This window comes from Moschus berezovskii, chromosome 2, assembly GCF_049115385.1.
Source record: "Moschus berezovskii isolate FMDL1 chromosome 2, NW_MosBer_1.0, whole genome shotgun sequence".
NCBI classification, from domain to species: Eukaryota; Metazoa; Chordata; class Mammalia; order Artiodactyla; family Moschidae; genus Moschus; species Moschus berezovskii.
This window is the reverse complement of record NC_142461.1, coordinates 21,465,339-21,537,427: the sequence shown is the minus strand read 5'-3', so window position 1 is coordinate 21,537,427 and position 72,089 is coordinate 21,465,339.

The following is a 72,089-nucleotide window of genomic DNA, read 5'->3' as shown; positions in this document are numbered from 1 at the left end:
AGGGCAAAGGCTAATAGAGTTTTGCCAAGAGAATGCACTGGTCATAGCAAACACCCTCTTCCAACAACACAAGAGAAGACTCTACACATGGACATCACCAGATGGTCAACACCAAAATCAGATTGATTATATTCTTTGCAGCCAAAGATGGAGAAGCTCTATCACTTAGCAAAAACAAGACCAGGAGTTGACTGTGTTTCAGATCATGAACTCCTTATTGCCAAATTCAGACTTAAATTGAAGAAAGTAGGGAAAACCAGATGCCGGCTCCAGCGGCGCAGACACGAGACACCAGCTCAGCGCAACCAACCATGAACAGAAGCATGGCCAAGAGGAGCTACCCCACACCCAAGGTCAGGGGAAGCGGCAGAGAGGAGCTACCCCATGTCCAAGAGGTGGTGGCTGCTCTGGCACAAGAGGGCCTAGAGGAGCTACTCCACATTCAAGGTCAGGAGGGGCGGCCTTGAGGAGATACCCCTTGTCCAAGGTAAGGTGCAGCGGCTGCGCTTTGCTGGAGCAGCTGTGAAGTGATATCCCACGACCAAGGTAAGAGAAACCCAAATAAGATGGTAGGTATTGTGAGGGGGCATCAGAGGGCAGACACACTGAAATCATAATTACAGAAAACTAGTCGATCTGATCACACGGATCACAGCCCTGTCTAACTCAATGAAACTAAGCCATGCCATGTGCGGCCACCCAAGATGGGCGGGTCATGGTGGAGAGGTCTGACAGAATGTGGTCCACTGGAGAAGGGAATGGCAAACCATTTCAGTATACTTGCCTTGAGAACCCCATGAACAGTATCAAAAGGCAAAATGATAGGATACTGAATGAGGAATTCACCAGGTCGGTAGGTGCCCAGTATGCTCCTGGAGATCAGTGGAGAAGTAATCCAGAAAGAATGAAGGGATGGAGGCAAAGCAAAACCAATACCCACTTGTGGATGTGACTGGTGATAGAAGCAAGGCCCGATGCTGTAAAGAGCAATATTGCATAGGAACCTGGAATGTTAGGTCCATGAATCAAGGCAAATTGGAAGTGGTCAAACAGGAGATGGCAAGAGTAAAAGTAGACATTCTAGGAATCAGTGAACTAAAACGGATTGGAATGGGTAAATTTAACTCAGATGACCCTTATATCGACTACTGTGGGCAGGAATCCCTTAGAATAAATGGAGTAGCCATCATGGTCAACAAAAGAGTCCGAAATGCAGTACTTGGATGCAATCTTAAAAATGACAGAATGATTTTTGTTCGTTTCCAAGAAAAACCATTCAATATTACAGTAATCCAAGCCTATGCCCCAACCAGTAATGCTGAAGAAGCCGAAGTTCAACAGTTCTATGAACAACTACAAGACCTTTTAGAACTAACGGCCAAAAAAGATGTCCTTTTCATTATAGGGGACTGGAATGCAAAAGTAGGAAGTCAAGAAACACCTGGAACAAAAGGCAAATTTGGCTTTGGAGCATGGAATGAAGCAGGGCAAAGGCTAATAGAGTTTTGCCAAGAGAACGCATTGGTCATAGCAAACACCCTCTTCCAACAACACAAGAGAAGACTCTACACATGACATCACCAGATGGTCAACACCGAAATCAGATTGATTATGTTCTTCGCAGCCAAAGATGGAGAAGCTCTATACAGTTAGCAAAAACAAGACCAGGAGTTGACTGTGGCTCAGATCATGAACTCCTTATTGCCAAATTCAGACTTAAATTGAAGAAAGTAGGGAAAACCACTAGACCATTCAGATATGACCTAAATCAAATCCCTTCTGATTATACAGTGGAAGTGAGAAATAAAATTAAGGGACTAAATATGATAGAGTGCATGATGAACTATGGACGGAGGTTTGTGACATTGTACAGGAGACAGGGACCAAGACCATCCCCATGGAAAAAAAATGCAAAAAAGCAAAATGGCTGTCTGAGGAGGCCTTACAAACAGCTGTGAAAAGAAGGGAAGCAAAAAGCAAAGGAGAAAAGGAAAGATATAACATCTGAATGCAGAGTTCCAGAGAATAGCAAGGAGAAATAAGAAAGCCTTCCTCAGTGATCAATGCAAAGAAATAGAGGAAAACAACAGAATGGGAAAGACTAGAGATCTCTTCAAGAAAATTAGAGACACCAAGGGAACATTTCATGCAAAGATGGGCTCGATAAAGGACAGAAATGGTATGGACCTAACAGAAGCAGAAGATATTAAGAAGAGGTGGCAAGTATACACAGAAGAATTATACAAAAAAGAACTTCATGATCCAGATAACCACGATGGTGTGATCACTCACCTAGAGCTAGACATCCTGGAATGCCAAGTCAAGTGGACCTTAGGAAGCATCATTATGAATAAAGCTAGTGGAGGTAATGGAATTCCTATTGAGCTATTTCAAATCCTGAAAGATGATGCTGTGGGATTGCTGTACTCAATATGCCAGCAAATTTGGAAAACTCAGCAGTGACCATAGGACTGGAAAGGTCAGTTTTCATTCCAAACCCAAAGAAAGGCAATGCCAAAGAATGTTCACACTCCCTCACAATTGCACTCATCTCACAAAATAGCAAAGTAATGCTCAAAATTCTTGAAGCCAGGTTTCAACAGTACGTGAGCCGTGAACTTCCAGATGTTCAAGCTGGATTTAGAAAAGACAGAGGAACTAGAGATGAAATTGCCAACATCTGCTGGATCACCAAAGAAGCAAGAGAGTTCCAAAAAAACATCTACTTCTGCTTTATTGACTATGCCAAAGCCTTTGACTGTGTGGATCACAACAAACTGGAAAATTCTGAAAGACATGGGAATACCAGACCACCTGACCTGCCTCTTGAGAAACCTGTATGCAGGTCAGGAAGCAACAGTGAGAACTGGACATGAAACAACAGACTGGTTCCAAATAGGAAAAGGAGTATGTCAAGGTTGTATATTGTCTCCCTGCTTATTTAACTTATATGCAGAGTACATCATTAGGAATGCTGGGCTGGAAGAAGCACAAGCTGGAATCAAGATTGCTGGGAGAAATATCAATAACCTCGGATATGCAGATGACACCACCCTTATGGCAGAAAGTGAAGAGGAAGTAAAAAGGCTCTTGATGAAAGTGAAAGAGATTGAAAAATTTGGCTTGAAGCTCAACATTCAGAAAACTAAGATCATGGCATCCAGTCCCATCACTTCATGGGAAATAGATGGGGAAACAGTGTCAGACTTTATGATTTTGGGCTCCAAAATCACTGCAGATACTGATTGCTGCCATGAAATTAAAAGACACTTACTTCTTGGAAGGAAAGTTATGACCAACATAGATAGCACAAAAAAAAGCAGAGACATTACTTTGCCAACAAAGGTCCATCTAGTCAAGGCTATGGTTTTTCCCGTGGTCATGTATGGATGTGAGAGTTGGACTGTGAAGAAAGCTGATCACCGAAGAATTGATGCTTTTGAACTATGGTGTTGGAGAATACTCTTGAGAGTCCCTTGGACTGCAAGGAGATCCAACCAGTCCATTCTAAAGGAGATCAGTCCTGGGTGTTCATTGGAAGGACTGATGTTAAAGCTGAAACTCCAATACTTTGACCACCTCATGCGATGAGTTGACTCACTGGAAAAGACTCTGATGCTGGGAAGGATTGGGGGCGGGAGGAGAGGGGGACGACGGAGAATGAGATGGCTGGATGGCATCAGCAACTCAATGGACATGAGCTTCAGTGAACTCCGGGAGTTGGTGATGGACAGGGAGGCCTGGCATGCTGTGATTCATGGGGTCGCGGAGAGTTGGACACAACTGAGCGACTGAACTGATCTGAACTAACTGGATGCCAAAGTAGGAAGTCAAGAGACACCTGGAGTAACAGGCAAATTTGCCCTTGGAGCACGGAATGAAGCAGGTCAAAGACTAACAGAGTTTTGTCAAGAGAACGCACTGGTTATAGCAAACACCCTCTTCCAACAGCACAAGAGAAAACTCTACACGTGGACATCATCAGATGGCCAAAACCAAAATCAAATTGATTATATTCTTTGCAGCCAAAGTGGTGAAGATCTATACCATCAGCAAAAACAAGACCAGGAACTGGCTGTGGTTACAATCATGAACACCTTACTGCCAAATTCAAACTTAAATTGAAAAAAGTAGGGAAAACCACTAGACAGTTCAGATATGACCTAAATTATATCCCTTACGACTATACAGTCAAAGTGACAAATAGATATAAGGGATTAGATCTGATAGAGTGCCTGAAGAACTATGGGCGGAGGTTCATGACATTGTACAGGAGGCAGCGATCAAGACCGTCTCCAAGAATAAGAAATGCAAATATGCAAAATGGTTATCTGAGGAGGCCTTACAAAGAGCTGAGGAAAGAAGAGAAGCAAAAGGCAAAGGAGAAAAGGAAAGATACACCCATTTGAATGCAGAGTTCCAGAGAATAGCAAGGAGAAATAAGAAAGCCTTCCTCAGTGATCAGTGCAAAGAAATAGAGGAAAACAACAGGATGGGAAAGACTAGAGATCTCTTCAAGAAAATTAGAGACACCAAGGGAACATTTCATGCAAAGATGGGCTCGATAAAGGACAGAAATGGTATGGACCTAACAGAAGCAGAAGATATTAAGAAGAGGTGGCAAGTATACACAGAAGAATTATACAAAAAAGAACTTCATGATCCAGATAACCACGATGGTGTGATCACTCACCTAGAGCTAGACATCCTGGAATGCCAAGTCAAGTGGACCTTAGGAAGCATCATTATGAATAAAGCTAGTGGAGGTAATGGAATTCCTATTGAGCTATTTCAAATCCTGAAAGATGATGCTGTGGGATTGCTGTACTCAATATGCCAGCAAATTTGGAAAACTCAGCAGTGACCATAGGACTGGAAAGGTCAGTTTTCATTCCAAACCCAAAGAAAGGCAATGCCAAAGAATGTTCACACTCCCTCACAATTGCACTCATCTCACAAAATAGCAAAGTAATGCTCAAAATTCTTGAAGCCAGGTTTCAACAGTACGTGAGCCGTGAACTTCCAGATGTTCAAGCTGGATTTAGAAAAGACAGAGGAACTAGAGATGAAATTGCCAACATCTGCTGGATCACCAAAGAAGCAAGAGAGTTCCAAAAAAACATCTACTTCTGCTTTATTGACTATGCCAAAGCCTTTGACTGTGTGGATCACAACAAACTGTGGAAAATTCTTAAAGAGATGGGAATACCCGACCACCTGACATGCCTCCTGAGAAACCTGTATGCAGGTCAAGAAGCAACAGATCTGGACGTGGAACAACAGACTAATTCCAAATTGGGAATGAAGTGGGTCAAGGTTATATATTGTCAGTCTGATTATTTAACTTAAATGCAGCATGCATCATGTTAAATGCCTGGCTGGATGAAGCAGAAATGGAATCAAGATTACTGGGAAAGATATCAATAACCACAGATATGTAGATGCAATCACACTTATGGCAGAAATCAAAGAAGAACTAAAGAGCCTCTTGATGAAAGTGAAAGAGGAGAGTGAAAATGTTGGCTTAAGACTCAACATTCAGAAAACTAAAATCATGGCATCTGGTCCCATCACTTCATGGCAAATAGATGGGGAAAATAATGGAAACAGTAACAGACTTTATATTCTTGGACTCCAAAAACACTGCAGATGGTGACTGCAGCCACGAAATTAAAAGATGCTTGCTCCTTGGAAGAAAAGCTATGATCAACCTAGACAGAAGATTAAAAAGCAGAGACATTACTTTGCCAGCAAAGGTCCATCTAGTCACAGCTATGGTTTTTCCAGTAGTCACATATGGATGTGAGAGTTGGATTATAAAGCAAGCTGAGCACCAAAGAATTGATGCTTTTGAACCGTGGTGTTGGAGAAGACTCTTGAGAGTCCCTTGGACTACCTAGAGATCTTACCAGTCCATCTTAAAAGAAATCAGTCCTGAATATTCATTGAAAGTACTGATGTTGAAGCTGAAACTTTTATACTTTGGCCACCTGATGCAAAGAATTGACTCATTTGAAAAGACCTTGGTGCTGGGAAAGACTGAAGGTGGACGAGAGAGGAAAACTGGACGAGAGATAATGAGATGGCTGGATGGCATCACTGACTCTATGGACATGAGTTTGTGTAAGCTCTGGCAGTTGGTGATGGACAGGGAAGCCTGGCGTTCTGCAGTCAATGGGGTCATAAAGAGTCGGAAATGACCTGAACTGAACTGAACTCTGCGTATAAGGTAAACAAGCAGAGTTGACCATAATGATCTTGACATACTCCCTTCCCAAGTTGGAACCAGTCTATTGTTCCATGTCCAGTTCTAAATGTTCCTTCTTGACCTGCATACAGATTTTGCAGGAGGGAGGTAAGGTGGTCTGGTAATCCCATATCTTGAAGAATTTTCCACATTTTGTTGTGATCCACACAGCTAAAGGCTTTAGAATAGCTGAATGAAGCAGAAGTAGATGTTTTTCTGGAATTTTCTTGCTTTTTCAATGATCCAGTGGATGTTGACAATTTGATCTCTGATTCCTCTGCCTTTGCTAAATCCAGTTTGAACATCTGGAAGTTCTCAGTTCGTGTACTATTGAAGCCTCATTTGGAGAATTTTGACATTACTTTGCTAATGTGTGAGATGAGTGCAATTATGAGGTAGTTTGAACATTCTTTGACATTGCTTTTCTTTGGGATTAAAATGAAAAACTGACCTTTTCCAGCCCTTTAGCCACTGCTGAGTTTTCCAAATTTGCTGGCATATTGAGTGCAGCACTTTAATAGCATCATCTTTTAGGATTTGAAATAGGTCAACTTGAATTCCATCACCTCTACTAGCTTTGTTTGTAGTGATGCTTCTTAAGACTTCTTAAGCAATGCTTCTTAAGTGATGCTTCTTGGCTTCACACTCCAAGATGTCTGGCTATAGCTAGGCATATATATAGATACCATCGTGGTTATCTGGGTCACTAGAGGCTGAGACAGAATTCCCTGTGAGTGTCCAGGAATCTCCTGCGGAGGCATGGGTCAGCAGTTAAGAGCACTCAGTACAACAGTCCTGGGAGCCCTGGTGTGCTGGCATAATTCCTTTCAAAGAAGGTCACTTATAGCCATTAGCCCTACCACAGTTTAACCTCAGGCCAAACTATAGAGAGGGAACACAGCTCCACCCATCAACAGTAAATTGGATTAAAGATTACTGAACCTGGCTCAGCCCACCCAAGCAAGACCCAGTTTACCCCACTGACAGTCCTTCCCTTCAGGAAGCTTCCACGGGCCTCTTATCATACATCAGAGGGCAGACAGAATTAAAACCACGATCACTGAAAACTAACCAAACTGATCATTTGGACCACAGCTTTATCTAAATCAGTGAAACCATGAGCCATGCTGTGTAGGGCCACCCAAGATGGATGGGTCATGGTGGAGAACTTTGACAAAACATCTTCCACTCAAGAAGAGAATGCAAACCACTTCAGTATTCTTGCCTTGAGAACCCCATGAACAGTATAAAAAGACAAAAAGATAAGACGCTGACAGATGAACTCCCCAGGTCAGTAGGTGACAACTATACTACTGGAGATAAATGGGGAAATAGTTCCAGAAGGAATGAAGAGGCTGAGCCAAAGTGGAAACAATGCCCAAGTGTGGATATGCCTGGTGGTGAAATTAAATGCTAGAAAGAATATTGCATAGGAATCTGGAACGTTAGGTCCATGAATCAAAGTAAATCGGAAGTTGTCAAACAGGAGATGGCAAGAGTGAACCTCGGCATTTTAGGAATAAGTGAACTAAAATATACCAAAATGGATGAATTTAATTCAGATGACCATTATAACTACTGCTGTGGGCAAGAATCCCTTTGAAGAAATGGAGTACCCTTTATAGTCAACAAAAGAGTCCAAAATTCAGTACTTAGACCCAGAAAAAGTTCTATCAGCTATTGCCACATGGAATTTACTTCACAATTTCACATATGAATCATTTGTTCATCACTTAGATTCACCCCTGATTTCTAACTCTACCACTGATAATATCAAGAAAGACTTAGAAATCCAAGAAGCCCTGAACATAAGCGATTTTGATTGACTTCTATTCTCCAGGGAAATTTGTCTTTAATCTGGACTCACATCTTTGTGAGTTAAAGATTTAACTTATACATTAAACACATAAAATTATGGATGATAAAGTTTTTTATAATTTTATTTATTTATTCATTTATTTTAGCTGTACTGGGTCTTCGCTACTTCGTGGTCTTTTCTCTAGTTGCAGCAAACCGGGGCTACTCTCTAGTTGTTGTACTTGGGCTTCTCATTGAGGTGGCTTCTCTTGTTGTGGACCACAGGCTTCAGTAGTTGCAGCTCCCAGGCTCTAGGGCACAGGCTTAATATTTATGGTGCATGGGCTTAGTTGCTCCTCAGCATGGAGGATCTTCCCAGGTCAGGAGTCAAACCTGTATCTCCTGCATTGGCAGGTGAATTCTTTACCACCGAGCCAGGCAAAGCCCAGTGATAGGTATTTGCAACAATTTATTAAAACAGAAAATTCCTCTCCATGATGTGAGGTGAGCACCGCCTCATTTTCTACCCTTCCTTACACGTGTAAACCCAAGCAGCACTTAGTATGAGTTGAAGTCTTCTTTCCATTCCCCTTGTTTTCTTTTTCTCAGTTCTCCATTACCTCTTAATAAGAAATAATTATTACATTCTTGTGGATCCTTCCAGAAGTTCTGAGATAAATTAGCTATATATAGCCGTGCAGAAGGACTGATGCTAAAGCTGAAACAGCAATACTTTGGCCACCTCGTGCGACGAGTTGACTCACTGGAAAAGACTCTGATGCTGGGAAAGGTTGGGGGCGGGAGAAGGGGACGACAGAGAATGAGATGGCTGGATGGCATCACCGACTCTGTGGACAAGAGTTTGAGTGAACTCCGGGAGTTGGTGATGGACAGGGAGGCCTGGCGTGCTGTGATTCATGGGGTTGCGGCGAGTCGGACACGACTGAGCGACTGAACTGAACTGAACCTTTTATTTTACTCAATTGTGAGCATACTATACCAAGCACTCTGTATTTCTTTTGTTTTATTCTGTGGGATCATTCTATACAGGTAAATGAAGAGCTTACTCATTCTTTTATAAGGACTCAAGACAACCCATCTTGAGAACTGACTCTTGTACTAGTAAGAACCCAAATGAAAACTCATTTATTAAAGCCTTTCTTCCTACGTCTACACTGGGTTCTTACAATTTTCCCCAGCCACCAACCAAATTTCAGCCCTACTATCACCCTTGCCTCTGTGGCTCAGATTGCCATCTTGGACACTGATCATTCTTGCCTTTGATGAATGCATAAGTATCCAGCTCTTGGGCCTTCCAATCTGTGTCTAGATTTGGTCCTCATTAACTATGTGCTTTTTGTGCTCCATCACTCGGTTGTGTCCAACTCTTTATGATCCCATTGACGATAGTCTGCCAGGCTCCTCTGTCCATGAGATTCTCCAGGCAAGAATACTGGGGTCGGTTGCCATTTTCTTCTCCACTCATTAATTATAGTATTCTCTTAAATTACATGACTTTTTAGCAAGTCACGGAATCTGAGTCCCCTTTTCTGCCATAAGTTTTCCTCTCGTCTCACCAAATATTAGCCTGGAGTATCAATTACCTTTCAGCCCATCTTGTCTCATTTGTCTATCCTTACCCATCATCAGTTCCCTTTAGTGAGTCTAAGGCAAGTGCTCAGATACATATACATATCTTTCTTTGTGAGCCCAGAATCATCATCTTGCTCCTGCCCTTCTTTTTAAAATACCGTTGTTGGCTTTAAAAAGGAGTTTCTTCTTTTCTTTCATATACCTAAACAATTCCAAGAGCAAAGACTCTCTGTTCAACTATGAAAACATTGTCTAGAGAATAACTTTTTTGACTGCCTTCTTTCACAATTTTTTTTACATAATCCTTCCAAAAGCTTTCAGCACCTCTTAGATGTTTTCTGAGGTCCTCTGAGACACAAAATGCATGTCTAACAAGCAGCCATTTTTTCCAGGACCCTGAGCTTGCTTGCCCCTCGAAGAAACCTACCTTCCTATTTCTTATTCTCTAGAAAAAGAGGAAATGGTAGTTTCATCCTTCCCTTTCTCTTAATATTGTAATATTAACTGTTAATTAACTTGTAGCCTTTCTTAGCCTTCAGGGTACAGCATTTATGTTTCAAGACTACAGTAAAATTGCAAAATAAGAGAAATATCATGACATCTTCATTGCTTATTTAATGCAGTAACACCATCCTCTCAGCCACAAGAGTTGAGAAAATGATAATCATCTTCAATGTATCTCTCATTCCAACATCTGATCAGATTCTTCAATCTCTTTGAAATCAAACTCTCTTTTCTCATAGCACTGACCTCACTCAAACTTTCTGTCTCTAACAGCTCTCTGTAAGCCATCTTTCAGGTAGGACTCTGAAAATATAAACATTTGCTTTCCCCTGAACCTTTTATTTTTTTCCTCTAGGAGGAATAACACTCATTTAATGAGTCAGATTCTAAGTATGTGCCTAGGCGGCATTTGCTAATGAGTAGCTCACTGTGGATTAATGATCACAACCATTGCCATGGCACGTTCTTACACTTTCTCCTTTTATGGACCAGGAGAGGCAAAGTAGCCCAGGACTTCTCCCACATAGAGGAGACTGAATCATCCAGTTGCCTTGATCATCATTTCTCTTTCATATACATTTCAGTCCACTAATCCCAAAAGTTTCTGTCCTTCCCTGAGACCGGCAAGAACACAGTTCCCAGGTTAGAGTCTAGGCTTAGGGAAAGCAAAGATGCTTCTTAGGATTCTGTTCTATATGCCATTTCCAAGCCCAGTTTACTGGAGTTCTTGAGAGTTGAGGACAAAAAGTCCAACTAATAATTTTTGACCGATAACATGGGCAAACTTATGATAGGAGTGGCTGTGGTCTTGTTAATATTGGATATACAGTCACTATCCTAACATTCCTCTAAATCAGAAAACTCATGGTCTTATAGTTTATATACAATTACCAGATCCTTCTTGGAACTAACTACCTGAGGTTCAGCTTGTCTCCATTGGTATCACATAAAATTTTTAACTGTAGAATGTCATTCAATATCATCCAATATCTCAGGCTAATCTGCCTTGATAATTGCTTTATCACTGACTACCAAAACATGAATCCACTAGCATAGACGTCCTCAGTTCAGTTCAGTCACTCAGTCATGTCTGACTTTTTGTAACCCCATGGACTGTGGCATGCCAGGCTTCTCTGTCCATCACCAACTCCCAGAGCTTATTCAAACTCATGTCCATATAGTCGGTGATGCCATCCAAACATCTCATCCTCTGTTGTCCCCGTCTCCTCCTGCCTTCAATCTTTCCCAGCATCAAGGTCTTTTCCATTGAGTCAGTTCTTCGCATCATGTGGCCAAAGCATTGGAGTTTCAACTTCAGCATCATTCCATCTAATGGATATTCAGGACTGATTTCCTTTAAGATGGACTGGTTGGATCTCCTTGCAGTCCAAAGGAGTCTTCTCCAAAACCACAGTTCAAAAGCATCAATTCTTCGATGCTCAGCTTGCTTTATAGCCCAACTCTCACATCCATATATGACTATTGGAAAAACCATAGCTTTGACTAGATGGACCTTGGTTGGCAAAGTAATGTCTCTGTTTTTTAATATGCTTTCTAGGTTGGTCGTAGCTTTTATTCCAAGGAGAAAATTTTAATCACTTAATTTCATGGCTGAAGTCACCATCTGTAATAATTTTGGAGCCCATAAAAATAAAGTCTGTTACTATTTCCATTCTTTCCCCATCTATTTGCCATGGAGTGATGGGACTGGATGGTGCCATGTTGTTTTATGAATGTTGAGTTTTAAGCCAGTTTTGCACTCTCCTCTTTCACCAAGAGGCTCTTTAGTTCTTCTTTGCTTTCTGCCATAAGGGTGATGTCATCCGCATATCTGAGGTTACTGAAATTTCTCCCAGCAATCTTGATTCCAGCTTTTGCTTCATCCAGTCCAGCATTTCACATGATGTACTCTGCATATAAGTTAAATAAGCAGGGTGACAATATACAGCCTTGATGAGCTCCTTTCCCAATTTGCCACCAATCTGTTGTTCCATGTCCAGTTCTAACAGTTGCTTCTTGACCTGCATACACATTTCTCAGGAGGCAGGTCAGGTGGTCTCGTATTCCCATCTCTTTAAGAATTTTCCACAGTTTGCTGAGATTCACAGAGTCAAAGCCTGTGGCGTGGTCAGTAAAGCAGAAGTAGATGTTTTTCTGGAACTCTCATGCTTTTTTGACAACCCACCGGATGTTGGCATTTGATCTCTGGTTCCGCTGCCTTTTCTAAATCCAGCTTGAACATCTGGAAGTTCTCACTTCATGTAATGTTGAAGCCTGGCTTGGAGAATTTTGAGCATTACATTGCTAGCATGTGAGATGAGTGCAATTGTGAGGTAGTTTGAGCATTCTTTGACATTGTCTTTCTTTGGGATTGGAATGAAAACTGACATTTTCCATTCCTGTGGCAATTATTGAGTCTTCCAAATTTACTGGCATATTGAGTACAGCAGTTTCATAGCATCATCTTTTAGGATTTTAAATAGCTCAACTGGAATTCCATCCCCTCCACTAGCTTTGTTCATAGTGTTGCTTCCTAAGGTCCACTTGACTTGGCATTCCAGGATGTCTGGCTCTAGGTGAGTGATCACACCATCATGGTTATCTGGGTCATTAAGATATTTTTTGTATAGTTCTTCTGTGTACTCTTGCACCTCTTCTTAATATCTTCTGCTTTTGTTAGGTCCATACCATTTCTGTCCTTTATGGAGTCCATCTTTGCATGAAATATCCCCTTGGTATCTCTAATTTTCTTGAAGAGATCTCTAGTCTTTCCCATTCTATTGTTTTCCTCTATTTCTTTGCATTGATTGCTGAGGAAGGCTTTTTTAATCTCTCCTTGCTATTCTTTGGAACTCTGCATTCAAATGTGCGTATATTTTCCTTTCTCCTTTGCCTTTAGCTTCTCTTCTTTTCTTAGCTCTTTGTAAGGCCTCCTCAGACAACCACTTTGCATGTTTGCTTTTCTCTTTCTTGGGGATGGTCTTTATCACTGCCTCCAGCACAATGTCATGAACCTCCATCCATAGTTCTTCAGGCACTCTTATCAGATCTAAACCCTTGAATCTATTTGTCACTTTCCCTGTATAATCATACGGGATTTGATTTAGGTCATACCTGAATGGGCTAGTGGTTTTCTCTACTTCTTAAATTTAAGTCTGAATTTGGCAATAAAGAGTTCATGGTCTGAGCCACAGTCATCTCCCAGTCTTGTTTTTGCTGACTGTATAGAGCTTCTCTATCCCTGGCTGCAAAGAATATAATCAATCTGATTTTTGTATGGACCACCTGGTGATGTCCATGTGTGGAGTCTTCTCTTGTGTTGTTGGAAGACGGTGTTTTTGTTCTCTTGTCAAAACTCTGTTGGCCTTTGCCCTGCTTCATTTTGTACTCCAAGGCCAAATTTGCCTGTTACTCCAGGTATTTCTTGACTTGTTAATTTTGCCTTCCTGTCCCCTATAATGAAAAGGACATCTTTTTTGCTGTTATTCTAGAACTTCCTAAATGGATCCTTTTTATGCTTCTGTGCTTGGTTTATACTCTTTCCCCTCTAAAGTAGCTCTCCCCAAATCCTTGTCCTCCACCTGCCATACTTAGTCACGCCAGATATAGCCACTGATCACCTTCGATGTTGCAGCCACTGAGCCAGATCCTGTGGAGATTCAAGGTAAATGTAATATTCAAACCTTGCCACACTTAGAAATATTATCAGATCCTTCCAGTTGTTACAAGTGTCTACTCCCTTTGTGCTCTAGTCTTACATTGCTTATTGTGCCTTGGACTATAGAAATGTGTATATATTCCATATCTCCACCACTGAATGACAAACCTCTTGCAGGCAAATACTACTTTTTATTCATTCTTTCATTTTCCAGTACCTTAAAAAGAGGCATATTTATAGACAATTTTTATAAAATTATTTAATTATCTTGCCACATGTTTGGAAGCCAAGTTTGGCATCTCAAGTTGATAGCAAACTTGTGGTATTAGCCAACATTTTCACTCCACATATTCCAAACACAGTTTTATCCAAACACCTTGCAGGTTCCAACTTAGTTTCCTTCAAAACAGACCTTTGAGGTAGATGCTATTATTGTTATTTCCATTTATATAGGTGAGAAAACTGAGACATACGTATATTAAATAACTTGCCACACAAGCAATGAGTGGAAAAACCAGGATGTCAATGCTTATAATGAAAGGACAAATAGGAATATTCTGCATCAAGGATGCTTTCTGAAAAGCTCCAATCTGAGAACTTTCCTTCCAGTTTCTTATAAGGGTGGATATGCTGTGTCATTCCAAACAAATCAGCCACATTGTCACAAGGTGGAGCACCCTTTGAAGAAAATGATGAGTGCATCAAAATTACTGAAATATAATACCAGAGCCCTTAACTAGGATTGAAACCTAATTTTACCCTTGGCTTTGCTACTTACAAATAGATAATTTTGCATTAGTCACCCCATGATTCTCACTTTTCTTATTAGGGAATGGAGAAGATTATGCCTGCTTTGTAGGGTTGTTGGGAAGATTAAATGAGACACTAAACAAGAAAGCATTCAATATCAGAAGGCTACTGTATGAATTGAAGGAACCACTGTTACTTCAGTCTTACTGCAGTCTTATACACTCTGGTGTCAAGGTAACAGACAGTGAGTTTATTGAGAAGTTCAGTGAGAAAGTTGTGATGGTAGAGGCTTGGTACAAAGCCTGAAGTCACTTCTGTGATCTGAGAGGATTCACTTTTTGCTACATTGAGACAGAGACAGAGAGGGTGAACAGGTTCTATTTTAACTCCAGAAATTTTAAGTGGAAATTTTCCTCCTTACTTTCAGTATTGCTTGAGAACTTGTTTCAGTAAATACAATAATTTTCATCTAAGTTTAAAATCCAGGCTGATATTTTTGTTCTTTAACTTTCACAACTTGGAAATCAAGGCCAGCATTGACAACATTCCACATTCTGAGTAAGAATCTTCATAGGGCATTCAAAAATCTCCCCAGAAACTTCTTTCACTTTCTTATATTGAACTTGAATCCCTCTAGCTACAACTCCTGTTCCTCCAGCTTGTTTTAACAGGGAACATCTGGCCTGCAATCTCTATATAATATCCATTCATGGATTTATTAAATTGTAATGCATATTAGCTGGGTTACATATTCTGAAAGTAGCAGGCTCTTAGCTTTACCAGCAGTCATATTTCAGTTTTGTGCAAAATATACCCCTGGGAGCTCTTAGCAGATGTTTGCTAAAATTATTGAAAGAAATAAGAACTAAGAATTTCCCTAATTTTGAATCCACAGTGAGTAAACCATTTTAAAACAGCCACAAGGCATTTCCAAGGCTGAAAATTAGGGATGGTACTCTTTTTATGAATATCCTTGTCCAAGTAAAGATTATGCCATCTTACATAATAAAACACGTTCTTATCACAGCAGTTATGGCTTATGCATGTTAAAATAATGTGTTTTTTTTAAAGATTTCATATAGCCTTACTTCAAAAGTGACAAGTGGGATCAGATTTGACGTAACAACCTAAATCAGGAAGCATAAAAAGAAGGAGCAAGAGGATAAGAGAGAGAACAGGAGTGAGAATGAGAGCAAGAGAGAAGGGAGGGATGGATGTCCAAAGAGAAACTGAAAAGAAAAAGTATTCTTTCCTCCATTCCTAGCAAACATATGGTGAAATTATAGCATTGTATTTGTTTCCTTTATTTTCTATATAATACTTTGTAAAATCAGTGCTGGGAGAAATTTTGGCAGGAGTAAATCCAAATTAAAGGGTGATATGAGTCCCTTGGACTGCAAGGAGATCCAACCAGTCCATTCTAATGGAGATCAATCCTGGGTGTTCATTGGAAGGACTGATGCTAAAGCTGAAACTCCAATACTTTGGCCACCTCATGCGACGAGTTGACTCACTGGAAAAGACTCTGATGCTGGGAAAGTTTGGGGGTGGGAGGAGAAGGGGATGACAGAGAATGAGATGGCTGAATGGCATCACTGACTCTGTGGACATGAGTTTGAGTGAATTCCGGGAGTTGGTGATGGACAGGGAGGCCTGGCGTGCTGTGGTTCATGGGGTCACGGAGAGTTGGACACGACTGAGCGACTGAACTGAACTGAACTGATACCTAAATATATGAAGCAAATATTAACAGACATAAAGGGAGAAACTGACAATAATACGATGATAGCAGGGAATTTTAACACCCCCCCTTCCATTAAAGGACAGGTCCTCCAGACAGAAAATCAACAAGGCAACAGTGGTCTAAAATGACACCATACACCAGTTTGACTCAGTAGCTATCTCCACAACATTCCATCCAAAAACAGAACACACATTCTTTTCAAGTGTGTATGGAGTTTTCTCAAGGATAGATCACATGCTAAGAAACAAAACAAACCTCAACAAATTTAAGAGGATAGAAACTATATCAACCTTTTTTTCTGACCTCAAGAACATGAGTTATAACTCAATCAGAAACAAAAATGGAAAAAACACAAACACATGAGGGTTAAACATGCTGCTAGAAAACCAAAAGATCAAATAAGAAATCAAAGAGAAACTCAGAAAATACCTCAAGACAAATGAAAATGGAAACATAACAAAACCTATAGAATGCAGTAAAAGCAAAGGGAAGCTTATAGTAATATAGGTTTTCCTCAAGAGTTAAGAAAAATCTCAAATTTTTCTACCTAGCCTACCATCTAAAGGAATTAGAGAAAGAACAAATAAGTCCCCAAGTCAGCAGAAGAAAGGAAATAATATAGTTTAGAGATGAAATAAATAAAATAAGCCAAAAAGAAAAAAAAAAGAAGGAAAAAAAAATCAGTAAAAACAAGATCAGGGTTTTTTAAAAAGTAAACCTTCGACCAGGCATATCAAGAAGAAAAGAGAGAGGAACAAATAAACAAAATAAAAATTTAAAGAGGAGAAAATTTTTAAAATACCACGGAGACACAAAATATAAGAGAATACTACAAATAAATACATGACAACAACTAGGTCAACCTAGAAGAAATGGAGAATTTCTAGAAACATAAAACCTGGCAAGTCCAAATTAGACAGAAGCAGGTAATCTGATCAGATTGATCACCAGTACTGAAATTGAAATAGTTATTAAAAAAACTTCCAACAAACAAAAATCCAGGACCAGACAGCATCACAGGGGACTTCTACTAAATATGTAAAGAATACCATTATGTAACCTTCTAAGTTCAGTTCAGTTCAGTCACTCAGTCGTGTCCAACTCTTCGTGACCCCACGGACTGCGGCCTCCCTGTCCGTCACCAACTCCTGGAGGTTACTCAAACTCATGTCCATTGAGTCGGTGATGCCATCCAACCATCTCATTTTCTGTCATCCCCTTCTCCTGTCTTCAATCTTTCCCAGCATCAGGGTCTTTGCAAATGAGTCAGCTGTTTACATCTGGTGGCCAAAGTACTGGAGTTTCAGCTTCAACATCAGTCCTTCCAATGAACACTCAGGACTGATCTTCCTTAGGATGGACTGGTTGGATCTCCTTGCAGTCCAGGGGACTCTCAAGAGTCTTCTCCAGCACCACAGTTCAAAAGCATCAATTCTTCGGCACTCAGCTTTCTTCACAGTCCAACTCTCACATCCATACATGACCACTGGAAAAACCATAGCCTTAACTAGACGGGCCTTTGTTGGCAAAGTAATGTCTCTGCTTTTTAATTTGCTGTCTAGGTTGGTCATAATTTCCTTCCAAGGAGTAAGCATTCTTTTAATTTCATGGCTACAGTCACCATCTAGTGATTTTGGAGCCCAAAGTGTAAAGTCAGCCACTGTTTCCACTGTTTCCCCATCTATTTGCCATGAAATGATGGGACCAGATGCCATGATCTTAGTTTTCTGAATGTTGAGCTTTAAGCCAACTTTTTCACTCTCCTCTTTCACATTCTGAAAGTGAAGCTCTTTAGTTCTTCTTGACTTTCTGCCGTAAAGGTGGTGTCATCTGCATATCTGAGGTTATTGATATTTCTCCTGGCAATCCTGATTCCAGCTTGTACTTCTTCCTGCCCAGCGTTTCTCATGATGTACTCTGCATATAAGTTAAATAAGCAGGGTGACAATATACCACCTTGATATACACTTTTTCCTATTTGGAACCAGTCTGTTGTTCCATGTTCAGTTCTAACTGTTGCTTCCTGACCTGCATACGGATTTCTCACGAGGCAGGTCAGGTGGTCTGGTATTCCCATCTCTTTCAGAATTTTCCCCAGTTTATTGTGATCCACACAGTCAAAGGCTTTGGCATTTTCAATAAAGCAGAAATGGATATTTTTCTGGAACTATCTTGCTTTTTCGATGATCCAGCAGATACTGGCAATTTGATCTCTGGTTCCTCTGCCTTTCCTAAAACCAGCTTGAGCATCTGGAAGTTCATGGTGTGCTGTTGAAGCCTGGCTTGGAGAATTTTGAGCATGACTTTACTAGCGTGTGAGATGAGTGCAATTGTGCGGTAGTTTGAGCATTCTTTGAGTAACCTTCTAAAACTATCCCCAAAAGTTAAAAGGAAAGAACACTCCTAAATTCTTTCTTCAAATCCAACATTACCCTGAAACTAAAACAAGACAAAGACACTACAATGAAAATGAATTATAGGCCAATATCTTTGATGAATATAGGCAGAAAAATCCTCAACAAAATAGCAGCAAATCTAATCCAACAATACATGTAAGAAGTGATACACTATAATCAAGTGGAATATACTCCAGGGAAATAAGGATGGTTCAATATTCACAAACAATCAATATGATACACCACACTAACAAAAGGAAAATTAGAAATTACATGATCATTTCAATAGATGCAAAGAAAGCATTTGAAAAAATTCAACATCTATTCATAATAAAAACTCTCATCAAAGTTGGTATAGAAGGAAAATATCTCAACACAATAAAGGCCATTTATGACAATCCCACAGTTGATATTATACTAAACGGTGAAAAAGTTGTAATCTTTTCCTCTAAATTCAGGAAGCAAAGGAGGAATGCCCACTTTTACCACTTCTATTTGATTAAATATTGGGAGTCCTAATCACAGAATACAAAGAAAAGAAATAAAAGGCATCCAAATCCAAAGAGAAGAAAAACTGTAACTATTTGTAGATGACATATACTATACATGGAAAAAAAAATTATTCTCTACTAAAAAGCTTTAGAGCTAATGAATAAATTTAGTAAAGTTGCATGATATAAAATTAAATCTGTTGCTTGTCTGTGTACTAAAAATAAACCACCAGGGAGCAAAAACAATCCCATTTAAAACCATATAACAAAAAAAATAAAGTATCTAGGAATAAACTTAGCCAAGGGGATAAAATACTTTGGCCACCTGATGTAAAGGGTCAACTCTTTGGAAAATATCCTGATTCTAGGAAAGCCTGAGTGCAAGAGGAGAGGAGGGTGGCAAAGGATGAGATGGTTGGATGGCATCACAGACTCAATGGACATGAGTTTGAGCAAACTCTGGGAGATAGTGAAGGACAGGGAAGCCTGACATGCTGCAGTTCATGGGATTGCAAAGAGTAGGACGCAACTGAACAACAACAGCAAGGAGATAAAAGCTCTATATCTTCTGAAAAACCATAAAACACTGATGAAAGAAGTTAAAGATGATATTAAAACAAAGAAATTGAAAAATATCCCATGTTCTTTGATTGGAAGAATTAACATTGTTAAATTATCCATATTACCCAAAGTTATCCACAGATTTAATGCAATCCCTATCAAAAGACCCATGACATCTTTCACAGAACTAGAATAAATAATCCAAAAATTTTTATAGAACAACCAAAGACCCCTAATTGTTAAAGCAATCTTGAGAAGAAAAAATAATAAAACTGGAGGTATCATGCTCCCTGACTGCAGACTACAAAGCTACAGTAATCAAAACAGCATGGTACTGGCACAAAAGTAGACACATAGACCAATGGAACAGAAATAAATCCATGGTCAGTTAATCCACAACAACAGAGGTAAAAACACCCAATGGAAAAAAGACCATCTCTTCAATAAGTATTGCAAGGAAAGCTACTGGTAAAGCAATTAAGATTAAAACATTTCCTTACACCATATGCAAAATAAATTCCAAATGGATTAAAGACCTAAATGTAAGACCTGAAGCCATAAAACTTCTAGAAGAGAAATCAGACAAAACACCCTGACATACATTCTACCAATATTTTTCTGGATTAGTCTCCAAAGGCCAAAGAAGCAAGAATAAACAAATGAGACCTAATTGAACTTAAAAGCTTCTGCACAGCCAAGGAAACCATCAATGAAAGTGAAAAGACAACCTACCGAATGGGAGAAAATATTTGTAAATGATGTGACCTACAAGGGTTTAAAATCCAAAATATACAAACAACTCATATAATTCAATATTAAACAAACAACATGATTAAAACAAATGAAGGAATATAACAAAACAGAAACAGACTCACATATATGGAAAACAAACTATTGGTTACCAGTGGGGAGAGAGAAGGTGGAACAGGTGAGATGGGCATAAGGGTTTCAAAGGTACAAAATAATATGTATAAAAGAAATAAGCACCAAGCACATACTGTACAGCACAGGGAAATATTTTCTTGTAATAACTTTAAATGGCATATAATCCATAAAATTATTGAATCACTGTGCTGTACATCTGAAGCTAATATGATGTCATAAATCAACTATACTTCAAATAAAAAATTAAAAGGTATACAGAACCAGATAAAATAATTTCCTTGGAGAAATGTTAAACATTGCAACCTTGCATTTCATTCATATCTACATGAATTTCCATTGACAGTAAGTAATTCTTTTCCTAATTCAGCAGACACAGAAATCAAGAACTTTGTATTATTGTTTCTGTGGAAGTGGTCATTTTCTCTCTCTACTCCATGAGGTTCAAATTCCTTTTTCATAAATATCCCCAGGAGTATAAGTCAAAATTCATGCCACAGCAGTTGAGAAAGACCATGGTCCACAAAATTCTATGCTCTGCTTATAGATTAACATATTTGCTGTTTCTGAGAAGAGTAGGAATTTTCCAAATCATATGTAGTTATGAATGAAGCATTTTAGCAAGTAATCGTTAAGGAGTAACAAAAGATCAATTCCCATTGTCACCTAACAAAGAGAGATTGAGTTTTAAAGACTATATGCACAGTATGTACACACCAAAGAAACCCAGGGCTGAGACTTTGAGAGCAGAACAGAGACTGGTAGGGCATTTAGTGAAAATGAGCCTCAGATGTGTCCATCATCAAGAGTGCATTTGGACTGCTTTCTTTCTTACCACATTAAGGCACCAACGTCATCACTAAAGACAAATATCACTTATATAAAAATATTTCTATTGTTCCTTCATAATTATAAGCAATAATTAGCCAATCCATAAATTTTTGCAAGTATAGAAATTACAAAGAAAAAATTAAAACTCCCCTTAATTCTACTATCTTATTGTTCATAGTTTGGTTCATTTTCCTCCTGAAAATTTTTCTCCTTGAACCACAGAAATTTATTGTCTCCTAGTTCTAAAAGCTAGAAATTCAAGAATAAAGTGTTTGTAGAGTTCATTCCTTCTGGAATTTTTTTTTATACACAGAAAGGTTATTCCTTGCTTAAAAATTTGAATTATTCTATAAATTCAGTACTTTTCATTTAATATAATGTCATAAACATCTTCTATGTCATTAAATATTGCTCAAAAATTAAATTGGTGTATATTATACCATAGCATAATCATGACAGTATTTGTTTGACCTTCCTTCTATTGCTAGATATTGTGTTTGTTCTAATTTTTCAGTGTTGTAAATATTCAATGAGCATACTCGTATATAAATTTTTGCTTTCTTAGGATAAGTTCCTGATTGTGAAATTGCTAAATCAAGAGAAAACAAGTGTCTTGAGGCTCTTGTCCCAAATTATCCAAGTACTCTACCGAAGTAGAATGTTAGTCACTCAGTCGTATCCAACTCTTTGTGACCCCATGGACTGTAGCCTGCCAGGCTCCTCTGTCTATGGAATCCTCCAGGCAAGAATACTGGAGTGGGTTGCCATATCCTTCTCCAGGGGATCTTCTGGACCCAGGTATTGAGCCTGGGTCTCCTGCATTGCAGGCAGATTCTTTGCTGTCTAAGCCACCTGGGAAAGAGCAGACCAATTTACAGTCCCAGCAGCTGAGTAAAAAGAGTCGATTTCCTGAACGCATAGAAATGACCATTGTATTTATCTTTGACAATTTAAAAGTCATGAGGTTGTACATTGCTGTTAGTTTTATATGCATTTTCTTAACAATCACCACAGTTGAATGCATTGATGTCTATTGATTAAGTGTTTCCTTCTAGTGATAAAGCCAAAAGGTTTTTACCTCAAATCCCCTGGGCATTTTCCTTACTCACCTCCAGAACAGATGAAAGGAAAGAACAGAGTACTTGAATCCTGGAATTGGTTTGCTTCCTCTCCTTGGTAACCCTTTCATTCATAATACCAGTTTCATTCATGATATCTCCTTAACTAACCAGGAAGTGAGATACTTACAAGTGCTGACTAGAGTAAATCATTGAAGTGTGTGAACATTATAAATAGATTCTTGTGGGTACTAAGAAAGATGTTTATAAATTTCAAAATATAAGCGAAACCTAAGTCAGGCAGCTGTTAAAAGAGGCCTGCATATTCCTATCAGTGTGACTGGTATGTTCAACGATGAATTTCAGAATCTAATGTCAACTTTATAATTCAAATTATGCATTTTATTATTTTGTGTCTGGCTATTGGCAACAATTTAAATAAGGAAAAGAACAACAGCAAATACTTATTAATACCACATGCACAGAATGCTAATTTAGATTCCAGATTTTTCAAAAAGAAGAAATTGATAGTGCTTTAACAGAATTATGGAGGGCAAGTAGATTTCAACTACAACGAAGTGCTAGAAGTAGTAAGATTGTATTTTTGAAAAATAATATGAGTCATTGTGAGGCCTTGAGAAGTGAACCCTTCAACCAACTAAGAGCTGCAATCTTCTCCTTGGACAAGGGAGAGAAGGGAGCAGAAGAGACCTGCTCAGAAGAGAGTAGTGGGTTGATCTTCTTCATAGGAACTGACTGGCCTCCTGACTAAAGTCAGAAGCCTTTTTATTCTCTTTTGGTTATTGTCTTTCAACACAGAAGGAAGGTGGGTGTTCTTCACCACTTTTGCTTTTGATCTGACTGCAGTGAATGAAGATGTAGATGGCTGGAACAGAGAAAGGGTAAAAGATGGAGGACTGATGCTGAAGTTGAAGCTCCAATCCTTTGGCCACCTGATGCAAAGAACTGGCTCATTGGAAAAGACCCTGATGCTGGGAAAGTTTGAGGGGTGGGAGGAGAAGGAGACAACAGAGGATGAGATGGTTGCATGGCATCACCGATTCAATGGACGTGAGTTTGGGAAACTCCGGGAGTTGGTGATGGACAGGGAGGCCTGGTGCCATGCTGTGATTCATGGGGTCGCAAAGAGTCAGACATGACTGAGTGACTGAACTGAACTGAACTGAAAAGATGGGGGACAGAAGTAATACTCATAAATATCTATAGAATGTCTGTTAATATGACTGAAAGGGGGCCCCCAAGATAAAAGTCGAGTTCCACAGTGGAATCCAGCTGAGAGTTGTAAAGAGACAACACTCTCGGCAGCTGAGAGAATGGATGCTTCAGTCCTGAAAGGAGATCCTGAGCATTGACCCCAGTTCCATTTTAGCTGGATAGGGCCTTCAACTCAAGTATAACGGTAATGGATGAGAAAGGCACAGAAAAAACTAAATTGAGATTGTTTTTCTGCTACTATGGCAGGATGAAGACTCCAGAGAGAATAATACTGATAACCATTTTATTGATAATAAATATTGAGCAATATTGATAACCACCTTAACAGCCTTAAATGTGGCAAAATACAAATACAAAAGTACAAAATTCATTGACATTTAAAATTTTTCTGTTTTAAATTGGGATATCATTGTTTTACCATGTTGTTAGTTTCTGCTGTACAGCAAAATAAATCAGCTCTCTATATACATATATCCCCTCCCTCTTGGACCTCCCTCCCACTCCCCACCTCACCTTTCTAGGTCATCACAGAGCACTGAGCTGAGCTCCCTGCACTATAAATCAGGTTTCCACTATCTACTTCTTTTACATATAGCGGTGCATATATGTCAATCCCATTCTCCCAATCCACTCCAACTCTCTCCTCACCTCCCCTATGTCTACAAGACCACCATCACGAAAATGTGCAAACAATAAATGCTGGAGAGGGTGTGGAGAAAATGGAACCCTCTTGCACTGTTGGTGAAAAAGTAGATTGATACAGCCACTATGGAGAAGTACTGAGGTTCCTCAAAAAATTGATGATTGAACTACCATATGACTACATATGATATTCCCACTACTGGGCATAAACCCAGAGAAAACCGTAATTCAAAATGACATGCACCCCAATGTTCATTGCAGCTATTTACAATAGCCAGAACATGGAAGCGACCTAAATGTCCAAAGTTCACTTGCATTTATCAAGACCCAACTCATTTATTCAACAAAGCTACTGAATACCTGCCTCCTGGGTCCAAGTTAACTGTAGCCCAAAATACAGAGATGAGTAACATACAAAGCCTGACCTCATAGATGTTATTCTTACAAGGGTGAATTGGCAATGAGGAAAGATTGGGTTACCTGATTCTCTAGAATGGAATATCTAGTTGGAACCATCTCATTGTACTATCCAGTCTGAATGATAGCAAGCCTGAGTTCAACCTATATGACAACTATGTTGGATCACTTTTTTCACCATCACAGAGTTAAAACATAGCTTGTTTTATTAAAATTCAACATGCACAGTTTTCTACTGTATAAAGCATACGCAGTGAGGTGCATCTGGCATACCCTTAGACTGGGGTGCAATCATGCAGAAATATGAGACAGGGTTAGTTTTGATATCGCCAGGTCTGCCATTTGTGAAAAATTATTACTGTGATTTACAAATCAAATCCTGAATTAATAAGATAGAATATTTGCTCTGCTACCCACTGATCTAAGTTTCATGCCATTGTAGTAGTTGGACAATCCAGAAGTCAATAATCATGGCTATGGGATGACTCCTTAAATATTTGTTTTTGCCTTTAGAATAAGGACTAGCTGCTAACTCATTCCATTATACATGTATCTCCTTGGGCTAGCAAGATTCTCCAACTAGAATGATTACTCTCAGTATGTTTTTCTGACTGTGCCAGAAATTCGAGTTACATTGAAAATGAAATTTTAATGAAGAAAAGGGTACTTGACTTCATTCATCACATAAGAGAAAAACTCCCTGCTCTATTCTCCAGGATCTCTTGGCCAGAGAGCAATAACGTACTACCTAGGCTAGGTTTCCTGCTTCGTTTGATATCACTGTGATAAGATTATCAGGGGGAAAAAAAAAGCAAAGCAGAAGCAGAGCATCAGCATTTCACATTAATGTGATATTCTTGCTACCTGCAAGACCAAGTGGGGATGTGAGAGTTATAGTCACCCTTCCAGTTCCCTGGAGGATGACAGAATGCCGATAGGGTAACACACGCATCTCACAAAGGCACTAGCTCCCTGCGGCAGATGCTTAGCACCTGGCTGCACTGAGCTGGCGGGAGGACTCACCATAGTCTGTGCTGCAAAATCACAGGAAGAGCTGTTTATAAACCTGTGAAAGGAGGAAGCTTCATTCAAAGGAAAAAGCTTTAGAGGAAATCCAGCTGCCTAGCACATAATCTGTTTCCCCTGCCTTCATCCTCCTGGGTACGTTGCAGTAAGTAATGAAAAAATGACCATTTCATAGGGTGAAAACAGTTTAGAGGGAGAGAAAGAAAGAAAGCGAGAGAGAGGAGAAAGAGGGGAAAAGAGACGCGGGGAGGGAGAGGTCTAAGAAGGCAAGGTAAGACAGCCAGTTTACAGTGGCTTCATTTGGGGGCTGGAAGGCACACTTTTTTCTAACCTGCTAAATATCTAAACTTGATGTGAAAGTGATCGGATGAATATCTTTAACCCTATTTCCTTTGCAGTTCTTAGGCACTCTGCAGGTAATTTCAGTGCTTAATAAAACATGCCAATAAGACAACAGAAAGATCTGTGTTAGATTTTTTGAGAAGCTTTAAGTCAAACACGGATTGCAAATTCAGACACATAATACACTCAATCACTGTTCCGATCTACAGTCATGACATACCTTGTTCATTTCTTGCAATTTACCGAGATGACTAAGATCTGACATATTACAGTGTAACTCTTCAGCACACAGAAAATCTAGTGAAACCACTGGGGAAATGATTCTTAATAGTAGTGCTTAACTATGAATCTTTCCATGGCTGGTCACAAATTTAACCTTTGGCTAAACTCCGATCTCAGTCTTTCTGTTGCTTTGCCTTACAAGGCTTAGGATGCTTCTGAATTATAACCAAAACGATCATGGTTTTAAATTAAACTATATTCATATATGCATACCCACACATATACATAATTCAATTGACACAAACATCAGCAATTAGATTTTATTCCTAGAAACCCAATACCTGATAGAGTGAAATATGAGATTAAAAGAAAAAGAGAGTGATGAGAGAGAAAGCACAAAGAAGCACTCCTAGCATTTGGTGTTTAAATGTTTTCTCCCCATCCCTCTTTTCTAAATTGTTAAGGATATTTTTTGGAATGCTTTGGCAGGACTCCAAAGATTACCGACACCCTATTTCAGCATCACGCATAGAATTATAATCTCCATTCCAAGCTGAGTGCCAGTCTGAACTTTAAGAAATACCTTATCCTTTCTCCCTCCCCCTGTTCCAGAAACTCCTAATGTGGACGTAGTTGCAGGTTTGAAAGAATCAAACTCAGTGCTGCACTGCTTTTCTCCTTTTAAATTCCACCCTAAGAGTCACCTCTAAGCCCACTGGTTTTTGCCCACCTCAAGCTCCTTCAAATAGCTTAATCCCAACCTACAATATTGAACATTCCTGACTCCTACATTCCACTCACCCCCCTAATCCTTTAAATCTCTCCCCACAGTCCTTTGACACATTCCTAGGATTTATCGATCTCTTGTAATTCAGGATTAGTTTGTATATTTACCTTGGGTCACTCTGGGATACACAAAACTATCCTGTGTGCAAGTTTGCACACCCTGAAGAAGTCAGAGGTAAGTGACATATACATTCAGATACTAACACTGTTAAGTACTCTAAATGCTGAATATAAGGAACCAGACTTAGCAAATAAAAGTGGGGGATACCCAATTAAATTTTCATTTCAGATAGCCAATATATTTTGTATAAGTATGTCCTTTGCAACATCTGGGACATAGTTATATAATAATGTATTTATTATCTATTAACATTCAGATTTAACTGAACATCCTATCTTTTATCTGCAATCCTTTGCTGAATCTGGACACGGTGAGGAGGAAGTCAAAGTTTAATGAATAATATTCCAGAAGCAGACCTCAACAAAAAGACAGAGGACCCGTGTCCAGCCTCAGAGTTTAAGAGAGGAGAGCCTGTAGCGGGACGGACATGAGAAGGCATTCAGCTGCCTTTCCACTATTCAATGTCATGTCCAACATCCTTAACCAATCAAGACACCCCTTCTGGCTTCAACACAACCCCTCAGACATCCATTACAAATCAGTCAGACTTCTCTCATGAGATGAAACCTTTTAGCAATCCCTGGCCCAGACAAGGCTAAATGTACAATATGTGGAATTACTCAGGTTTAGTTCCCAAGCACAACTCAGTGGGTTTTCCTTACTCTATGAAAAACAGGCAATAAAATAAAAAGAACAACAACAAAAATGACCTTAAAAAAACAGAAAATTCCTTGCTAATGAATGATTACCAAGTGGTAGTTCAGAAAATATGGATTACAATCCACATTTTACCTCACTGATAATGCACACTCTTTCTTTGGTTCTTACAAGTTAAAAGAAACCTCATTCATATACTGTTACTACATACATTCAAAGATTACATACTGGCCACCTTCTAAATGAATTAAAGTCATAAAAATGATGTATTTGCAAAATTAAACTCTTGCTTTAGTAGGGTTTCTTCTACTAAACTCAAAAGTAGATGACTCTAAGAGGTCCTTGGAGAAGGCAATGGCAACCTACTCCAGTGTTCTTGCCTGGAGAATCCCAGGGACGGTGGAGCCTGTTGGCTGCCGTCTATGGGGTCACACAGAGTCGGACACGACTGAAGCTACTTAGCAGCAGCAGCAGCAAGAGGTCCTACACTGCCACGTAACACAGACAAGGTTGTGTAACTAATTGAGCACAACTTGCAGAGTGCCTGCAGTCTTCAGGAAGCATGCTTGGTTATCAATGTGGTCTTAACTCGGCAATGGTTTCCAAGTGCCTTGTACTTATGAATTACTCTTGGCTTAGCTTCTTCATTTACATTGGACTTTGTTGTGGCTTGTTTGGTTAACCCCAGAGTGTATAGTGATATATGCTTCCATCAACAGTTTTTGAGGACCATAATTTTGCAATCACCAGACTTTAAGTCATGTATACATTGTGATTCAAAGACGAGTCATCTCCACCACTCTGCTAAGGCAAACCACAAAAATTTGCTTATACAGTGACACGTTCCCTCTTATTACTGTATTCCCTTCCCTCTCTAGAGTGGGAATGGATAGAATAAGTGGGCCGTGGGGTCTTTTCCTCTGCCAATCTGCACTACTATCAAAAATAGTTTGAGAAATACTCTTCTAGAACAATGACTCTCAACTGTAATCAGGTGGTATTAAATATCAGAACATGGAATGATATCATGTGGTCAGACTTTTTTCATATCAAGAAAAATATCCTAGCAAGAAACAATAATTTTAGGATACATAAAATTTCAACCAAAAACATATCACTAATGCTTTAAGTTATTAAACTAAACATGATTCTAATTTTTTTCCTACAAATATTTGTCTCCTCTTCCTTCATTCAGAGCACAAAACAAATATGTCACAAACTATTAGTGAATTATGAAATCAATGGAGTAGATGTTGAGTAGGTTTAGTGGGAGAGGATTTTTTTTGTTTTTTGGTTTTCTTGTTTGTTTGTTTGTTTGATAGCATGGCAGAATATAGACCAGAATTTACCTCCTGAAAACTATTTCTTTGGCTGCATGTGCACACGTGTGCACATTTTCTAGGCCACAATGTAAAACGAATTTCTGGCCGTGTGAGAAGGTCTTGGTTTAAAAACTTGAAAAACATTGCTCTAAACTAGTGCTTCTCAAATTTCATGGCATGAAAATTACCTGGAAATCTTGTTAAAATGCAATTTCTGATTTGGTAGGTTCTGGTTAGGGCATTACATTTTGCATTTCCATAAATCCAAATTTTTCATACTGCAGATCTACAGGATCAGTTTGGGTCATGGCAGCCTAGAGTGACAGCTACGATACACATGCAGAGAAGACCAGTCCTCCACAGGAATGGTGAATGAAGTTTACATCCCTGTATATCCTACTCAGGTTGCCCAAGTAGCCTGAGGAGCCTGCAGCTGCAAAACCTGGCTAAATATAGTCTGCCTCCATGTCTGAGGTTTCTACAACCCATATTCAGTGGAACCATCTTATTTGGTTGAATTCCCAGATGTAGAAGACACAGATAAGAAGGGTCAGTTTACTGAGGCATTTTATATAAGGGACTTGAGCATTCCTAGATTTTTTTATTTATTGCATGAAAGAAGGGGGCTGGCCAGTCTTAGAACCAAACCCCTGCCAGTACCAGGGATGACTGTAGTTCTTTCTACCAGAAGTTGAGCCTTCTTTGCTGTCTGCTTTTCTTCCCTCTCCCTCCCCACATGTGTTATCAAAAAGTTGGGAAAGATTACTGGTCACAAGTCACTGACATGAAATAGGTCAAATTAGGTATAGGATTCAGAGATGCACTATTGATGAGAACTCGAATAAAATCACTCTAATAGCTATTTCCACCCTGTTATTCATAAAATTTATTTACAACATAAATCTGTGTCTTGTTCCTCCTTGAGAGTCTTCTGTTCCTTCTCCAGTTTTATAGACTTAGGACATGCTCTGCTTTCCTCCCGTGCTATTCTCCTCTGCTGCAGTTCCCAGAACCCAACTTGCCTTTTCAGTACATCTATTTGTTCGCCCACTTTCCAGTGTGAAGTCCTTCTCCATCTGGTTAACTAGTATTCATCTTCTAAGATGCCCATCTTAGAACTTCAATCTATTGATTTAATTCCAAGGGCGATATCACCACCTTCTGGGTGCCATCTTGGAAACTCTAAACCTAGGATTATATACCTTTCCTGGGCGCTCCTATAATATCTCTACCTCTTATTATGTCCTGTAAGTAATTATCTATCTCCCTTCTCCAGATTGGGTACAGATGACAGGAAGGAGCTTGCTTTAATTGTCCCACAAACTTAGCACAGGTCCTAGTGTGCAAAAACGGGATGGAATATTCAGTAGGGAACTTAACAAAAGAGTCAGCACTCTAAATCATTCAGGGAATCAGAAACCTATTGACCACCGTGGAGTTCCTGTAAAGCCTAATGCAAAAATTCAGAACCCTAGCTTTCATTTTTGCCTTGTTCTATTGGAGCTATTATTGCTAGAAATATCCTCTGGATAAGCTTCTTCCCTAAATAAATGACTCTAGATAATGGAAACATTCATTTTGTTGTTAGCCTTTCAAAAACACAGGGTGAGGTTTACAGGTTTCTTTCCTTTCTTGTGTATACCTTGATATTTTTAAGGTGGGGTGTTCTGATTCATGGAGAGGTGTGAATAGAAATGACCTCACCATGGGTGGGGTCAGTCTTAATTCTAAGACATCCCAAAGAGCCTGCCTTGAACCATTCCCTGATTCTTCTGCCAGACAAAATGTCCTTCTCTGTTCCTCTCGTCTCTAAAAGTAAAAGAAGAGAAAAATACCAAAAAGCTCCCTTTTATCAAAAACTGCAGTAACTGTGGGGCACTGGCCTGATTGAGATGATGTTTATGAGACTTCCTCAATCCACACCTTGCACAGATGTAGAAAATTATTTCACATTCATCTGAAAACAATGAAAGGCATCCACATAAGTTTCTTAGCACAACAGACAAGTCATTCCTAAAGTGAATTTTTGTGTCTTGTTTTTAGGCAGAGATGATTTTTCTGGAAATTAATAGGTTGAAAATTTGTATTGCTCTTTCCTCAAAGTGCTTCAGCTTAGAGATCACTAAATGCTAAGTAAATATTGTGAAGTGACCCTTAATTCAAGTAACTGATTTATTTTATGACATACCACCTGAAATCTACCTTCCAATAAAAGATGGGAGATGAGTACACTTTCTCTTTGCCTACTAGCAAGCCTCCATTTTTTCCCTTGAATTCTTCTGAGTTTACCAACTCTAAAATATTTTGCCTCAGGATAAGATTAGTTGCCAAATAGATGTTCATTGTTTTTAAGTCAGAGCTATATTTAGTTAAGTGATGAAAATCCTATCAATCAGTTACCCTTCTTATTCTATAAATACATATGAGAGAGAGTTTGACTTTGTCAAATTCTCAGTAATCATAGAATAGGATTTGTCCTAAATGCCAAAAATGGCTTCAGAAAGATTCGTCAAACACCCACTAAATCCCTGTTGAGTACTACTGAGTTCTTAATTTCACAACAAAAAGAGTTAGGAGAAATAAAAAATTGAATAGAAAGAAAAAAGCTAACAAAAAAAAATTAGAAACTTGTCAAGTTGTACAATTAAGACATAGCAGGAATAATAGCACACATTGGAAAGACATAGTTTTCTAGTAGTTGGTTTTGCAGAATAAAACTCTAAGAACAGGTTTATTTATTATCAGGTTTGTGGCTGTTGCCATCCTTTCTAAAGTGATGTTTCCATGTATATGGAAACAAATAGCTTCCTGTATTAAAACTGCATTTTTTCCCACAGCCCAGAAGTTTCATTGCTTATATATGAATGTGAATTAATATAGCCCAGAATTGTTATTAATGCTTGATTTACATATCTACTCTGCCAAACTATGTAGCCCTATTCTTTCTAAACTCAGTTGCATGTTTGTCCTTATGTCACTTGGGAGAAATTCAAAAGGAACTTGGGACTTTTGCCAAATTCTCTAAATTCTTAAATTCAAACATTTTAAGCAAGATGAAGCAGAAAATCCAGAGGGCATCCTCTGAACAGGAAAACACCTCATAATCAAAGGCAGGTAATAAGGCAAGCCCTCATTTCAGAGCACTTTGACTGGGCTGTGAGCAAGGTGGCATGCAGAATTGTTACAGAAAATTCCTTCACAAAGCAACTTGAGAGGACTTTGAATATCAGTTTCCATCACATGGCTCGGTAAGGATGTTAGCTGGTCCAGAGAGTAGAACTAAGGTGACCTTCTACCAAGGGACCTAGGTCAGTGCTATTCAAAGTTTGTTCAGGCACTAATGATGGCCTTTCAACTGCTATTACCTGTCCATAGTGACAGAAGTATACAAATTGAAAGAAAGTATTTTAAAACTCTCTAGCTGTGTTTCCTCCATTGTATAAATCCCAGCATTATCTTATTCGATCTGTCTCCCAGAGTAATGGAAATCAAAACAAAAATAAACAAATGGGACTTAATTAAACTCAAAAACTTTTCCACAGCAAAGGAAGCCATAAACAAAACAAAAAGACAACCCACAGAATGGGAGAAAATATCTACAGATGATGCAACCAACAAGGGATTAGTCTCTGAAGTTTGCAAACAGCTCATGCAGCTTAATATCCTCAAAACAAATAACCCAATCAAAAAAGGTGCAGAAGACCTAAGTAGAGACCTCTGCAAAGAAGACATACAGATAGCCTAGAGGCACATGAAAAGATATTCAACATCTAATTATTAGGGAAATATAAGTCAAAACTACAATGAGATATCACCTTACACCAATCAGAATAGGTCTCATCAAAAAAAGTCCACAAACAAGAAATGGTAGAGAGAGTGTAGAGAGAAGGCAACTCTTTTACATTGTTGGTAGGAATATAAATTGGGGAAGCCACTATGGAGAACAGTATGGAGGTTCCTTAAGAAACAAAAAATGGAGCTACCATATGATCCCACAATCCCACTCCTGGACATATAACCAGCAAGAAACATAATCCAAAAGGATACATGTTCCCCAATGTCCATTGCAGTGCTATTTATAATAGCCAAGACATGGAGACAGTCTAAATATTCATCACAGAAGAATGGATAAAGTAGATGTGGTGTGTGTGTGTGTGTGTATATATAATGGAATATTCAGTTCAGTTCAGTTCAGTTCAGTCACTCAGTTGTGTCCGACTATTTGCGACCCCATGAATCACAGCACGCCAGGCCTCCCTGTCCAACACCAACTCCCAGAGTTCACTAAAACTCATGTCCATCGAGTCGGTGATACCATCCAGCCATCTCATTCTCTGTCGTCCCCTTCTCCTCCCGCCCCCAATCTTTCCCAGCATCAGAGTCTTTTCCAGTGAGTCAACTCTTCACATGAGGTGGCCAAAGTATTGGAGTTTCAGCTTTAGCATCAGTCCTTCCAATGAACACCCAGGATTACTCAACCATTAAAAATAAAAAGATAATACTATTTGCAGCAACAAGGGTGGACCTAGAGATTGTCATCCTGAGTGAAGTAAGTCAGGCAGAGAAAGAGAAATATCATATGATATTGTTTATATGCTGCTGCTGCTAAGTCACTTCAGTCGTATCCGACTCTGTGCAACCCCATAGACAGCAGCCCACCAGGCTCCCCAGTCCCTGGGATTCTCCAGGCAAGAATACTGGAGTGGGTTGCCATTTCCTTCTCCAATGCATGAAAGTGAAAATTGAAAGTGAAGTCTCTCAGTCATGCCCAACTCTTAGCGACCCCATGGACTGCAGCCCACCAGGCTCCTCTGTCCATAGGGTTTTCCAGGCAAGAGCACTGGAGTGGGGTGCCATTGCCTTCTCCGTATTGCTTATATACAGAACCTAAAATAAAAAGGTGATACAAATGAACTCATTTACAAAACAGAGAATGAACTTATGGTCACTACGGGAATAGGTGGGGGGGAGAGGCGGGGAGGATAGTTAAAGAGGGAGAGGGCTTCCCTGGTGGCTCAGACAGTAAAGAATCTGCCTACAATGAAGGAGACCAGGGTTCGATCCCTGGGTGGGGAAGATCCCCTGGAGGAGAGAATGGCAATCCACTCTAGTATTCTTGCCTGGAGAATCCCATGGACAGAGGAGCCTGGCAGGCTATAGCTCATGGGGTCACAAAGAGTTGGACATGACTAAGTGACTAACATTTACTTAGTTTGGGATTGGCATGTTAACCAAAAGGGACCTACTATATAGCACACGGAATTCTGCTCAATATTCTGTAACAACCTAATTGAGAAAAGTGTTTGAGAAATAATAGATACATGTGTATGTACAGCTGAATCACTTTGCTGTATACCTGAAATTAACACAATATGGTTAATAAACTGTGCTATGCTGTGCTGTGCTGTGCTATGATCAGTTGCTTCAGTCATGCCCAACTCTTTGCGACTCTATGGACTGTAACCTGCCAGGATCCTCAGTCCATGGGATTCTCCAGTCAAGAATACTGGAGTGGCTTTATACTCCCCCCTCCAGGGGATCCTCCCAACCCAGGATGGAAACCGCATCTCATGCATTATGGGAAGATTCTCTACCGCTGATCTACTACGGAAGCCCTAATCAACTGTAGTCCAATATAAAATAAAAAGGTTAAAAAATAAAAAAATTTTTGAATGAATATGAATAAATACATAAAAACGTTTTAGTAAATTGCTTTTCCTGATCAGACTTGTGTTTGTGCATCTTTTCTTTCTTTGGAAATAAAGACTAAAACCTGGTCTTTCACATTAGATGCAGTTCAAGAAATGCTCCCTGAGGCACTTGTAGATTGCAGCCATCCAGGTGTCACTGGGGATGGACATGTCTCTGGAAAATAGGTACTCAGACACAGAATAGATGGTAGTTGCATAGGGAGTCCCCACTGTTTGAAGTCTTCCCAAAGCAAGTCACCTATCAGGAAGGATGGTGCCACCACTGCTGCCTGGTAAGCATCAGAAGAATGTCAGAGACTTCCTACATTTCATCTTCATTTAAAAGAGAGAGAGAGAAAAAAAATAATCATTCTTACTAGGAAGTGATATTAAACTGCCACTCCCTGCCCACCACTGCAAATTAGACAGGGGCTCAAGACAATTTGAAGAACAAAAATCTCTAAACTGGTATCTGGCCCTCAAAGTTTCTGCTGGAGAGAGTGGCTTGGTAAAAGATGCCTCACTTTGCAGAATTATAAATAAGATCAAGAACATAGTGGGTGGAAGTATGTCTTATTTCAGCAAAAAGTTAGGTAAACTTCAACTCGATAAAGGACAGAAATGGTATGGACCTAACAGAAGCAGAAGATATTAAGAAGAGGTGGCAAGAATACACAGAAGAACTGTACAAAAAAGATCTTCACAACCAAGATAGTCACGATGGTGTGATCACTCACCTAGAGCCAGACATCTTGGAATGTGAAGTCAAGTGGGCCTTAGAAAGCATCAAAAGAACAAAGCTAGTGGAGGTGATGGAATTCCAGTTGAGCTATTTCAAATCCTGAGAGATGATGCTGTGAAAGTGATGCACTCAATATGCCAGCAAATTTGGAAAACTCAGCAGTGGCCACAGGATTGGAAAAGGTCAGTCTTCATTCCAATCCCAAAGAAAGGCAATGCCAAAGAATGCTCAAACTACCGCACAATTGCACTCATCTCACATGCTAGTAAAGTCATGCTCAAAATTCTCCAAGCCAGGCTTCAGCAATAAGTGAACCGTGAACTTCCAGATATTCAAGCTGGTTTTAGAAAAGGCAGAAGCACCAGAGATCAAATTGCCAACATCCTCTAGATCATGGAGAAAGCAAGAGAGTTCCAGAAAAACATCTAGTTCTGCTTTATTGACTATGCCAAAGCTTTTAACTGTGTGGATCACAATAAACTGTGGAACATTCTGAAAGAGATGGGAATACCAGACCACCTGACCTGCCTCTTGAGGAACCTGTATGCAGGTCAGGAAGCAGCAGTGAGAACTGGACATGGAACAACACACTGGTTTCAAATAGGGAAAGGAGTACGTCAAGGCTGTATATTGTCACCTTGCTTCTTTAACTTATATGCAGAGTACATCATGAGGAACGCTGGGCTGGAAGAAGCACAAGCTGGAATCAAGATTGCTGGGAGAAATATCAATAACCTCAGATATGCAGATGACACCACCCTTATGGCAGAAAGTGAAGCAGAACCAAAAAGCCTCTTGATGAAAGTGAAAGAGGAGAGTGAAAAGGTTGGCTTGAAGCTCAACATTCAGAAAACGAAGATCGTGGCATCTGGTCCCATCACTTCATGGGAAATAGATGGGGAACCAGTGGAAACAGTGTCAGACTTTATATTTTGGGGCTCCAAAATCACTGCGGATGCTGATTGCAACCATGAAATTAAAAGATGCTTACTCCTTGGAAGGAAAGTTATGACCAACCTAGATAGCATATTAAAAAGCAGAGACATTACTTTGCCAACAAAGGTCCGTCTAGTCAAGGCTATGATTTTTCCCGTGGTCATGTATGGATGTGAGAGTTGGACTGTGAAGAAAGCTGATCGCTGAAGAATTGATGTTTTAGAACTGTGGTGTTGGAGAAGACTCTTGAGAGTCCCTTGGACTGCAAGGAGATCCAACCAGTCCATTCTAAAGGAGATCAGTCCTGGGTGTTCATTGGAAGGACTGATGCTAAAGCTGAAACTCCAATACTTTGGCCACCTCATGCGATGAGTTGACTCACTGGAAAAGACTCTGATGCTGGGAGGGATTGGGGGCGGGAGGAAAAGGGGACGACAGAGAATAAGATGGCTGGATGTCATCTGACTCAATGGACATGAGTTTGAGTGAACTCTGGGATTTGGTGATGGACAAGGAGGCCTCGCGTGCTGTGATTCATGGGGTCGCGGAGAGTCGGACACGACTGAGCGACTGAACTGAACTGAACTGAAAAAAAGAAAAAAAAACGACAATTCACAAGCAATAGGACAATTCCTTTTATGTCAAATTCAAAAGCTCAGTGAAACACTGTAATTCAGGGACATTGATGAAAAAGAAATCCCTTTTGATTAGACTACACCACTAGTACTGGAGATACCCTGGTCAAAGCAAGCCACACTCATTATCATGTTTATCTGTAATTCAAAAGCACATATTAAAACTGTATTCAAATTACTAATGTGTTTTCTTATCCTAGGGGAAAAAATGGTAATGGAAATAATAAACATTGTGATTTTCAGTTTTGACAGATGTGTTTTTCCTTATCCCTCTCCTCCTCCTTCTTGTCTTTCTAATCCATCTTAGAAAGATGTCAGCCCTAGAAGCTTCCTGGGTTTGGGGAGAGAGAGTCTGTTGAAAATATTACTTTAAAAAAATAAAAATGAATATTCAACATTAGTTGTGAACTGATCACCCTCCAAAACCAAGCATGTAGAGTCTCTCTCTTGGACCACTGTTGACTAGTTAACAAAGAAATCTTTGCACCTCTTTCCGTTTCCATAACTATAGACAATCCTGGACAAGATTTTTCCCTTCTTTGCCTCTTGGTGCACTCTGTCCAGTAAACAAAATCTCCACCCATCAAAAAGAGGAAGAACATTAACAAATATTGTATTTAAATGATGTTTCCTTCTAGATATATCAGTAGATGATTTATAAATGTCAGAGAATGTCTTTGATTCCAGAGAAGGCCAAGAAAGAGGGGGATGTCAGAAAAGGAGTGAAGAATTAAGTTCTAACTATGAACATCAGTTTCGAAAAGTGCTCTGTTTCTGAATTTGAATAAGTTCATTTAAACTCCCTGCTTGCCTTTTACCGCCCAGACTGGAGGGACTGATTCAAAACAGAAATAATCTGAGAACCCCCCTGAGGTTAGTGTTTCTAAAATGCTTCACACTGTAAAAACGGGGAGTCGAGGTGACAAACTCTATCACTATCCACTCCTGCCATGTTTCAGACTGACCTCTAACCTTTGATACAATGGAGTATGAAACCAGCTTTAAGATATAGCTAATGCCAAAACTGGCTGCAAGGGAAAATAGATAAAGTAAGGCTGGATGAGTTAAGCTCTAGCATATCACAATTTCACAGTCAAACCAAAAGTAGTACAAACTCAAATTGTAGCGTTTAGAGAGCCTCAGCTTTGAAGTCAGTCTCCTGGCTAGTGGAAAGAGGAGCTTGTTTATATCTGCAAGTTAACTCTTAGGTAAGGCTTCCCTGGTGGCTCACGGGCAAAAGAATCTACCTGCAATGCAGGAGATGCTAGAGCCCCAGTTTCAACCCTTGGGTCAGGAAGTTCCGCTGGGTTGGGTAGATCTCCTGGAGGAAGAAATGGCAACCCACTTCAGTATTCTAGCCTGGGAGACCTCATGGATAGAAGAGCCTGGCAGGCTACGGTCCATAGGTTGCAAAGAGTCAGACATGGCTGAGCACATACACAGGACAAGATCAGACAGCAGTACTCCAGCTACTGATGTTGTTGTTTAGTTGCTCAGTCATGTCTGACTCTTTTGCAACCCCACAGAATGTAGCCTGCCAGGGCTCCTGGTTCCATGAAATTCTCCAGGCAAGAATACTGGAATGGGTTGCCATTTCCTTTTCCAGGGAATATTCCCTACCCAGTTATCGAACTGTCACCTCCTGCACTGCAGGTGGATTCTTTTCCCCTGAGCCACCAGGGAAGACCTCCAGCTACTGCTAAAGGTATGCCTCTCCAGTGAACGAGTTCAACTAACCATAAAAATAATAATATGATAGAGTTGCAGCTCACAACGATTCCAACGATGTATACTGAGATGTGTTAAGTGTTTGATATGCACCACCTCACATTCATCTCCACACTGCACGGTAAGAGAGGGTGTGTTTTTATTCCTATTTTACACAGAAGATATATAGATGCTAAATACAGTGCTTGGGGTCACTTGGAAGGTAAGTAGGGAATGTAGGGACCAAACTCATGCCACCCAACCCCATGGAACAAAAACCATGACAAAATATCTATTCTGGGGCAAAAAATGCTTGGTTGGCAACCAGCAGATGCTCAGTTCAGATACAGTGCTTCTTTTAAAATTTGTCTGGCTCTCTGAAATGATTGACCTTTCGACATTCTGTGACTCCCAAAGCAGTAGCTTAAAGAGCTGTATGTTTTTGTTTTTATAGAAACATACAGGTTGCAGATGAATCTGTAGCACTCATTGCATCTTCTCTGCAAAGTTCTCACTTAAGTCTACCATACTCTCAGCCATATTTTCATATTGTTAAGGATTTCTTTAAGAATGCTATTACCTCTGATGCTCCCTAGGCTGTATTTCCACTGTCCTCCTTCATTTTATTCTTGTCTTTCAGGTTAAAGAAGAAGGATTCCGCCCCCCCCCCCCCCCCCCCCGCTCCACCCCGGGAGAAGAAAGATTGGCTTCCGAACAACTTCGGTCAGTGAGACACAGCATCTCTCATTCTGCCCTGGTAGACACAGGACTTAGTAGCCTCCCTCTGTGTCCCCAGACTGCCCCAAATACTGTTGACAGCTTTAAAAAGATTCCAAACAAACATAACACTCCCCCTAAGCTTCTTTGTTTTTTCTTTTTGGCTTTTGGCTGCTTTTTTCTGCCTCTCCATATCCTTCATTTCATTTCCAAAAGATCCTGGAGAAAACTGCTTCTAGGTAACTAGAAATTTGAGGGACATTTTCATCTAGAAGCCAAAAGATTTTTTTATTAAAAAATAATAATAACCTGTCAGCTTAAAGGGAGGGCTTTTTCAAAACTAACTTAATTTTTATTTAATTTTTGGCTGTGCTCAGTCTTTGCTGCTGCACAGGTTTTTCTCTAGATGTGGCGAGCAATTTTTTATTTAATTTTTGGCTGTGCTTGGTCTTTGCTGCTGCACAGATTTTTCTTTAGTTGTGGGGAGTGGGGACTACTTTCCAGTTGCAGTGCACAGCTTTCTCATTGCGGTAGCTCCTCGTATGGCAGAGCACAGGCTTTAGGAGGGTAGGTTTCAGTAGTTGCAGCTCCCAGGTCTAGAGCACAGGCTTGATAGTTGTGGTGCTTGGGCTTAGCTGCTCCTGGGTATGTGGGATCTTCCCGGATCAGGAAACAAACCCATGTCTCCTGCATTGGCAGAAGGATTCTTTACCACTGAGCCACCAGGGAAGCCCAAGGGAGAGTTTTTTAATACAATGACTCACATTTCTGTGGCCAAAATCTTCTTTTCTGATCATGACAATCTCCCTATTCAGGGAATGGTATTTGAGATTTTATTCTTTATCACAACTCTGTTCTAGCTGCTGCAGACATAAAAACATGAGAGAGTGACTCCCTGTACTCCCAATTCCCTATGAAGTGTTGATGAGAAATTATTCATCACGTGCTCTGTAAGAAGTTGTCTTGTTTCTCCTTTTAAAGCACCCTCTTCTGCATTAATGACTCTTATTTACCACTGTCTGGTCAATGTTAAGGGAAATCAGCAAGGGAAAGACCAGAATAATGGCCCCCACCAATTAAGTGTATAACCTGAGGTGAAAGGGAAAGTCGCTCAGTCGTGTCCGACTCTTTGCAAGCCCGTGGACTATACAGTCCATGGAATTCTCCAGGCCAGAATACTGGAGTGGGTAGCCTTTCCCTTCTCCAGGGGACCTTCCCAACCCAGAGATCGAACCCAAGTCTACTGCAGTGCAGGCAGATTCTTTACCAGCTAAGCCAACCTAATCCTCAGTATTTATGAATATGTCATGTTACATGACAAGGAAAAAAATGAAGGTTGCAGATGGAATTAGGTTTGCTAATCAGCTAACCTTGAGATTATCCTGGATTATCTGGAAGAACTGGAAGTAAAAGTGCTGTTTGCTTAGTCATGTCTGATTCTTTATGATCCCATGGACTGTAGCCGCCAGGCTTCTCTGTCTATGGGATTCTCCAGGCAAGAATACTGGAGTAGATAGCCATTCCCTGCTCCAGGGAATCCTCCCGACCCAAGGATCAAAACTTGGGTCTCCTCCATTGGAGGCAGAATCTTCACACTCTGAGCCAGGTCCAGTGTAATCACAAAGGATTTTTAGAAGTGGAAGAAGGAGGCAGAAGAAAAATCAAAGACAGAGAAAGAAATGGAATGATGGAAGCTGAGGTGGGGGTGATAAAATGTGAAAAGGAACCAACACCATTGATGACTTTGAAAATGGAAGAGAGCCATGAAGGAAAAAATGTCAATAGCCGGATAAAGCAAGGAAACAGATTTTGCCTACAACCTCCAAAAAGAAACCCAGGCCTGCCTGCCAACTCCTTTATTTTCTCCTAGTAAGATCCACATCAGACTTCTGGTCTACAAAATTATAACAAATTTATGTTGTCTTAAGCTACAAAACTGTGATAATTTGTTAAGCTTCCATAGAAAACTAATAATCAGGAACTTCTAAAAGATACCAAATGGTGAGCAATATTCCATTTTACAAACATATATGTACCACATCTTCCTTATATGTTCATCTGTTAATGGTCACTGGAGATGTTTCCAAACCCTAGCTATTGTAAATAGTATTGGAATGAACACTGGGGTTCAAGCATCTTTTTGAATTATGGTTTTCTCAGGGTATATGCCCAGTAGTGGGATTCCACCAACCAAGTGTGTATATGCAGGGCAGAAGGGGTCTTCCATGCAAAGGGAATATCCCATATTGAAAAGAAGGGCTGCAATGGTGTCTTCCCACGTATGTAGGGTGACTAAGCCATAAGCGCCCCTTTGGGTATAAGGAATGCTTTGCCATATACATATATATACATATACATTGCCATATTGTCGTTTTAGTTGCTAAATCATGTCCAAATCTTTTTGGACCCCATGGACTATGGCCTGTGGCTCATCAGGCTCCTCTGTCCATGGGATTTCACAGACCAGAATACTGGAGTGGTTTGCCATATATATATATACAATGGTGAAAAGCCTAGGTTTAGAAGTCAGACCAAACTAGTTAACAAACACTGCTAACATAAAATTATGCTCTTTATTCTGGGGTGTGGATTGCTTGAGAAATAAAATTTTTCTAACCCCTTCTTCTTGTTCTCCACCTCTCAGGCATAAGAAAGGGGAGATGGAGGATTTCTTTTTTTTCAATTCAGATTCTCACTCTTAAGCCTGGCAAGAAACAAAGAGTTCTAGGTGGAAGATGGCGTTGTTCACTGCTCCTGAAATTCACTCATTGCTTTGATCAAAGTGTCAGATAATCCAAACTCTTTAAACAGAGAAAAAACTCCTCATTTCCAGTCCTTATAGAAAAGCATACATTAAATGCCACTTTTGGTATTGGTGAGTACTATTTCTCAAGCCCTGTGTAAAGAAAACAGATTTTCAAATATGGCATCCTCTCATTTGCCAGTTTTGCTAATGGAAAAGAAAGAGGAAGTGGAAAAAGTCATTCAAATTGTCTATGATAGAGCCCACTACTCTCTATATGCTTTCTACCTATGAGTCAAAATTCATTTAGAAGATATTTTTCTAAGGGAATATTGATCAATTCCACCAAACAAAAGTTCTCTTTACCTCATATTGTTAAAATCCTTTCTTCCTTAGATACACAACAAAAGAGATAGGAATATATTTCATAAGAAAGTTAAGAAAGTAGTAGAAGGCTGTTCATAGAAAAGGAGGATCCAGGTGCCACGCAAGCTACATAAGGCCCTTTTGTATCCCAGGGGTGTCTGGGAAAGCCACATATGTATGTTGCAATGTCATTGCATCATCGTTTCTCTGAATCTGAGGGGAGGGATTTTGCTCTACATAAATTGTGGTCACAGAAACTAACTGAGCTCACTTCTGTTACATTTGTGGCCAGGAAAAGAATTACACATAATTATGCATCTTTGTTGGCCATGCATGGAAACAAATCCTGGAAATAAAACCAACTCTTCTATCAAGTTCTCCAACACACATCCATCAAATTTACGAGACCTCAAGAGTGTGAATTTGGAAATTCAAGCATGGCGCTTCCTCCGAAATGATTCCCCAAGGTGTGTGGGTCAACAGAGAATGGAATCCTTCACTCTGTGACTCAGAGCCAGAAGAAAGAATCTGGGTAGAACATCGTGAATGAAGGACTGCCTCAGTCACTCTGTGCATCTGCAACAACTGTTCTGGCACCCGGTTATATAGTCCACAAAGACCTAATTTAATGGTGTGAATACACAATATGGTGTGTGTATCTGTGTATGTTTTTAATGACCTCCACACAAGCTACTATTTTATCGTGGCTTCCAGCAGAGAGAGGGAAAAACAAGATTCAACTATAGAAGCTGTCTATATTTAATATTTCTGTTAGTTTTCTGTCTGCCAGTCTGGCAGATTGGCCCAATTGGAAAAACAACATCTATGATTGCTGAAACAGTTCCTGGCTACATTTGGCACCCTTAATCACTGAATGACACAGAAATCCCTGTCTGCAAATCTAAGGCAAAAGAGGCCAGCCTTTGTATATCACCAAGACTTATCTGTTTGTCTTTATTTCAAAGTCCAGATTCTAAGGTCATTACTCAATTCAATAGCATAGCCGTTCACAGCATTTCACAAAAACAATGCAAACTCTATGCAAATCCTTGGGTTAACTGGATGTCATCAGTACCATGCCACTATAAAAAATGAATCTGTCTCCTGTTCTCTGTTTTGTTTTGTTTTTCTAGGTCAAGAAAAAAAAAATCTCTTTCATTCAATCCACTCAAACTCTACTTTTAACATTAACTTTTCTCTATGTTGATACACAACAAATAAGAAAAATGAAATTAACATCATGTGCTTTTGATTATTATTTGGCCAACAAAATTTTTAAATGTGGTGAAGAAAAAAAAAATTTCAAAGTTCTGAACTTGAAATTGGAAGTGCCAAGTATGAAACTTAGTAGCTGGGTGAGATTTGACAGCTCACTCAGCCTTCTGAGTCACTCGGTCTTACATTATTGGAAAATCAAGTGGGATTCCATGTGAGGGAGCTGTTGGTAAATCACAGCTTGCTATTCAAATGTAACATATTATACTATCAACTGAAGAGAGGACACCTAATCTGTAGGAACTACTTAAATCAAAGTTGAATATTTGAATAAATCTATCATTCTTAAAAAAAAAAAAAAACCCTTATTAGTGTCTATATAGGCCCTGTTGAGTGAAGAAACTGTAATATTTGGTCCCACATCGAATTATGTCCTGAAAAATTCAGCAGGATGTGAATGGAAGTTTTGTTTCTATGCAAGAAATTCTGGCAATTAGGACATCATTTTTTTTTCTCAGCATATCAACATTCCATACCACAAATTACTGGCATGGACTGCCTGCAGAATCAGCTACCTCACCCTTAACACTTTGGCTGCCAGTAATGGGGAATGGGGCTTCCCTGGTGGCTCAGTGGTAAAGAACCCACCTGCCAAAGCAGGAGATGCCAGGGGTATGGGTTCGATCCCTGAGTAGGGAACATCCCCTGGCAAGTCTCTCCAGTACTCTTGCCTGGGAAATCCCACAGACAGAGGAGGCTGGTAGGCTACAGTTCATGGGGTCCCAAAGACTTAAGCAACAACAACTTTCAAGTGGGGAATACACATTATCAGCAGAGATGGAGTAGCCCGGGGACAGCACTGATAGGAGACTTACCATCTTGAGTAAGGCCTTGAATTGGTTTTAAGAAGAAAGCATGACCTTTGAAGTCAGACCATAGTCATTCCAGTTTTGGTTACACTGTTTTCTTTTTTCCATCTATAGAGTGGCATAATAATTACCCACAGGATAGTAGTATTGTTGAAAAGCATCATAAGATGAATTAAGAAGAGTGTGCCGATGTCCAGCACATAGAAGTGTATGTGTTAGTCCCTAAGTCCAGCCAGACTGTTTGCAACTCCACGGACTGTAACTCACCAGACTCCTCTGTCCATGGGATTCTCTAGGCAAGAACACTGGAGTGGGTTGCCAGTACCTTCTCCAGGGAATCTTCCCAACCCAGGGATCGAACCCAGGTATCCCACACTGGAGGCAAATTCTTCACTATCGGAACCACCAGATAAGGCAAAATGATTGCCATTAATATTATCAACTGTGAGTTCACTTTTTGGAATGTCTTTATGTCCTTTTCATCATGGGGACCTGGAAGGCGCAAGTGGGAAGTCAGAAGATACCTGGAGTAACAGGCAAGTTTGGCCTTGGAGTACAGACTGAAGCAGGGCAAAGCTTAACGTAGTTTTGCCAAGAGAACGCACTGGTCATAGCAAACACCCCCTTCCAACAACACAAGGGATGGCTCTACACATGGACATCACCAGATGGTCAATAACGAAATCAGGTTGATTATATTCTATGCAGCCAAAGATGGAAAAGCTCTATACAGTCAGCAAAAACAAGAGTGGGAGATGCCTGTGGCTCAGATTATTAACTCCTTATTGCAAAATTTGTACAGGAAACAGGGAGCAAGATCATCCCCAAGAAAAAGAAATACAAAAAAGCAAAATGGCTGTCTGAGGAGGCCTTACAAATAGCTGTGAAAAGAAGAGGAGTGAAAAGCAAAGGAGAAAAGGAAAGATATTCCTTTTTGAATGCAGAGTTCCAAAGAATACCAAAGAGAGGCAAGAAAGCCTTCCTCAGTGATCAGTGCAAAGCAATTGAGGAAAACAACAGAATGGGAAAGACTAGAGATCTCGTCAAGAAAATTAGAGATACCAAGGGAACATTTCATGCAAAGATGGGCTAAATAAAGGACAGAAATGGTAGGGACCTAACAGAAGCAGAAGATACTAAGAAGAGGTGGCAAGAATACACAGAAGAACTGTACAAAAATGATCTTCCAATAATCATGACGGTGTGATCATTCACCTAGAGCCAGACATCCTGGAATGTGAAGTCAAGTGGGCCTCAGGAAGCATCATTACAAACAAAGCTAGTGGAGGTGATGGAATTCCAGTTGAGCTATTTCAAATCCTGAAAGATGATGCTGTGAAAGTGCTGCACTAAATATGCCAACAAATTTGGAAAACTCAGCAGTGCCCACAGGACTGGAAAAAGTCAGTTTTCACCCCAATCCCAAAGAAAAGCAATGCCAAAGAATGTTCAAACTACTGCACAATTTCACTCATCTCACACACTAGAAAAGTAATGTTCAAAATTCTCTAAGCAAGGCTTCAATAGTACATGAACCGAGAACTTGCAGATGATCAAGTTAGATTTAGAAAAGGCAGAGGAAACAGAGATCATATTGCCAACATCCGTTGGGTCATCGAAAGAACGAGAGTTACAGAAAAATGTCTACTTCAGGTTTATTGACTACACCAAAGCCTTTGACTGTGTGGGTCCAAATAAACTTTGGAAAATTCTGAAAGAGATGAGAATGCCAGACCACCTGACCTGCCTCCTGAGAGATCTGTATGCAGGTCAAGAAGCAACAATAAGAACTGGACATGGAACAATGGACTGGTCCCAAATCAGGAAAGAAGTAGGTCAAGGCAGTATATTGTCACCCTGTTTATTTAACTTATATGCAGAGTACATCATGAGAAATGCTGGGCTGGATGAAGCACAAGCTGGAATCAAGATTGCCAGGAGAAATATCAATAACCTCAGATACTCAGATGAAACCACCCTTATGGCAGAAAGCATAGAAGTACTAAAGTCTCTTGATGAAAGTGAAAAAGGAGAGTGAAAGAGCTGGTTTAAAATTTAACAGCTGCTGATCTTCAACACCCCCTGAAAGAAGTTCAGGGTGAAAATCAGGAATGAGGCACTCTGTGCTCTGGAAAAAAAAAAAAAAACTGGCAGAACAGGCCTTCAGATAGATCTTTTCAGAAAAAGGTTTTATGAGTTCCAAGTTTTTTTTTTGTTTGTTTTTTTGTTTTTTTTTTACAATTAAAAGTCAAAATAGAGTAGCTATGGTTCAGACATCCTGGGAAATAACTATTTCCCAGATATCCTGAAAAATGATATTATGGGTGTGATTTCAGATTAGACGCTGTGACCTAATGTAGAACTTAATGCTCCTGTAATGCATTTTTGCTTCTGTACTTTGCTTGCTGCTCATAAAACCAAAGTTGCTCCATTTTAAGATAAGGTTGTTTTTAAGTAAAGATTCCTAAAATTGTTTCTGAAAAAATAAAAATTTTAAAAAAATAAAATAAAATTTAACATTCAAAAAGCTAAGCTCCTGGCATCCAGTTCCATCACTTCAAGGCAAGTAGAGGAGGAAACAATGGAAACAGTAACAGACTTTATTTTCTTGGGCTCCAAAATCAATGCAGATGGTGACTGCAGCTATGAAATTAAAAGACGCCTGCTCCTTGGGAGAAAAGCTATGACCAACCTAAACAGCATATTACAAAACAGAGACATTACTTTGCCCACAAAGGTCCATCCAATCAAAGCTATGGTTTTTCCAGTAGCCATGTATGTATGTGAGATTTGTAGTATAAAAAAAGCTGAGTGCCAAAGAATTGATGCTTTTGAACTGCGTTGTCTGGAGAGTCCCTTGAACTGCAAGGAGATCAAACCTGTCAATCCTTAAGGAAATCGGTCCTGAATATTGATTGGAAGGACAGATGCTGAAGCTGAACCTCCAATACTTTGGCTACCTGATGTGAAGAACTGACTCATTGGAAAAGACCCTGATGCTGGGCAAGATTGAGGGCAGGAAGAGAAGGGGATGACAGAGGATGAGGTGGTTGGATGGCATCATCACTTTGATAGACATGAATCTGAGCAAGCTCTGGGAGTTGGTGATGGACAGGGAAGCCTGGCGTGCTGCAGTCCATGGGGTCGCAAAGAGTTGGACACAACTGAGTGACTGAACTGACTGACTAACTGACTGACATATATCTAATCAGTCTTCTAATCCTGTCAGACTAATCTCCAAAGTCCTCCCTCAGAGTCCAGTTCCTTCTCTTGTCCCTCCTCTGCTCTGCCGGGACCTCATCACTGCTCTTCTCCACAGCTTCCTGGTCTCCTACTTCTATCCCCTCAGGTGCTATACTCTCACTCCTTACCCAGGTCAGACCGGTGACCCAATCCATGGGAGCCATGATCAAAGTGTCTCATTAACCTAAAAGTGCAAATTTCTTATTGTTAAATACAGTTCACTTGACAGACCGAGTCAAGTAACCTTTCAATCTCACAGTCAGGGTCTCCTTCTGAATGGCCATTGTGCACCTAAGTGTACTCATTCATGTATGTTAAGTCACTTCAGTTGTGTCTGACTCTTTACAACTCTATGGACCATAGCCTACCAGGCTCCTCTGTCTATGGGATTCTCCAGTCAAGAATACTGGAGTGGGTTGCCATGCCCTCTTCCAGGGGTCTTCCAATCCAGGAATGAACCCACAGCTCTTATATCTCCTGCCTTGGCAGGCAGGTTCTTTACCACTAGCACCACCTGGGAAGCCCTAAGTATACACAGAAGTATACACAGAAGTTCAATGGGAACCTCATCCCTTCCACACACATAAGATGACAAAGAGGGTGTGTGGCTGATCCAGGCAAGCAGACAGAAGCAAAGGAAATAACCAACTATACACACACACACAAAAAAAAAAAAAAAAAACCTGAGTCATTTTGCGGTATAACTGAAACAAACACAACACTGTAAATCAACTATATCACAAAATAATTTTTAATTAAAAAAAAAAACTAACCTGAGCTTCTTAAAACACTTCCCCCACATTGAGTAGGTAAAAATGGGCCCAAGTGTGGAAAAAGGGGATTTGTAGGATGCCTACACTGGAGAGGGTTGTTGTCATGTAAAGTCTTCCCCTACCTTTTGAGAGAGGGGTTTAAGGATCCTACCTTCTAAACTACCCCATCAGGAAGGACTTGCCACTGGTTCGGGGGGAGCTCGTGCCACACTGCTCTCAGCTATCAACCCTGTAGGGAATCCTCAGGTGCAGAGAGTAACCTTTCTCAAGATCACTGCCCTGTCAAGATGGCCCACATCCAGTGAAGGATCCAATGACAGATAAGGCCAAGCTATTTCAGCCTATCCAGTCAACTCCAATGGACCTTTCAGTGCCAGAGCTTATTGTGCAATCAGCTGAGATTCTCCCTCTTAGCTCAACAACTCCTTCTGCCCAAGCCTACATAATCTCCTTCTCTTCAACAGGTGTTGATTCCAGGGACCTTTCCCAATAAACATTTTACATATTAAACTTCACTTCAGAACCAGCTTTGAGGGAATCAATAGTGTGTTCTCATGATTTATTTTCAGATATAACTGCCTTCCAGGCTGCAAGTCACGTGAGGGCAGAAGTGGATCTTTTTTGCTTTTTGAAGTATAGCTGACTTACAATGTCATGTTAGTTTCAAGTGTACAGCATAGTGATTCTTTTCCCTTATAGGTTATTGCAGAATATTGAGCAGAGTTCCCTGTGCTATGCAGCATGTCCTTGTTGATTATCTATTCTACATGTTCAATTTTACATGTAGTAGTGTTTATGTTAATCCCATCCTCCTAATTTATCACTCCACCATCTCCCCCTTTGCTAACCACATGCTTGTTTTCTATGTCCATGAGTCTATTTCTGTCTTGTAAATAAGTTCATTTATAAGTTTTTTCTCAGATTCTACATATAAGCAATATCATATGATAACTATCTTTTTCTGTCTTGTTTTTTTCACTTAGTGTGGTAATCTCTAGTTCAATCCATGTTGCAGCAAATGGAATTATTCATTCTTTTTTATGGCTGAATAATATTCCAGTGTGTTTGTGTATATGTAGTGAAAGTAAAAATATTAGTCTCTCAGTCATGTCCAACTATTTGTGACCCCATGAACTATAGCCTGCCAGGCTCCTCTGTCCTTGGAATTCTCCAGGCAAGAATACTAGAGTGGGTAGCCATTCCCTTCCCCAGGGGATCTTCCAGACCCAGAGATCAAATCTGGGTCTCTTGCATTGCAGGTGGATTCGTTACTGTCTGAGCTACCAGGGAAGCCCATATATATGCATATGTATGGTTTTTCCCATGGTCATGTATGGATGTGAGAGTTGGACTGTGAAAAAAGTTGATCACCGAAGAATTGGTGCTTTTGAACTGTGGTGCTGGAGAAGACTCTTGAGAGTCCCTTGGACTGCAAGGAGATCCAACCAGTCCATTCTAAAGGAGATCAATCCTGGGTGTTCATTGGAAGGACTGATGCTAAAGCTGAAACTCCAATACTTTGGCCACCTCATGCAACAAGTTGACTCACTGGAAAAGAGTCTGATGCTAGGAGGGATTGGGGGTGGGAGGAGACAGGGACGACCGAGAATGAGATGGCTGGATGGCATCACCGACTCGATGGACATGAGTTTGAGTGAACTCCGGGAGTTGGTGATGGACAGGGAGGCCTGGCATGCTGCAGTTCATGGGGTTGCAAAGAGTCGGACATGACTGAGCGACTGAACTGAACTGAACTGAACTGATATGTGTGTGTATATATACACACACACATATATATCTCACATCCTAAGACATAGATCATAAGGCATCTTTGCATTACTGAGACCTGACTCCTGAGAAAGGGCTCAGGATTTTCAATTAATATAAAACATCAGTCTAGGACAAGAAAATAAAATGTGAGATTTCAAATTAGCACAAGGGAGATTTTTCTTTGCCAAGCACATATTGAATTTCACACTGAGATTGAAAGTACTTGCTTTTTTTTACTACTCTCACTTTTTTCCTAAATACTCCCAGCCTATGACTGCAACTCATTCCTACCTGTAGAAATGAAGTTATTTATGTGGTCACTAGGTAACCATCTGACTCAAGGAAACTCATCCACTTGCATTTGGAGTAAAGATCCTAGCTTCTCTCAACCCTCACTCTTCTCCAATGGAGAAGAAACTGATTTATCAGGAGGTAAGGTTGGCAAAAGAAGAGGTAATCCTCTCTCTTCCTCAATTGATTTGGAATCTGCCTGCCTTACAAAACCATAGTGTCTTTTCTGTTTCTACAAGCTATAGAAGATGAGGTATGTAGTTACTCAGTCCCACCAGAAAGTAAGTAGGTATATCTGTCTACTTTAGGGACAGAGTATCAACAAGGTCACTTGGCAAACTAAGGTGTATTAGTTATTTGTTGCTTAGGGGAAAAATTACCCAAAACTTAGCAGTTTAAAACAATTTACTATCTCACAGTTTCTATGTACCAGGAATCTTGACCTGGTTTACCTAGACCCTCTGCTGCAGGGCCTTTCCTAAGGCTGTTGTCAAGGTGTCAGCTACAGCTAGGCTTCATTTGACATCTCAATTGGAGAAATATTTGCTTCCAAGCTCATGTGGTTTTTGACAGAATCAGTTTCTTGCAATGTATTGGAGTGAGGGGTTTATTGACTCCTTTCCAGAGGCTGCCCCCAATTTCTTGTCATTGAGTGTCTCCAATGTGCCGTATCAATGCCAGTATGGGTAATAAGGGAGAGGATCAATAAATAGCACCTGCTGGCCAGACAGTAACTATGATCGTATGCCTATAATCATCACTATTGCCATATTCTATTCATTAGAGCCAGTTACTAGGTCTTGCCCACTCAAAGGGAATGGATCACCCATGGACTTGAATACTAGGAGATGAGTATCATTTGCGGTCATATCAGAAGCTGCCTTCAACAACTCATAGGCTCACTGTCCAGCAGCCTTATCAAAAATCCTAAAAGTGATATTCTTATCACCATCAGTCTGACTCCAGTGCTCATTTCTCCATTGGTCCCAATCTCATGAGAGGAAGAGAGATGCTCTTTATTGCCCCTACCCAAGTCAGCTCACGGCTCATGGCTAAACAACCTCTCAGCGGAGAAAGCACAGGTTGATCTCTAACTGCCCTCTCAACTGCGCCTTTATCCCAGCATGGGGCAGAATCTCACTGAGGATCTTAACCTTACCCTGTAAGCAAAAGGCACTGCACTTATCCTTACAGGAACTTGAGAGAATTGACCCCAAGTGCTCATGCGGGCCAGTGATCTCACATAACCACGCGCTGAGGCCAAATGTATACTCGTCATGCCAGCTCTCGGGAGACACAGATACTAAAGACTCATGTGACTCTGGAGGAACGGAACCAGAGATCGTGTGACGCAAAAATCCACACTGCATCTCCGTCAGAGAGAAGCATTGAGAAGTGTGCCCCTTACTTAACACCACAAAGGCCTGGTCCATGTTGTCGCTAATCCAAAGAACAGGATTGGCTGAGTGACACAAGTCCTCCTGTGCTCAGGAGGCGTCCCCAAGTGCCACACATGAGACACTGACATTTACATGCTGGAAAAGGGCTCCAGGGCCAAATGGGAAGCAGCTAAGCATCACCTGGGACATGTGTATCCCTGCTCCTCTAAGACATTAAAATGAATAAGCTCTGGCAACGCAGGTGCCAACTCTGTGTAGAGTCAAAGCCACGTAAGCCCACCTTGCGGATAGAAACTGGGTCATTGCCTCACCACTGAGATCTACATATTGCCATATGCATAGGGTGTTTTATAAATATATGTCCAGTAGTTTCACTGCTAGGTTTTTGTTTGCTGTTGTTGTTTGGTTTCTAACAGCCTTTTTCAATTCTTAGTTTTACCTGTGCTATAATATATATGATTGCTACGTAAGAATTCTAGATGGATAAGGAGCTACTCTGCAGTTTTTAAATTATTCAATCAGAATATATATCAAGAGTACCAAGATACGATATTGGTATCTTATCTGAAAAATAAGCTCTGAAACCAAGTGCTAAACTGGATGCACCTGTTTGTGGCGATGGATGCCGGGCATTTGCGTACGAGCAGGAAAAGAAGATCTCAAGAGAAATCTCTTACAGCTTAGATTACACCAGATCTTAAGAAGTGCTATACCTTTGGTTCTGGACCTTCCGAAACATAGACCACTTTTTCTGGGAAATGGTGCTACCTTGAAATTTTAAGAGACCACATCCTATTTAGAGCATTTCACTCAACCTCGAATTGGACTGTCCCTCTTCTAGTACAAAGTTGTCCAATAGATATTTCTGAGATGATGGAAGTGTTCTATTTCTGTACAGCCCAAAACTCCAGCACAGCCAAGGGTGATTATTGAGCACTTAAATGTGGCTAGTGAGACAAAGGACTATATTATTTAATTTTATTTAACTTGAATAACCACATGTGGTTTCTGACTACTCTATCAGATAGCACAGTTGCTAGAGAGTTCCTATTCAAACCAGCAGCTTTGGCATCACCTCCTGCATTTCTATTAGAAATGCAGAATCGCAGATCGATCGACAAACAGAATCTGCATTTTAACAAGATTCTCAGGTAACTTGCATACACATCAGAATTTGTAAATTGCTGTTTTAAAATATTTCTTTATAAAATTGATTAGTTTCTGACTCTCTAAGGGAATAAAACTTCAAAGCTTACTTTTTTGCAACAAGAACCTAGAGAACACAGTATTGTTTCAACACTCTTCCTAGAGAGGTATCAATGTAGAAGGATGACTCCAAAGTTAAATCTTCCAGAGTCTTCTAAAATGTGATCTGTATTCTTTCTCCAGGGGATTGTCCCAACCCAGGGATCAAAGCAGGGTCTCCTGCATTGCAGGCAGATTCTTTACCATCTAAGCCACTATGGAATATCCCCCAAAACTTTCATCCAACCACATTTAACCAAGACCCTCTTTCTTTCCCATTAGGGCGGCTTTCCATGTGAGCTTCATACATGTACTTGCTAAAAGATTTCCACTGACCCTCGAAAGAGGCCTCTTCATTCACTACTCTTCTTGCCATTGAAATCAGTTTGCCATTGCTTTCCCTAAAAAAGGTCAGGCTTCAAAAGTTTATATCCTGAAAACATTTAAAACATTTCTAGTCCATTTGCACTGGACTAGTAGAAACCACAATATAAGTTATCTGAGGTCTAAAGGTGATAAGGAAGGAGCAAGAAGGGACATGCCTTAAGGAGAAATAGAAGAGAAATAGCAGCGGTGAAGGAATAGGGAAGAGAGGGAGGCTGACTTTCCATGTGGCACATTATTCAGGCTATGATTCCAGACAGAGAAAACCACTGTGGTGCAGAATCATATTCCTCAGAGTGACTGAAGTCACTCTGATAAACTAAATTCTAGGAATATTAGTCGCACGCATTAGAAAGTTCTGAGTACCTCCAAAGGCACCTACATTAAATCATTCTTCCCAAGTTGTTGCTAGCAGGAACTCCCAAGAACTCTTCTGTGGGGGTCATTTTTGTGTTTGTCATTTTCTGATTCTGCATACACTGCCCTTTTTTCCAATATTAACTCCAGAATATTATTTGAGCATTTACCTTCCAGTCACCCTTAGCCAAGTGTATTATTTTTGTTGTTCAGTCTCTCAGTCGTGTCCAGCTCTTTGCAACCCCATGGTCTATACAGTCCATGGAATCCTCCAGGCCAGGATACTGGAGTGGGTAGCTGTTCCCTTCTCTAGGGGATCTTCCCAACCGAGGGACTGAACCCAGGTCTTCTGCACTGCAGGCAGATTCTTTACCAGCTGAGCCACCAGGAAAGCCCAAAATTCTGTAGTAAACAACATTAAAAAATTAACTTGTGGTCATAAAATTCTCAGTTGTGTACATTCATTTATGACCAGCATAACATTGTCCACCACTTGGGTGAAAATCACAACATTTTCAAATGTACAGTTTAAGTACTTGCTACAGATTCAGCCAAATATAATTTTCTTATACAAAGAGTAATAGAAGTTAAGATGCACATTTCCAGGTATCTTGTCTTATTATTAAAATATGACTTCTAAGGGAAAGCTATGGGAACAGAAAAAATAAAGGAAAATTTTAAGTAGGATTCCCTAAAATGTCGGAAACAATTTAAGTATGTTGAATACAATTACTTTATATTAATATGTCTGGGTTGTTTCTTATTAGTGAAACAATGTTTGGAACTGAGAGTCTGTTTCATGTAAGGTATTAGATGGTGTAAAACACATCACTAACAATAATAAATCAGTGTCAGTGTTTCTGACGGTGCATAATGTAATACCAGGCATAGAGTGGCATTCTATCTTGAGCCACTTACGCCCCTAAAGGAAATGGCAGTCACGTGTCCTAAATCACAAGTTTCCACAACACCAGAGACTTCCAGCATGCCATTGCATTTTTGGAGACTATATGCAAAAATGCATCTGTATATAGATTCATTTTAACAGAGATTTTTGTGAGAGGAAGCTAAGTGTTCTGTATCAAATTAGGAATGAGACTTGCAGCCAATGAAGATGGGGGAAAAAAAAGACAGCTTATCCCTTACTGCTGGCAAAGCCAATTAGGCGTATCTTTGTTTCATGACAGCTATATAAAGAATTGGGGAGTGGAGAGTGTCGGCATTTGATATGGATTGCAAACTAATTCATTCTGTTGGCTCACATAAACAACAGTTAGTAGAATATCCGGTAGATGCTTTTTGGCCTCACCTCCCTAAAACATGTAAAGCAATGCAATTTAATACACGCAGTGGTTTTGTGTTTTCTATCCAAAAATATGAGTTTCTTCAAATAGAGTGTTTAAAATATGTCGAGATCAATCCTGATTCATTATTCAATTCAAAACTAAAATCAAACTCACATTTGTGTAATGCTCCTGATGACTTTGACTTTCTGTTTATCTGCCACATACTAGCAATACAGTAAGCGTTCGATATGCATATTCAGCACCAACATGAATTTTGTTATTGTAATTTATTTCATTGTTTAAACCTTTGCAATTTATGTGTTCCTCCGTCACTTCTACTGTATTGTGACTCTTGAGAGCCCCTTGGACAAACAGGAGATCAAACCAGCCAATCCTAAAGGAAATCAATCCTGAATATTCATTGGGAGGACTGATACTGAAGATGAAGCGCCAATACTTTGATACCAAGAGCCGACTCATTGGAAAAGACCAGATGCTGGGAAAGATTAAGGGCAAGAGGAGAAGGGGGCAACAGATGATGAAATGGTTGGATGGCATCATTGACAAAATAGACGTGAGCCTGAACAAACTATGGGAGTTGGTGAAGGACAGGGAAGCCTGGCATGCTGCAGTCCATGAACAGCAACAACAACAAAAACAAAAGGCTTTCATTTGTGTCTACTTTGTCCACACTACACAAAGACACTGGGAACTCAACAGCTTGTGAAATAAATTTAGTATTGGTTTCCATAGAAAAATATGTTAAGCATTTTGATTAATAGTTTATCGGAGAAGGCAATGGCAAGCCACTCCAGTACTCTTGCCTGGAAAATCCCATGGATGGAAGAGCCTGGTAGGCTGCGGTCCGTGGGGTCGCTAAGGGTCGGACACGACTGAGCGACTTCACTTTCACTTTCACCCATTGGAGAAGGAAATGGCAACCCACTCCAGTGTTCTTGCCTGGAGAATCCCGGGGATGGGGGAGCCTGGTGGGCTTCCGTCTATGGGGTCACACAGAGTCGGACACGACTGAAGTGACTTAGCAGCAGCAGCAGCAGCAGCAAGGAAGTCTTACAAGTAAGGTATAGTGGGATTATCCTGACCAGCACTCATTCTTGTTTCGCAAACACATATTTAAAAGATATAAAATTATTTTAAGCACATGGTTGTAGCAATTAGATAGCAATTCTGACTGCTTACTGTCAGCCAGGTAAAATGCTGTGCACACTCAATCCATTATTTCTTCTCTTTTTACAGATGTTCTATATGGTAATGATATTTCTATCCAAACATCACAAGTAAAGAAACTAATGCTTCCTTAATAGAGGACTTAATTGTATACCCAAGATCATACAATCTGACACCTGAGTCTTCATTCATAGCCATGCTATGCTGCTACCCAATAGGCTCTTTATTTTAATGACCCTGAGAAGTCGTAGGTGAAGGCTAAGCCTGTGGGAACAGGTGGGTGGGTAACTGACTTTACCATAAACTCTAATCTCTCCTTCTGTTTGTTTCCTAGTTTCAGAAATGAGATCAGCCACATAAATTCCTTCAATCCACAGGGTAAATACAGAAAGAGATCATATGAGATTTTAAATAAGGAAATTGCTTGGTTTGAGGAGGTTGGCACAAACTAACCAGCACTGAAAAGCACAGTTGGCTGTGTGCTCAGAGAAAACAGGTCTACAGAAAGGGAAGTGAATTGTGAACCTGCCTGGGATCACTGGTCCAGGAAAGGTAGTTTGCTTGGGATATCATCATCCCCTGTTGTATCAGCAACTCCTCCACTAAAACATGTAAAAATGACCAAGGGGAAAAATATGAACATTTTGTAAGACAATTAGAGATGTTTGGTTGCACAGCTATTACCCTAAACTGACAAATAATTAATAGTAACTAATATTCCCCAAAGACTCAGCAGGTAAAGAATCTTCCTGCCAAGCAGGAGATGCAGGTTGGATTCCTGGGTCAGAAAGTTCCCCTGGAGTATGAAATGGCAACCCACTCCAGTATTCTTGCCTGGGAAATCCCATGGGCAGAGGAGCCTGGTGGACTACCGTCCATAGGGTCACAAAAGAGTCGGACATGACTTAGCAACTAAACCACAACAATATGTATATTTAAACATGTATTCCCTTATTTCCTGGTTTTACTTTTTACTTTCTTACCTATGAAATCTATACCCAAAAAAATGACTTACTTGTTTCAGAAAAGATTCCTGTCATTTTATAAAAACTTTACCTTCAGCTATCATGATCCCAGCCTTAATCAATTCACAAATTCTATTAGAATTTAAAATGACAACTTCAATTCTATCATAAAAAGAGGTTTAAGTTTAAGGCTTTAGAAAACATTTCCAAGACACCCTAAGGAATGTTTTTTCTCCTCTTTTATTTTCAGAATGTGAAATTAATACAGTTTCCACTCTGAATTTTCCTACTATAGAAAAGGAAAACAACTAAGATTCTATACCCAGTAAAAGTAGTCTTTTAAAATTGCTGTTGTTTAGTCTTTCACATTTAATATATCAAGGAGTTTAATCTTCTATTAGATGATTAATATCCAGAGAAGCTACACAGCTATTGGAATAGCTAAAATTTAAAAGACTTAAAAGATTAACCATGTCAAGTGTTGGCAGGATGAGAAGGAGCTAAAATTCTGGAACACTGCTGGTAAGAATGTAAAATGGTTTGGCCACTTTGGAAAGCAGTCTGGCAGTTTCTTAAAAGATTAAATATACAACTAACATTTCATCAGACACTCTGAAATTCTAAATCTAATTAAAGACCTGTGTCTATGCAAAGATTTGCTCATGAAAATTAATAGCCGTTTTGTTCGTAATAGCCCAAATATGAAAGCAACCAAAATGCCCAAACTGTGGTCTATCCATACTGTAGAATTACTTAGTAATAAAAAGAAATGAATTATTAATATAGGTCACAGCATGAATGAACCTCAAGATAATTATGCGTGGATAAATCTCAAATAGTATGTTGAGAGAAAAAAGCCACACATACTCAAACACAAAAAAAATGACTTATCTGTGACCCACCCTATTTCACTTCCAAGAATAAGCAAAATAAACAATACTATGTAAAACTCAGGATATTCATCCTCCTGTAGACAAAGAGGGTGGGTATTGACTAGAAAGGGGCATAACTGGCCTTTCTGTGGTGATGGAAACCTTATTTTCAGTTTAGGTTATTCAGCTGGATACAGTTGTCAAAATTCCTCAGCACGAACACTTAACATCCATGCATTATATTGTATATAATTATATATCAATCATATTTTAAAATAAGAGCCATGAAAAGTAAATTACTCTTTATACCATTCCTCACATATAATTTCCTCAATGATTTACACATTGCTATTGAAGATGGAGTTTATTTTCCATATTCATAAAAATAAGTTCAAAACATAATTAAGAAAATATTAAATGTATTTTTTCCATAAAGGACCTCAAATGCAACAGCAGGAAAAGCAAATGGTCAAACAAACAAGAAAACAACAGACAAACAAATACAAAGGGATAGTCTAAAACAAGAGCCTTCTCCAAACCTAGCTTAAACCCAGTGTTTTCTTCATGATCAGATCATTTTGTTAATTTCAGCTCATCTAAGGTGAGAATTGGACTGTGAAGAAAGCTGATCGCCAAAGAATTGATGCTTTTGAACTGTGGTGTTGGAGAAGACTCTTGAGAGTCCCTTGGACTGAAAGGAGATGCAACCGGTCCATTCTAAAGATCAGTCCTGGGTGTTCATTGGAAAGACTGATGCTAAAGCTGAAACTCCAATACTTTGGCCACCTCGTGCGAAGAGTTGACTCACTGGAAAAGACTCTGATGCTGGGAGGGATTGGGGGCAGGAGGAGAAGGGGATGACAGAAAATGAGATGGCTGTATGGCATCACCGACTCGATGGACATGAGTTTGAGTGAACTCTGGGAGTTGGTGATGGACAGGGAGGCCTGGCGTGCTGTGATTCGTGGGGTTGCAAAGAGTCGGATACGACTGAGTGACTGAATTGAACTGAAGGTAATTAAACATTAATATGGATTTTCATGGCCATTTGAAAATAAATGTCCTGCACCAGTATTCTTGAGATGCTTTGGTCCCATTCAGCCAATTTAAACTCAAGTTGTGAAGTAGTTTCTTTGTTTTGTTGCCAAAAGATACATATATACAATAAAAAAGGAAAGAAAAGGGAAGATTATTAGTAAAAAGAAAAAAGGCAATGAGGAAGTAGATTTAAATGAGATGACCCTCCTGCCTCAGTCATTAGGCAGACTTTTAAAATTACATAGCAATTATCCAAAAGTGTCCTGTAGGAGGGCATGGCAACCCACTCCAATATTCTTGCCTGGAGAAGCCCATGGACAGAGGAACCTGGTGGGCTGCAATCCATAGGGTCACACAGAGTCGACAGGACTGAAGCAACTTAGCACAGCGCACCCAACTTTAGACATCAGAAGAACTAATTCCAATTTGGGTACAGGGGCATCTTTGTGGGGGTCTGGTTGTAATTATTTATGGATTTTTCTCCTTCATTACTTACCTCAGAGGAGAGCTAAATACCCCATGATTTTAATGCTTTTAAGCCAAAGCATTTTCCTTTTAGGGCGGAGATAATTAGAGTCCCTTGAACTGCAAGGAGATCAAACCAGTCAACCCTAAAGGAAATCAACCCTGACTATTCATTGAAAGAACTGATGCTGAAGATTAAGCTCCAATACTTTGACCACTTGATGCAAAGAGCCAACTCATTGGAAAAGACTGTTGTTGAGAAAGACTGAAGGCAGGAGGAGAAAGAGACGACAGAGGATGAGATGGTTGGATAACATCACCAACTCAATGGACTCGAGTTTGAGCAAACTCCTGGAGACAGTGAAGAACAGGTGAGCCTGGCATGTTGCAGTCCACTGGATTGCAAAGAGTTGTACGTGACGTAGTAACTGAATAACAACAATTTAGAGTGTGTACACCCTGCATATCTAGAAGTTAGAATTAAAGAAGTAACTGTATTGCTAAGTCTCAATGAAATTTTGCCGACTATTCTCTTTCCCAGGAACCATGATGTGGACAGCACCCCCTAGAGATGTGCAGGGTACATAACCATCTGTGGAGTCCTGCAGTCCCTCTTCCTTCATTTAAACATCCAAATTTGAATTTCACATTGTCAAGTTTCCACCCAGCCCCTCTTCCCATGATAGCCATCCCTCGCATTTCTCAAAGACATTAGCTCCTGGACCTACTGTTCCTCTCTCTTTGACATTTCCTATCTCCAAATAGATGATTCTTCCAATATTCTGGTTTCTTAGAGTTTTGAACCCTGTTTATTCTGATGGTCGTATTCTTCCACCTGTCTCAGTCATTAACTTACCATTCTCATACACCAGTGGCTCTCAGAGTTCAGTCTCAATATCACCTGGGTACTTGCTAAAAATGAGCATTCCCAGACCTCACTTCAAATCTACATTGAAACAGGAAATGTGGGATAGGGCCCAGAAATTTCTGTTTAACAAACCCCACATGTGATTCTGGTGCTTGTTCAATTTTAACATCATTATTATCAAAAACTATAGTACCTCTAAAACCAAGTTCCAAGAATCCCACACTCTGACCTCAATTTAACTATACTTCCCTGGCTCTTACCAGAATCTCATCTCTCCCTTGAGTATAACTTGAACACTGTATTTCATATCAATCATATTTATATTATTTTACTCACTTGGCAAAAAAACTCAACTCTAATTAAGACCAAACTTCAACTCTTTTCTGTCTGACCTCAGAAAAGCTAAATATGGCTAAAGAAAATCTAGTATCAACTTAAATTTGCAGTCACTATCCTCGGGGGCCCTTCATGATGTAGGACAATCATTCTAGATAGATCACCTCTATTCTTCCTCCGTGGGGAGGGACTATTAGGAAATTCCACACTTCTGTTCCAGTCTTCACTCCTATCTGATAACTTTGCTTCCTATGTCAACAAAAGGTAGCAACAATCAGAATAGAACTTCTCCCATCACTTCTATCCACCTATCAGCATCTGACTCTATTGCTCTGCCTGCCCACCACTTTTTCCAACTTGAGTGAACTTCTAAGATCAACCTTTTCTACTTTTGCATAGTTTTCATCCTCTCTTGCCTACTCAAGGATGTTATTCTAGTACCTATCCACTCTTTTCTGCTTCATAAGCTTTTCCCTCTTACTGGATCATTTCATCTACGTAAAGCATCTTTTTTTACATGTTAAAAAAATAACAAAACCCTCTTGATATTAATATAACTTTCCCCTCCAATTACTGCCCCATCCTTCTTATTAATAGCAGAACTTCCTCCACAGAGTCATCTATACTTGTTTTATACAGTTCCTCGGGCCTCATTTTCTCCTAAACCCATTCATTAGGTTTCACTCCCATCATTCCACCCAGGTGTTTCTATTAAGGTCTCCTCTGATGTACTTCACTGGCTCAACCCGCCGACCATATTTGACTCATTTTATCTTCCCTATCAATGGATGTGAGAGTTGGACTGTGAAGAAAGCTGATCGCCAAAGAATCGATGCTTTTGAACTGTGGTGTTGGAGAAGACTCTTGAGAGTCCCTTATACTGCAAGGAGATCCAACCAGTCCATTCTAAAGGAGATCAATCCTGGATGTTCATTGGAGGGACTGATGCTAAAGCTGGAACTGCAATACTTTGGCCACCTCATGCAATGGGTTGACTCACTGGAAAAGACTCTGATGCTGGGAAAGGTTGGGGGCGGGAGGAGAAGGGGACGACCGAGAATGAGATGGCTGGATGGCATCACCGACTCTGTGGACATGAGTTTGAGTGAACTCCAGGAGTTGGTGATGGACAGGGAGGCCTGGCGTGCCTTGATTCATGGGGTCGCGGAGAGTCGGACACGACTGAGCGACTGAACTGAACTGATCAGCTCTTCCTCCCTTTAGCTTTCACCGTGTCTCTACCACGTGAACAACCCCTCCGTCTGTGTCTCCATTCTCACTTCTCGGCCACTGTACACTGGAGTTCCTCAGTTCTTGACCTTCTTCTTATTTTCTTCTTATCCTTCACTGACACCCTTAATGACGTCAGTCTCAAGATTTTAAATACCTTCTACCCTGATCATCTCTAATTTTATATCACAGGCCAAGGCTGCTTGGCAAACTTTATACTTGTATATTTAACTGCATTAATTCAGCATTTCCGCTGGCTTCCCAGGTGACACAGTGGTAAAAAATCTGCCTGCCAATGCAGGACATTTAAGAGACTTGGGTTTGATCCCTGGGTCAGGAATATTCCCTGGAATAGAAAAGTCAATCCACTGTAGTATTCTTGCCTGGATAATTCCATGGACAGAAGAGCCTGGGCTACAGCCCATGGGGTCACTAAGAGTCGGACACACTGAGCACACACACAGGCAACAGACGTTGAAAACTCAATATGACCAAAATTAAACTTCTCTTCTTCCTCTGCAAACCAGTTCTAACTAGAGTCTCCCCATTTCTGGAAAGCATAACTACAAGCTTCTAACTGCTAAGGGTCAAAACTTTCAAATCTCCCTTGACTTCTTTTTTCTCTCTTACTTCCAATTCATCAGTAGTCCTATTGACTTTATCCTCAAAACGTACCTCAAATCTCACTTTTCAGATACCACAAAGCCACATCATCTCTCACCTGGAGTATTGAAATAGCTTAGCAACATCATCACCTCACCTTTCAGTCAGGCAGTCAGAGTAATCCTTTAAAAACATGCATCAGAATATTGCACTTCTCTGCTCAGAATGGTGCAGCATCTTCCCAGGTCTTCTAGTTGGAAATTCAGAATCCTTACAGTCCTACATAATCCAACCTGCTCCCCTTTATTTCAACAATCCATTGACGACTGTTTTTCCCTTCGAAAGTTCTGCCAGTCAGTCCAATGCAATTGTTTCAAAAAACAACTTTTTTGTTGACGGTGAAATAAGAATAAAAGAGAGAACACAGGCTGGGTAATTGAGGGATGATGACAATAATAGATAACACTTATTCAGCACTTACTATGCCCAGGCAATATCCTAAGTGTGTTACATATCTATTAATTCACTTAATCCTTCAACAACTCTGTGAAGCGAGTATGACTATTATGGCCCAGATTCCCAGATGAAAACAATTGAAGAGCAGATGTGGGAAGTAATCTGCCCAATGTATCCAGCTGCTAAGTAGATGAACTGGAATTTGGACTGACACAATATAATTCTACAGCTCATGTTTTTATCCACTTGACTAAGCATGCGTGCTAAGTCACTATGGACCCACCAGGCTCCTCTCTCCATGGGTATTCTCCAGGTAAGAATACTGGAGTGAGTTGTCATGCCCTCCTCCAGGGATCTTCCCTGACCCAGGAATCAAACTGGCATCTCCTGTGTCTTCTGCATTGGCAGCCAGTTCTTTACCACTAGCCCTACCCAGAAAGCCCCCACTTGACTATATTCCCTCTAAACAGAAACAGCTTATAAGGATTTTAATTTATTTTGAAAAATGTTAACCTACTAATAACCAAAACAGAAAAGCTAGTAGAGAAAGTTGAGAGAAGAGAGTAGATAAAGCAAAATCTAAAGGTGAGAAAGAAACTCAGGTGTAATTTTAATTTCAGAAGAAAAAAAGACACATTTTATTTTCTTTACTTTTTCCCAGTTTTCCCAGTATGTCAATATTAATTGATGTACAGCCCTCTATAAGCTTAATGTAAACAGAAGAATCACTTGCCTTACATATATTATGAAATGTTTACCACAATAAGTTTAGTGAACACCCATCATCTGATATAAACACAAAATTAAAGAATAGAGAAAAATGTTTTACTTGTGATGAAAACTCTTAGGATTTACTTAACAACTTTCATATATTATGTACAGCAGTAACATTGTACTGTTATGCTATTCAGTTATACTGCATACCAATTAGAGGTAGAGCTCAGGGCCCAGCTGGGCCAGGTGGCTCAGATTTATAATGGACCCAAACAACGGTCATATTCTTACTCCTGTAATACATGCCAATTATGTCAATGATCTATTTATTAAGGCAACTAGTCTAGTGACCCATTAATCTATTTCAGTTATTATCATTTGAAAGTCACAAACTATGTCCCTTCTTAAAAATTTCTACAGGTATGTTCAGTTCAGTTGAGTCACTCAGTCGTGTCTGACTCTTTGCAACCCCATGAACCTCAGCACGCCAGGCCTCCCTGTCCATCACCGACTCCCAAAGTCCACCCAAATCTATGTCCATCAAATCGATGATGCCATCCAACCATCTCATCTTCTGTCTTCCCCTTCTCCTCCTGCCCTCAATCTTTCCCAGCATCAGGGTCTTTTCCAGTGAGTCAGCTTTTCGCATCAGGTGGCCAAAGTATTGGAGTTTCAGCTTCAACATCAGTCCTTCCAATGAACACCCAGGACTGATTTCCTTTAGGATGGACTGGATGGATCTCCTTGCAGTCCAAGGGACTGTCAAGAGTCTTCTCCAACACCACAGTTCAAAAGCATCAATTCTTCAGTGCTCAGCTTTCTTTATAGTCCAACTCTCACATCCATACATGACCACTGGAAAAACCATAGCCTTGACTAGATGAACTTTTGTTGGTAAAGTAATGTCTCTGCTTTTTAATATGCTGTCTAGGTTGGTCATAACTTTCCTTCCAAGGAGTAAGCGTCTTTTCATTTCATGGCTGCAATCACCATCTACAGTGATTTTGGAGCCCAGAAAAAAAGTCAGCCATTGTTTCCACTGTTTCCCCATCTATTTGCCAAGAAGTGATGGGGCTGGATGCCATGATCTTAGTTTTCTGAATGTTGAGCTTTAAGCCAACTTTTTCACTCTCTTCTTTTCACTTTCATCAAGAGGCTCTTTAGTTCTTCTTCACCTTCTGCCATAAGGGTGGTGTCGTCAGCATATCTGAGGTGATTGATATTTCTCCTGACAATCTTGATTCCAGCTTGTGCTTCCTCCAGCCCAGCATTTCTCATGATGTACTCTGCATATAAGTTAAATAAGCAGGGTGACAATATACAGCCTTGACATACTCTTTTTCCTATTTGAAACCAGTCTGTTTTTCCATGTCCAGTTCTAACTACAGTTCTACAGGTATGAGTTATCACTAATTCAGACTGACCCTCTTCCCAATTGGTCCAAATATTTCAAATTTTCTATACTTCTTTCATCCATTCTAAGACACAATCATTTCATATTTTATTATCTCAGAAATCAAGCTATGTCTTACACTTGATTTCTGAAATTGGGAGCATTTACCCCTGAAAGTGAAAGTTTGTTGCTAAGTTGTGTCCAACTCTTTGTGACTCCATGGACTGCAGCCCGCCAGGCTTCTCTGTCCATGGGATTTCTCAGCCAAAACTACAGGCGTGGGTTGCCATTTCCTCCTCCAGGGGATATTCCCAACCCAGGGACTGAATCCATGTCTCCTACTTGGCAGGCAGATTCTTTACCACTGAATCACACAGGAAGCCTATGCATTTTACAATCTATGACATCTTAAATGAGATGAACCACAATATTTACTTTGTTTTCAGTTGACATGAATGCTTTCAAGTCAAGTAAAGGTTAGAAACTTAACCTCAATACTCAATATTTCTATAGTTTGTTTTCCTACAACACAAACCATCATGTTAATTATGTACATGTTATTTTATACTCCTGTCAATTCTGTGAGGTAAGTGTCTGTTATCACTTTCTTTCACAGCTGAGGAAGCAGGGGTTTGGAGAAGGTAATCCCCCTGCATGAGGTCTCTAGGCCTTGGAGCCAAAAGCTGAATGCATGTCCTGAGGCACCAATTCTGGTCCTTTGTCTGCTCCACCGTAATTACTCTTAGACTTTTGGTCTGAATAAAATTCCTTTTACCTTACACTTTAAGGTGTAAACACTACCTGTACAACCTTGGTTGTAATTGACAACTTCTCCTCATCTGTATAAAGTGTATAAGAATTGTATACAACATCTCTCTGTACTCATGAAAAATGACATATAGGAGCTGGCTTCGTATCCTTTTCTGAGTTCTTTTTACTTCATAAGCCACAGTCACTGAAATTTTAGGGTCTTCATACTAAAATACAGAAGACTTTTTGGAGGAAAGAAAAAGAAATTTTTAAAAAATTCAAAACTTGCTCTGTAGAATTGGGACAATACTTTGAGCTGATAAAGGGAATAAAGATAGCCAATGTTGTTAAGCAGTCACTGAATAAATAATCCTCGACTCCAAATTTATTCGAAGACTACCAGAAAGACAATAAAACCACATGAAATTGACATAGAAATCTGTTCCTTACAGACAACTCAACATAATATGTCAATCTGCCAATGAAATTATTACAGTCAACTTTTCTTTTCAGGTATCACAAGATGTTTACCTTAAATTACCCAAAAAATGGGTTGCTCACAGATGATGGCAAGCCACCCTCAGATTCTTGGGCAACCAAGCCAATTTGGATGTTTATGCAACCAAAGCAGTCATATTTCCAAATTACTAATCTGGCTGAAGAACCAGATTTATTTTGGAAGTTTGGTGAAATAAATAAATAGACTTGAAGCCTGGGGTTGAGCAAGATCTACTTGTAATGAGGGCTGGATTGCTGTCAAAGAGAAGGAAAAGACAAAAGCAGGGATCCCCAGAAAAAGGGTAGTAAATGAACTTCTGAATCAACTCTGACACATGAAGACTAAGCTAAATGCTAGTATGGTCCATATTAGACACAAAAATGTATTTCTAAAGAGTAGTAAATAAAACAGCATGGCCCTAAGGCAGGAATAGATCAACAAAGGAGACAGTATGATAATTTAACCAAATCAATATAGAAAAGATGGATTAGTGAATAATTGATTTTGGAACAACTGACCAGTAATTTGAAAAGCCAAGTAAAACTGGACCACTACACCTTTCTTTAAAACAAAGCAAATTCCAAATGAATTAAAAATTAGAGTGTAAAAAATGAAACCTTAAAAATAGTAGGAAAATATCTTTACAATCTCAGCTGGGAAAGTTTTCCAATAATCTCAAAAAACAAAGTAAGTGTACATAAAAGAAAATATCAGTACCTTTAATTCCATAAAATCACATTGTTCCTACATAGCAAAGTATCTCCACGAGCAGGACTGAAAGATAAATGACAACATGAAGAAACAATATTTTCAAGCTTTTGTCCAGAAAATTTTAATACCTTTTTTTAAAGTGCTCAAAAATAAACTTTTTTTTTTTTTTAAAAAAAGCAATAGACAAAAGAAAAGCAAAAAAACAAATGACTCTGCATGAGTGATCTTCAGTTCAGTTCAGTCGCTCAGTCGTGTCCGACTCTTTGCGACCCCATAAACCACAGCACACTAGGCCTCCCTGTCCATCACCAACTCCCGGAGTCCACCCAAATCCATGTCCATCGAATCAGTGATGCCATCCAACCATCTCATCCTCTGTCATCCCCTTCTCCTCCTGCCCTCAATCTTTCCCAGCATCAGGGTCTTTTCTAATGAGTCAGCTCTTCGCAACAGGTGGCCAAAGTACTGGAGTTTCAGTTTCAACATCAGTCCTTCCAATGAACACCAAGGATTGATCTCTTTAGGATGGGCTGGTTGGATCTCCTTGCAGTCCAAGGGATTCTCAAGATTCTTCTCCAACACCACAGTTCAAAAGCATCTATTCTTCGGCACTCAGCTTTCTTTGCAGTTCAACTCTCATATCCATACATGACCACTGGAAAAACCATAGCCTTGACTAGATGGACCTTTGCTGGCAAAGCAATGTCTCTGCTTTTTAATATGCTGTCTAGGTTGATGATAACTTTCCTTCCAAGGAGTAAGCGTCTTTTCATTTCATCTACAGTGATTTTGGAGCCCAGAAAAATTAAGTCAGCCACTGTTTCCACTGTTTCCCCATCTATTTGACATGAAGTGACGGGGCTGGATGCCATGATCTTACTTTTCTGAATGTTGAGCTTCAAGCCAACTTTTTCACTCTCCTCTTTCACTTTCATATAGAGGCTCTTTAGTTCTCTTCATTTTCTGCCATAAGGGTGGTGTCATCTGCATATCTGAGGTTATTGGTATTTCTCCCGGCAATCTTGATTCCAGCTTGTGCTTCCTCCAGCCCAGCATTTCTCATGATGTACTCTGCATATAAGTTAAATAAGCAGGGTGACAGTATGCAGCCTTGAAGTACTCCTTTTCCTATTTGAAACCAGTCTGCTGTTCCATGTCCAGTTCTAACTGTTGCTTCCTGACCTGCATACAGATTTCTCAAGAGGCAGGTCAGGTGGTCTGGTATTCCCATCCTTTGAAGAATTTTCCACAGTTTATTGTGATCCACACAGTCAAAGGCTTTGGCATAGTCAATGAAGCAGAAATAGATGGTTTTCTGGAACTCTCTTGCTTTCTCCATGATCCAGCGGATGTTGGCAATTTGATCTCTGGTGCCTCTGCCTTTTCTAAAACCAGCTTGAGCATCTGGAAGTTCACAGTTCACGTATTCCTGAAGCCTGGTTTGGAGAATTTTAAGCATTACTTAACTAACGTGTGAGATGAGTGCAATTGTTCGGTACTTTGAGCATTCTTTGGCATTGACTTTCTTTGGGATTGGAATGAAAACTGACCTTTTCCAGTCCTGTGGCCACTACTAAGTTTTCCAAATTTGCTGGCTTATTGAGTGCAGCATTTTCACAGCATCGTCTTTCAGGGTTTGAAGTAGCTCAACTGGAATTCCATCATCTCCACTAGCTTTGTTTGTAGTGATGCTTCTTAAGGCCCATGACTTCACATTCCAGATGTCTAACTCTAGGTGAGTGATCACACCATCATGATTATCTGGGTCATGAAGTTCTTTTTTGTACGGTTCTTCTGTGTATTCTTGCCAGCTCTTCTTAATATCTTCTGCTTCTGTTAGGTCCCTACCATTTCTGTCCTTTATTGAGACCATTTTTGCATGGAATGTTCCCTTGGTATCTCTAATTTTCTTGAAGAGATATCTAGTATTTCCTATTCTATTGTTTTCCTCTATTTGTTTGCATTGATCACTGAGGAAGCCTTTCTTATCTCTCCTTGCTAGTCTTTGGAACTCTGAATTCAAATGGGTTTATCTTTCCTTTTCTCCTTTGCTTTTAGCTTCCCTTTTCACAGCTATTTGTAAGGCCTCCTCAGACAGCCATTTTGCTTTTTTGCATTTCTTTTCCATGGGGATGGTCTTGATCCCTGTCTCCTGTACAACGTCACGAACCTCCATCCATAGTTCATCAGGCACTCTATCTATCATCTAGTCCCTTAAATCTATTTCTCACTTCCACTGTATAATCAGAAGGGATTTGATTTAGGTCATATCTGAATGGTCTAGTGGTTTTCCCTACTTTCTTCAATTTCAGTCTGAATTTGGCAATAAGGAGTTCATGATCTGAGCCACAGTCAGCTCCTGGTCTTGTTTTTGCTAACTGTATAGAGCTTCTCCATCTTTGGCTGCAAAGAATATAATCAATCTGATTTCGGTGTTGACCATCTGGTGATGTCCATGTGTAGAGTCTTCTTTTGTGTTGTTGGAAGAGGGTGTTTGCTATGACCAGTGCGTTCTCTTGACAAAACTCTATTAGCCTTTGCCCTGCTTCATTCCGTGCTCCAAGGCCAAATTTGCCTGTTACTCCAGGTGTTTCTTGACTTCCTACTTTTGCATTCCAGTCCCCTATAATGAGTGATCTTATTTGGGCAATAAAATGTTCTGAAACCAATTTATGGTGATGGCCATACAACTTGGTAAATTTACTAAAATTAATAATAAAATAAATATAATAATCCAATTGTACACTTGAAAGAATTATGTGATATGTTGAATGTCTCAACAAAAGTGTTAATAAGTGAACAGTATCCTGGATGTTCATTGGAGGGACTGATGCTAAAGCTGAAGCTGCAATACTTTGGCCACCTCATGCGAAGAGTTGACTCACTGGAAAAGACTCTGATGCTGGGAAAGGTTGGGGGCGGGAGGAGAAGGGGACGACAGAGAATGAGATGGCTGGATGGCATCACCGACTCTGTGGGCATGAGTTTGAGTGTACTCCGGGAGTTGGTGATGGACAGGGAGGCCTGGCGTGCTGTGATTCATGGGGTCGCGGAGAGTCGGACACGACTGAGCGACTGAACTGAACTGAACTGAAACATTTTAATAGATATTCTTCTTCTTTAATATCAAAAGAAATGCTAATAATGCCCGCCTTCCTAAGCTTCCACAACAGCAATTGCCTTGGTTTTCTTCCTTCCTGTCACAAGGTACCTCAGCCTCGTTTGTTCATTCCTCCGCATCTGGAGTTGGCTATTACTCAGGGTTCTTTGCTGAACCTCCCTCCCATTTTTCCTCATTCCTTTGCTAGGAATTAGCACTTGCAACTGACTGTTGGTACTGGCTTTTGTTACAATAACAAAGGCAGCAATATAAAGCAACATTGCAGACCTCCTTTATAAGCTCCAGAATCATACATACAACTTTCTGCTTGATGTCACCACTTGGTTGAATCATCAACATATCAAATTTGTGCAGAGGAAAACTCTTTAATCCCATCACTACCCACCCAATCCTACCGTTCTCTTCCTTGAACACTCCCATCCTCTGAACATAGTATTTCTCTTCGCACTTATTCGTGCCAAAACTCTGAGATTCATCCTTGTTGTGTTTTTCTCCCTTACCTTCTCATCCAATCCATCCTCTGTTCCTGTAGGATCTATGTCAAAAGTGTTTTTTGATTCCATTCTCTTCCTTGCAACTCAATAGCCCCCTAATAGTTTCAGCTATCATCATCTCCCATTGAACAATTCAAACAGCACCTAAGTGGTTTCCCAATCCACTCTTTTCAGTGGATATTGAGACACAGCACACAAATTCTGCTTCAGTGAAGGACTTCTTATCCAGAAGTTGGGTTTGATATCAGTCCCTTTAGGGTTACCTTGGCTTCAGAGAACTGCCTTACCCCAGATCAAACTCCATCCTGGGCAAGCCCATATCCAGCGACGTTAGAATGTGGAGGTGTGAATGTCCAAATATCTCAGCATCACTGGACTGCTCTGGAGGATCACTTCTCCCTGTGAGGTCAGCCAAACCCCAAATCATCTTTTTTCTCTACCCAATCCTTCTTCCTTCCCAAATGTCTCCATGTATTAAGCCCTGGCTCACTTTTTTAGAAGCATCTTTCCTGCTCAACTCTCTGACTACTTCCTTGGGAACTCAATTCGGACTAGTCTTTTTTGCTTCTCTGCTTGAAACCCTGCAATGGCATTTTTGGGGTCTTCCTGATCCAGATAGATCCCTCCCTTGCCACTCTCACACTCCAGCCATGCCAAATCTCTGTCTCCAAAACACTGATTTCCAGGCCTCAGATTTCTTGTGTATGGTGGATACAAAATAATGTTTCATCACA